Source organism: Hemibagrus wyckioides, linkage group LG14 (genome assembly GCF_019097595.1).
Source record: "Hemibagrus wyckioides isolate EC202008001 linkage group LG14, SWU_Hwy_1.0, whole genome shotgun sequence".
In the NCBI taxonomy this organism is placed as follows: domain Eukaryota; kingdom Metazoa; phylum Chordata; class Actinopteri; order Siluriformes; family Bagridae; genus Hemibagrus; species Hemibagrus wyckioides.
The window spans coordinates 25,248,010-25,319,734 of record NC_080723.1 but is presented as its reverse complement, the minus strand read 5'-3'; the positions used below and the strand labels follow the sequence as shown (position 1 = coordinate 25,319,734).

At 40.9% G+C, this 71,725-nt stretch overlaps 1 protein-coding gene, 7 long non-coding RNA genes and 3 pseudogenes across 8 annotated transcripts in view; 6 read left to right on the top strand and 5 right to left on the bottom strand.

Annotated features, from left to right (window-relative positions):
* The window catches only part of LOC131364992 (uncharacterized), a 1,381-nt gene extending 1,081 nt beyond the window's left edge, over positions 1-300 (top strand). The window contains exon 2 of the long non-coding RNA XR_009206545.1: positions 1-300. This exon is cut by the window's left edge and continues 176 nt beyond it. This is a non-coding gene — a long non-coding RNA (uncharacterized LOC131364992).
* Positions 301-15,602: 15,302 nt separating this feature from the next.
* Positions 15,603-17,046, top strand: LOC131364392 (uncharacterized). The gene is made up of 2 exons (XR_009206461.1): positions 15,603-15,740; positions 16,571-17,046. It is a non-coding gene; the product is annotated as an uncharacterized LOC131364392 (long non-coding RNA).
* Positions 17,047-18,560: 1,514 nt separating this feature from the next.
* Positions 18,561-28,920, bottom strand: LOC131364609 (cathepsin K-like). The gene is made up of 6 exons (XM_058407784.1): positions 28,769-28,920; positions 25,758-25,833; positions 24,852-24,995; positions 24,595-24,741; positions 19,165-19,337; positions 18,561-18,797 (listed from the first exon to the last, which is right to left on the bottom strand). The coding sequence occupies exons 1-6, from the start codon at positions 28,918-28,920 to the stop codon at positions 18,698-18,700; spliced, it is 792 nt and encodes a 263-aa protein (XP_058263767.1). The 3' UTR covers positions 18,561-18,697.
* Positions 28,921-29,795: 875 nt separating this feature from the next.
* On the bottom strand, positions 29,796-32,971 carry LOC131364468 (uncharacterized). The gene is made up of 2 exons (XR_009206476.1): positions 31,390-32,971; positions 29,796-30,375 (listed from the first exon to the last, which is right to left on the bottom strand). It is a non-coding gene; the product is annotated as an uncharacterized LOC131364468 (long non-coding RNA).
* A 1,236-nt stretch (positions 32,972-34,207) lies between these two features.
* Positions 34,208-34,782, bottom strand: LOC131364311 (immunoglobulin kappa variable 3-15-like; annotated as a pseudogene).
* A 202-nt stretch (positions 34,783-34,984) lies between these two features.
* LOC131364312 (uncharacterized) lies at positions 34,985-36,501 on the top strand. The gene is made up of 2 exons (XR_009206451.1): positions 34,985-35,218; positions 36,026-36,501. It is a non-coding gene; the product is annotated as an uncharacterized LOC131364312 (long non-coding RNA).
* A 242-nt stretch (positions 36,502-36,743) lies between these two features.
* Positions 36,744-45,448, top strand: LOC131364313 (uncharacterized). The gene is made up of 3 exons (XR_009206452.1): positions 36,744-36,801; positions 40,879-41,011; positions 41,686-45,448. It is a non-coding gene; the product is annotated as an uncharacterized LOC131364313 (long non-coding RNA).
* Positions 45,449-46,830: 1,382 nt separating this feature from the next.
* Positions 46,831-47,448, bottom strand: LOC131364477 (immunoglobulin kappa variable 3-15-like; annotated as a pseudogene).
* Positions 47,449-47,494: 46 nt separating this feature from the next.
* Positions 47,495-48,893, top strand: LOC131364478 (uncharacterized). The gene is made up of 2 exons (XR_009206477.1): positions 47,495-47,648; positions 48,418-48,893. It is a non-coding gene; the product is annotated as an uncharacterized LOC131364478 (long non-coding RNA).
* A 7,437-nt stretch (positions 48,894-56,330) lies between these two features.
* LOC131364479 (immunoglobulin kappa variable 3-15-like) lies at positions 56,331-56,937 on the bottom strand (annotated as a pseudogene).
* An 80-nt stretch (positions 56,938-57,017) lies between these two features.
* On the top strand, positions 57,018-58,403 carry LOC131364480 (uncharacterized). Its single transcript, XR_009206478.1, has 2 exons — positions 57,018-57,158; positions 57,928-58,403. It is a non-coding gene; the product is annotated as an uncharacterized LOC131364480 (long non-coding RNA).
* The last annotated feature ends 13,322 nt before the right edge of the window (positions 58,404-71,725 follow it).

The following is a 71,725-nucleotide window of genomic DNA, read 5'->3' as shown; positions in this document are numbered from 1 at the left end:
CAGAAGAAGGACGGTTACATGCGCAGCAGCACCCTGACCCTCAGCAAAGCAGTCTGGGAAAAGGGGGAGGAGTTTGTCTGTACGGTCTCCCATGGGGGCGTGGATCATCCGGTCATGTTCAGAAAGAGCCAGTGTGAAGGCTAACAGCTCCAAGATAGAATTGAAGACTGAGCTGCTTACACATCCATCTACAATAGAGTTTCAATTCTACACAATGCTGACATTTCTGTCTTTACTCTCTTCACTGTCCTGTTGCTCTTCCTGTAGTTTTGCTCTGCTGAAATAAAGCTTCATTTTGGACATTGTGTGTTCTTTTATTGGAGTTAATAGTCATTATCAGTGTGAGGAGAGAGTGTGTTTAGCTGTAGATTCAGTGCTGTGTGTTGTGCTTCAGTGAGTTTGGATGAAGAAAGTTGAACATCTGCTGAAAGTGCTGCTCTATTCTGGGAGAAAGAGGATCACTCAGCCGTCTTCATGTAAATCTCACTTCCTCTACACTGCTCTCTGATTTCCTGCTTAAAACTGACTCTGTGTGTTTAGCTGGGTGTGGAACAGGAAGCTGGTTTCATCTCTTTCTTTAGTGCAGGATTTACACTTGAGGTAACTGAAACTGGACAAAACATTTCATACTGAAAGCAAACAGTGTTCTGAATCATTTTATATCAGATTAGCTCATTCATTGTTATAAGCTTTGTTATTAATATCAATAATCTAGAAGAGCCTCTGAGAACAGCATTTGTATCCATACTAGATTCAGTAGGGGTTTCTCACAAGAACTGTCCAGAGATGGATGTAGATTCAGGTAAGAACCTTTTAATGAAAACCAGACAAACAGTCCAAAAACATAAAGCACAATAGAGGTCAGAGACTCAACAAAAAGGATATCACAGACCATGGAAATAACACAGGTGAATTAGAAACAGGAACAAGGTCAGCACCAGGAAGCAGCACAATAAAAAATTAATGCATTTTTTACATTAATACTTCACACTACAAATACTTCAGAAAACAATGAATGAAACAGTCTTTTAAAACTGCATACATGAACGTGAGTCTTGGTGACTGTGATCATGGACATGCGTGTGTTTTAAGAAGTGTACTCCATGGTGGAAATGGCCATGTTTGTAGGATGTCATTTCTGCTGGGTATTGGTGTACATGACTGGAGGAGATGTGACAGAAACCTTCAAAGGGCTCGCTATGGGACCCCAACCTCTCTGGATCTTTCTGTTGGTTTGTGGGCTCTGAGTGAGTGTCATGAAAATGTGGGAGGAGACCAGGATCCAGGACGTCATGAGCAGGGACCCAGCACTGTTCCTCCAACTTAATGAGGTACACAGGACAGGAATTTCTGTGTTGTGAGTCCAAGACAAGTTATGCCAGTTGTTATAGCCTAAGCCTTGTATGATAAGTGTTTTAAGTTTGTTTTTCCTCTCTGTGCTGATTTGGTTTATTTTTCTATTTTTGCGGACCTGAAACCTGTTTGTTGCTGCTGTTCTGTGCTTAAAAGTAGACAGGGAGCATAGACATGAGGGTAACTGGCAGGGTCACTGTCTTCTTTCCCTTTTTTAGGTAAGAGACTGATATTGGCTTCATACAGAGTTTTAGGTAATGTCTTCTCTTCTGAGGAATGACGGACCATTTTGAGTAATAATGGAGTTAATAAATCTAAAATGCTTTATAATATTCGCTAGAAAATCCATCAGGTCCTGCGGCCTCTGGAAGGAAATGATTTAATGATGGAAAGTAGTTCTTCCTTGGTAAAATCAGAGTCCAGCTCTTCTCTAGCTGAATCGCTGAGCTTTGGATAATCCAGAGAGTCAAAAAAGATATCTAGGTCAAATTGTGTAACATTACATTTAGAGGAATAGAGGTCCCTATAGAACTCTCTAAACCTACTGTTTATGTCCTTAGGGTTGGTATGCAAATCACCTTTATTTGACTTAATTCTATAAATTGACCTACTAGCTGGAGAGTTGTTGTTCTGCTAACACCTTCTCTGGCTTGTCTCCTAATTCAAATTGCTTTTGTTTCAGTTTAAGAAGTGAATTATTAACCTGATGTCCTAAAATGCAGTTATATTCGTATTTAAGCTTCACAATTTCAGTAAACTTAAATGGGGATTTTGAAATTTGGTATGCTGATCAAACATGGGAAGGATGCTTTCAATTTCTATTAGACGCTTGTCCCTTTCCTTTCTTACAGAAGATTCATAGGAAATGATATGACCATGCATTACCACCATAAGCGTTTCCCAAAGGATTGAATCTGAGGAGATAAGATATGATAGGAGATAAGTATACTGTGGTATTTGGTGTTGTTCACACTTTGAATTAAATTAGAATCTACCAGGAAGTAGTCGATTCTACTGTGGGACCTATGTGGTGTATGTATGTACTGTGGGATGTTGAAGTCTCCAGATATCAACAAGGTTCCCAGATTTGATTAAATTATGTAAAATTTGAGGTGATGTAATATTGGGTGGGGGAGAAGAGGACAATCTGTCCCCTCCAATTATAATGTTTTTTTCTTGTCATCTGGAAGCAGATTAAACATCTTTTTAAACAATAATTTGGACTATATATGTTGAGGAAAGTAACAGGGATTTAGTTGATACTGCCAAAAATAATGATATATCTCCTATTAGGGTCTGCATGCAAATTGGTAAGCTGAAAGGGAACGCCACGGGCCTTGGAAGTGAAGGTGATTGGTAAACCTGTGAAATCCAATAGCATCCTAGTCTTCGCTGTTCTGTGGTTTTAATATGGGTTTCTTGTAGAAAAATTGTATCTGCTGAAAGGGACTTGAAATGTTTAAAGATCTTGCCCCTCTTAATAGCAAGACCCAATCCCCTGACGTTCCAGGAAACCAGAGTGAGATAACGACTGCTCACCCTAACACCTTGTTGAGACCTGTCCATTTAAAAGAGAGAGACAAGAAATTACATCCAGTGCATGCTTACAATGAGAATGGTGGTGATAACCTGGCAGTGTTACACAACTAAAGAGGGAAGGAAAATGAAAATTTAAAAAATACAAATAAAAACAAAGACAACATATACCAACAATAACAACTGCCTGTGTAGGCAACGCACAACTATTTTCATCATAACAGAAGGAGCTGCTGGGGGATTGCTATGAAACTACGAAACAATAACTGCAAAAACTACCTTAAATACCAATAAAACAGGACCTCTCCATGAAGATGAATAAGAGAAATTATACATATACCAGTATAAAGTAAATGACCATAATGGGAGTGTAATATAAGTTACAATCTGAAAGAAAACAATTATCATATTGATATAAAACATGCTTGATGTTGATGCTTCTTTAGTGCTGTACACAAATTATAAGGCTATAGATTATGAAACATCAATGTAAAGCCTATAAATATTACAAGATTGGACTCAATTGAAGACTCCCTTCTTTGTCATAAATTGGACCAGTTCAACAAAGGTATTTACTTGGCAGAACCAGTTCTTACTTGACATGAATAAAAAATTATTTGTCAACGTCTGTATGAGAATAATTCGCTTCCACAAACCGTGTTGCCTCTTTTGGATCTGAAAAAATGGTGGGTGCTCCGTTTGGGCGATGGATGTGAAGTTTAGCTGGGTACCGTAGGCTGTGGTCGACACCTGTATCTCGAAGGATTCGCTGCACATCACAAAAAGCACGACATTGCATCAATACCTCATTTGTATAGTCCAGGAAGATGAAAATTCTCTTCCTGTTGTATTCCAGAGGTTGTTGTCCGCCGAGGTGAAGGATCAGTTCTTTCTGTTGATAATGGTGAATACGCGCCATGATAGTGCACGGATTTGCACCCGGAGCCGGCTTTGGTTAGAGCGAGCGGTGAGAACGGTCAATAGACACAGGCTTTGGGAAGTGTTCTGCTGAGAACAGTTTGGAAATCAACTTGAAGACAAATTCTGTTGGTTTGCCTTCTTCTTCTCCTTCCGGTATGCCCACAATTATGATGTTGTTTCTGCTTGAGCGAGCTTCCAAGTTATAAACTTTAGCTTGCAGTTGCTTGTTAGCATTGGTCAGGTCAGAACATTTATTTTCCGAAAGTTGAATCCGCATTTTTTGGTCACTGGCAGCTTGCTCTGAAATTTTACCTCGAAGGCATCAAATGCCGCGAAGAATGGTCTGACATCTCTTTACAAAATTTTTTGCACATAGCCAGTGACATCTCCACTGAGTGAGTAGGCTCAGAGTGCTTTAATTTGCTAGCCACAGAGGGAGAGTTAGCATTAGCCTCTTTAGTTTCATGGCTAGCAGTAAGTTTAGACTGAATTGCCTTCAGCATGACTGACCTTTTGGCTTATTTATGTCAGAGATTCAGAAAATAATCTAGCCATGGGGGTCACAGTCCAGTGACTTCTGTGCCAGTCCCAAGCCCAGAAAAATAGAAAGGGTTGCTTCATTAAGGGCATTTGGTGTAAAACATTGCCAAATTTAATCATGCGAATTGTCAGTACTCTGAATTTCATACTGGATCGGACGAGGCCTGGGTTAACAACGATCGCCATCGGCGCGTTGAACAGGAAATTGGGCTACTGTTGGTTCGAAAAAGTAGAGGAGGGGGGAGAGTGTGTAGACAGAGAGAGAAGAGGAAAGGTAAGAGTGTAGGACTGAGAATAGGAACTCTGAATGTTGGTACTATGGACCAGGTTAAGATGGTTTGGACATGTTCAGAGGAGGGAGAGTGAGTATATTGGTAGGAGAATGTTGGACATGGAGCTGCCTGGCAGGAGGCAAAGAGGAAGGACAAAGAGGAGGAATATGGATGTAATAAATGAGGATATGAAGCTAGTGGGTGCAAGTGTTGAGGAGTAGAAGATAGGGATAGGTGGAAAGAGACTATTCGCTGTGGCGACTCCTGAAGGAAAAAAGCCGAAAGAAGAAGAAAAAGAGATTCAGAAAGTAAAACTGGTTGGCTGGCCCAAAATAAGTAAAAATATCCGGTTTATAATACTAAATTGTTAATATCACAAAGAGGAGCTGTGTTAACACACGTCTACACCATATGCCCGCGCACTAGCACCCCTGGATTTGTTTATTTTGATTAAACTTATTTTCTTTGGGTCTAGTTTAGTTTACTTATTTCTTATTTCTGGCATTTTGGCAGACACCTTTATTCAGAGCAACCTACAGTTTATCTCATTTGATTCATTCATTTCTTATTGTATCTGTTAATTGCGATACGTGATTAATCTGCCTTTTTGGCTCGCTTGTCTATTTATGTTACATGACCCCTTCTTGAACATGAATTTTGAAAATGAGGTTCATAATACAGTGGTCCCTCAATCTTTGGGGGTTCAGTAGGGGCCGGTTTCTGGCAAGTTGACCTGGAATAACTGGTTTAAGTCATGTAACATGGAACAAGGCAGCGATGTGCCAGTGGCAGGAGAGGTCTAGTCGATAAGTTACTCTGTTGAACTGTTTGACTACCCTGAAGGATTTGATATACATGAGACTGAACCTTTTGCATAGCTGTGTTTCAGTCATGATCGGTGAGCCAGAATCTGTCTGCTGGTTGGAACTGGAGATTTTGTTTTTTTGTGGCAGTCAGCTTTGGTTTTCTTAGCTTTGGCGATTTGTTTAAATCTTTGACGAGCAGTCTCCCATACCTGCTTGCTATGCTGGACCCACTTGTTTGAGCTGCCAGAATTCCAGGGTAAAAGTATCCTACCACTAACTAAAAGGAAGTGTGTTGAGTGGCTGAGTGACTTAGTGGGTATTGGCTATATTCTTCCCAAGGCAGCAACTGGGCCAAGTCTTCTAGTTGATTATCACAGAAAGTAGGTTTCTTTGAAGCAAAGAAAACAGATAAGGAAATTTCTAAAACTGCTAAAATTGAGTTAAGAATTTTCCAATGTATTATTAAAGCTTGGAAGGAACATGTTATTTAGTTGATTCAGTAAATTAGCTCAGGTCAGGATAATCATATTTACTGTCTACATCTGTTGATGTTAGCCCAATGTTGACTGAGCTAACGTTAACATACACTGTTGTTGCAAGGTAACTTCAGACTGTTAGCTAAATATTTAATGTAGATAAGAACATTCTGTGTACCATGAAAATGAGTTCACTTTAAACCTAGCATTTTCTGTCAGCAATGTATGACAAGCAGACTCTGGATGCTAGTTTAATGTTAGACTCAATATGATCATAACTCAGGGTTTTCATATCAGAGGACAGATGAGGTGGAGCTGCTTCAGAACAGAGAGGGTGAGACAGGGAGAAGCAGCAGCACAACGTTATAGGTAGGTTAAGTGCTGTATGAAGGACCAAGTGATTGATTTGTTGGTGATAAAAGGGAAGAAGTACACATGATAAGTACTGAATACTGAAATAAATGCTCTTCTTATAGGAGTCAAAGTGTGTGTTTAGATGTTTAGAATATTTTGTTAACATGGTCACATCTTCACATGGGTGTGGTTTCATATTATTGACCTGCTCACTTATGTGGTGAGGGAGAAACAAAGAGTCGGGCCCTGATATTTTTTTGTTGACCATTTCCATAGTTTCAGTTGTGATGAACTTTTGTTTATTTTTATTTGTGTCATGTTTTCATATCAGAGGACAGATGAGGTGAAGAGGCTTCAAGACAGGGAGTGATTGAACACAGTTCATAAAAGCTTTCTGATTTTTTTAATTCTAAAATCCTGCGGTTTAGTGGATGTGTCTGACATACGTCCTGTGCAACAAGTGATTTATTTTACAATTTCAGGTACAGCGGTTAGTTTAAAATTTAAACTAAATTCCCATTATTTTAAATTTATTCACACAAAAAAATAATGGTGAAAATCTTTGACTTTAGAAAATGTCACTTTAGTCTTGGCGATTGGCCGCTATTAATCAATAAAGTACGACATCTTTTTTTATACACATATAGTGCTGTGAAAAGGTTTTTGCCCCTTCCTGTTTTTTTTTTATTATTTTTTGCATATATGTCACAAGATTCAGATCATCAAACAGATTTTAATTTTACACAAAGATAATGCAGTAAATACAAAATGCAGTTTTTAAATGATGATTTCATTTATTAAGGGAAAAAATCTGTCCAAACCTACCTGCCCCTAGGTGAAAAAGTAATCGCCCCTAAATCTAATACCTGGTTGTTCCACTCTTTGCAGCACCAACTGCAGTCAAGTGTTTGTGATAACTGGCCATGAGTCTTTCACATCACTGTGGAGGAATTTTGGCCCACTCTTCTTTGCAGAATTGTTTTAGTTCAGCCACAGTGGAGGGTTTTGGAGCATGAATGGACTGTTTAAGGTCATGCCACAGAATCGCAATCAGATTTAAGTCTGGACTTTGACTCGGCCACTCCAAAACCTTCATTTTGTTTTTCTTGAGCCATTCAGAGGTGGACTTGCTGGTGTGTTTGGGATCATTGTCCTGCTGCATTACCCAAGTGGACTTGAGGTCACAATCTGATGGCCAGACATTCTCCTTCAGGATTTTCTGATAGAGTGCAGAATTCATGGTTCCATCAGTTATGGCAAGTCCAGGTCCAGGTCCTGAAGCTGCAGAGCAGCCCCAGGCCATCACACTACCACCACCATGTTTGACTGTTGGTATGATGATCTTTTTATGAAATGCTGTGTTGGTTTTACTCCAGATGTAACAGGACACACACCTTCCAAAAAGTTCAACTTTTGTCTCATCAGTCCACAGAATATTTGTCCAAAAGTCTTGGGGATAATCAAGATATTTTTTGGCAAATGTGAGATGAGCTTTTGTGTTCTTTTTGGTCAGCAATGGCTTTTGCCTTGGAACTCTCCCATTAATGCCATTTTTGCCCAGTCTCTTTCTTATTGTTGAATCATGAACACTGACCTTAATTGAGGTAAGTGAGGCCTGCAGTTCTTTAGATGTTGTTCTGGGTTCTTTTATGACCTCCTGGAGGAGTCGTCGTTGAACTCTTGGAGTAATTTTGGTAGGCCGGCCTCTCCTGGGAAGGTTCACCACGGTTCCAAGTTTTGTCCATTAGTGGATAATGGCTCTGACCGCAGTTCACTGGAGTCCCAAAGCCTTAGAAATGCCTTTATAACCCTTTCCAGATACATGACAACTATTTTGTTTCTCATCTGTTCTTGAATTTCTTTAGATCATGGCATGATGTGTTCCTCTTTAAGCGTGCTTCACAGTTTGTCACAGGTTCTATTGAAGTGATTTCTTTCTTCAACAGGTCTGGCAGTAATCAGGCCTGTGTGTGTCTAGTGAAATTTAACTCAGCTTTCTAAAATAATCTGCTTAATCACAGTTTTTCATCACTTAACAGGAGGGGGCAATTACTTTTTCACCTAGGGGCAGGTAGGTTTGAACAGCTTTTTTCCCCTTAATAAATGAAATGATCATTTAAAAACTGCATTTTGTATTTACTGCATTATCTTTGTGTAATATTAAAAAAATGTTTCATGATCTGAATCTTTTAAGTGTGAAAAATATGCAAAAAATATTAATAGCCTACTATTGTTTTTAGCAGAATTTATTATATTATAATCAACTTCATTATTTCCTGGATTTTGATTAATTCCCCCATTTTGTGCCACCCACTTCTCAATCCAAAGTTACACCCTTGGCACCACCAATGCCGGACTTAAACTCTGAAAGAATGATTCAGGAAGCATGAGACATTTTTCACACGGATTGGCCACCAGAGTCCAGACCTTAACCCCACTGAGAAACTGTGGGATGTGCTGGAGAAGACTTTACACAGTGACCATCTCTCCCATCATCAGTACAAGATCTTGCAGAGAAATTAATGTAACTCTGGATGGAAATAAATGTTACATTGCATAAGCTTATAGAAACAGTGCCACAGCATGGTCTTAGCACTAGAAGCAGCCTCACCCTGGACCATATCCGCTCTCTTCTAGACCTGTGTTTTAACAGCACCTTCTTCACTTACAGAGGTGACTTCTACAGGCAGAAACACTGTGGCCAACCTATACATGGAGGATGTGAAGAAAAACTCCTTCCAGGGGGTGGTCCCGACATGTTGGTTCAGATATGTTGATACCTGGGTGAAGAACAAAATCCAATAAGTATAGGTCACACCTTCACAGATGCTATGTTCCCAAAAAAAAGGTTTGCAGGAACAATAACATTAATTTATAACAGGTTGTTTGGAAGGGCATGAAGGTGAATATAAACAGGACAAGAGATGGGTGTTAGGGTTATTGCCTTTAATGATCTCAGCTGGCACAATCTCTATAAGCCTCAGGATGGGTAGAAGAAGAGAAACAAATGGAACAGAATTAGCGTAGCTGCTGTTCATATTCGCAGCACTAGATGATAATGTGTATTTAATCAGATGTACTGGAGCACAAGGTTATGGGATGAATTATGTGTATGCCAGGCTAAAGAGATATGTTTTTAATCTACGTTTGACCTGGGAGACTGTGTCTGAGCCCCGAACACTGTCAGGAAGACTATTCCAAAGTTTAGGAGCTAAATACAAAAATGTTCTTCCCCCTTTTGTAGACTTTAATATTCTGGGAAGTACCAGAAGAGTTTTGAGATCTCAAGGAGAGTGGTGGATTGTAGCATGTCAGAAGACTGGCTAGATACGTGGGAGCTAAACCATTTAGTGCCTTGTACGTAAGTAGTGCTAGTTTATAATCAATTCTAAACTTAACAGGTACAGCTGTGCTGATAAGTCCTATACCTGTAAAACATTGTAGCTCTAAATGCAGAGCTTTAGGCTGGACTAGATCACAGGATGCTGTCAAAGGTTGAACATCCATTATTTTATTCCTGATACTATCAATTTTTTCAGTGAAGAAATTCATAAAGTCCTCACTACTAAACTGTGATAGAGTACTTTCTATTTGTTTTGCTAGTTTAGCCAATGTACTAAATAAGAATCTGGGATTGTTCTGGTTTATTTCTATCAGTTTGCTCAGGTGCTTGGCCCTAGCAGCTTTTAGAGCCTGTCTGTAGCTGGACATACTGTCTTTATACGCAAAAACTTAAAAACTTCTAATATAGTTTTTCTCCATTTTTGCTCGAGGTTACGGGTTGCTCTCTTGAGGGCGTGAGTATGACTATTATACCATGGTGCAGGTGTTTCATCTCTGACCTTTTTTGATCTGATGGGGGCAACAGTGTCTAGTGTGCTGGTGAAAATAGTGCCTATGCTGTTAGTCACTTCATCTGAATCACCTGCATTTAGGGGTGTAGTAAGAAGTTGAGACAGATCTGGCTCGTGTCTTCTGCTGCTGCATCCAGGCTCTGTGGTACCCTGGCATTGCAGTAAACAAAACCTGGGTGGGCCGTGTCCTTGGTGTGCCTTGGTGCACCCTTGGGCCTGGGCAGAGAAACACGCGGAGCTGAGGTGGTGGGAGTGATTGTTCCCACCGCGAATTTACCTGGGACAGGTGAATATCAGTCTGGGACGATTCCAGCTTTCCGGCTGTTGCAGCTCGGCCTGCTTCACCTGTAGGTCACGGATCTGCTTCTCCATGGCCTCCAGCTCCAAATCCACCGAGTATAGAAGAAAACAGGAAAGCCACACACACAGAATAGCTGCTGTTTGACTCCCACCACTCACTGTAACACAAATTATGCATCAGTTCTTTGCACCACAGAGCAGAACCATATAGAACCGCATAGAAACCAAGCAAAAAAAAAAAAATCTGAAGGCAGCTCTCAATGCATGGCAATATCCTAAGTGGGCTTTTAACAAGACAGCTTCTAGCAGAAGGACAAGAGACAAAGCTGAGACCCAGAGCCAATGGAAAAACCTTGTTGTCCCGTAAATGGCTGGAGTGTCCAGCATATCACATGTCCATGTCACATGTCCTGATCACTCACACCTGTTCTGTCTTACCCCTAATCAGCACTCCTATGTAAAGTCCTGTCTTGCAGTGTTTCAGTGTCACCATTTGAATGGTGTTGGCAGTTCATATATGTTTTTGTGGCCTCCAATTTTTTGAATGTGGTGACATTGGTCACAAGAGGTTTTTGTGTCCACACAACATTATTGGATGGACACCGGGCTGAAAACGGTCGGGAAGAGCCAGTGACAGGGAATAAGGCAAGTGCACAGGAGCCAGAGCAGGAGACAGAACAGACTTTTTCCTGATGCAGATACGTTTATCACATTAGTGTATTTGGCTCAGAAAGAATAATTATAGCCAGTTATCACAGCAGAAAAGGATCCAGCTCAAGAAACTTATCACAGCTTTAGACATGTGAAAAAAGGAAGGAAGGAAGGACTGGCCTCTTGCTTTCTTGTTCATGTTCCTTACTTTTCACTACTTATCTGTTTTTTTCCTTGTGGAGACTCTATGTCTAGGATCTTTAAATGCCAGTGGGTTGGGAGATTGGGTTGAGAGAGTGAAAAACAAGCTACAGCCTCAGAGTTTCTTAATCTTAAAAATGTTGGAATAGTTTTTTTTTAAAGAAACTCAGTGTTAGTAGAATGAGATTGATTGGGGTTTGTGGTGAAAGAGGAAACCTGTCCTTTTTGCAAAACAAACATTATTTCCTAACATGACATGGTACAGGGCAACTATTTTTAGTCAGCGTTGAAGTTTATGGTTTTACTATTCTTCTTGTTAATATCTATGCTTCCATTAGTGGGCCAGAGAGAATCCAGGTATTTCAGAAACTTGGGCAGGTACTGAGTGATTTTAAATCACAGGATATTGTTGGTTTATGAGGAGACTGGAATTAACTTTTTTTCTCTCAAGCAGTACAGCTGGGTGAATGTGTCAGAGTTCATGCAGCCAGACTGGATAGATTTTATACTTCAAAAAATGTAGAAAATAGTTGGTGTGGTTCTAGCATTTTCAGACCATAAAATGATCACAGTAGACTATATATTATAAACAGAAGGTAGAAGGAGCTCATATTGGCATTTTAATGTAAAACCTTTACAAGATATTTGTTTTGGGATCATTTTAAAAAGTTTTTTAGAGATATGGCGTTATGGACTTATGTCCCAGAGGTAACAAGTCTAGTGTAAGGGAGTAACAGAGAAAAGTGTAAATAAAATTGGTTGGGGTGAGTGAGTACCAGTCCCCTGCCCTCACACAATGGACACGTTAAATTCCTAATTCAAGTATTTTATTAGCAAAAATTACAAATGACAAAGTAAAATATGAAGCAATAATAGACTTCAGGAGGGGGAAAGGCCAAAACAACAAACAAAAGGACCCTCTGACTGGTTAGGGAGTAAAACTGTTTAAACTCACAAAATAAAATAAACTTAATAACAGACATATATGCTAACTCTTTAGCTAAGCAAAAAAAGGATTCACAGAAATAAAAGAGCACCCACCTCCCTACGGCTTCCAACAAACAGACAAGTAGCAGCATCAACACCACTAATCACTTAAGTTCAGCAGGCTACAGTAATCAGAATCAGTATCAGAATCAGAATGTGCTTTATTGCCAAGTATGCTCACACATAGAAGAAATTTTTTTTGGTGCTGGAGAGTACACAGACATAAATTATAAAATAGAAAAATGTAGAAGTACAGATATAAGTAGCATGGAAATATAAATATGGTACTTAGGGTACTTATATACAGTATTGCATTTATGCCTATATACATACATGTATAAATAGATTATTATTGCACTGGGGGAGATAGCAGACAGATTTATTGTTCAGGAGATGAATGGCTTGAGGGAAGAAGCTGTTCTTGTGTCTGGATGTGAACTGATGGGGGTCCCAACAGATGTCCAGTGATGTCCTTCAGGTAGGCCAGTTGAAGATCCATGTGAAGATCGGGGCCAGCTGGTCAGTGCAGACTTTCAGATAGGCAGGTGAGACACCATCTGGGCCTGAAGCTTTCCTTGTCTTCTGTTTCTTGAAGACCTGACACACATCCTCCTCACAGAACATCAATCAATGTCTTGAAAATAAGAGAACAATACAAAGCAAATACTCACTTTTCTTTCACTCTACAGCACAATATACTCTCAAAAGGGCAACAGCTACAGTATTTTCAGACCCTTTAACAGTACTGGATATTTAAGTAGCTTTTGTGAATAATGAGAAACCACCTCATCAGACATGAGATTTGAATTTCTTATCCTATGCAGAAAAATGAGGGGGTTATGGCCTGTATAGACATTGGTGACATGATTACTACCTCCAAAGTAAACTTCAGAGTGTTGTACCACCAACACTAGGGCTAGGGCCTCTTTCTCATTGGTGAACTTCTTAGAAAAGTAGCATACAGGATGTTCTACACCATTGGCACCTTCCTGCAGAAACACATTCAGTGAAGGGAGATCAGAAAAGTGCAAACAAGGGCATGGTGCAGGGTGAGATCAATGCTGGTGGATCAGTTTGGAATCAGTAACACCACACCAAGATGTGACAACATTTAAATTCAACAACTTTCCAGAAATAAGATGTTTTAAAAGATCACGTGTCCATCATCCTAAATCTACAGACCTAGATCTCTAGTCTACAGGTAAGAAGAGAATTATTTTACAGGTGATAAATATTATGGAGCATATTGGTCACTTTGCAGACTCTCTGCAGGATTCAGATGGATTTATGGACTTGTGATGATGTGAGCTTGATTGGTGTAATTGTTTCCTTTATGTTGGTTTAGCTTCATGAAGCTCAGATGTAACAATCACAATGAATTTCACTGTCCATCAGTCTGCATTTGATCAGGTTGTGGTAGAACAGGAGACTGTTTTGTGTTTAAACTTTACAGATGATGAGAAAATGAATCTTGAAATATAGAATTATATAGAATTGAACATGGAGTCTTATTGAAAGATCCTGCACTACATTGTGTGTTACAGTAGTGTGTAGTAGACACTGCTCCTCTTAGCAGAAGGTGGAAATCATCAGATACCATTACACACATCAGCTGATTTTTCATCACAGCAGGAACAGCTGATGAAGAGATTTCTGCTTTTCAGGAAGGATTATTTTTCAAACATGAAGACGTTTGATGATGTTCAGTGGAGTGCAGCTTTAGCAGCTCTGCAGCTGTTCTCAGATCAGTGTGTGTTTCTGACTCAGAGCACTTCCTCTACAGCTGAGGGAGGGTTTTGTATGAGGGTTTTTTTATATCAAATTTCCATCCAGAATGATCAATTCTGTCTCCGTTCACATGGTACATGCTGGATTATTGCAAGTTGAAGTGAATTTGAATGATTTTATTGGATAGCAGCTGCTGTGATAGGAAACAGGATCAGCCGATCAGAATGCTGCATTTTTCCTGTTTCTGTTAGAAAACTATTAGCCAGAGAGCTACACTAGAAGCACAGAGATGTGGAGGTGAGAGACGGTGAAGTATCTGCTGGAGTTTACTGCAAAAGGAAACTAGATCAGGATTTATAAAATAAGATTAGAATTAGAAAAGAATAAAATTATCTCCTGATATTAATATCTTACTTTAACTGTTTTTAGTGGAAATGTTAAGATGGTACTTTATGTCTGTGTGTGTGTGTGTGTGTGTCTGTCTGTGTGTGTGTGATTGTGTGTGATTGTGTGTGTGTGTGTGATTGTGTGTGTGATTGTGTGTGTGTGAGATTGTGTTTGTGTGTGTGTGTGATTGTGTGTGTGATTGTGTTGTATCACATCGTCCCCTCAGCACCTGCAGTAGGTCCCAGCTGCAGCAGTCACACTCACCCAGGTTTTTGTACGACGCTCTAACACTGTGTGAACACATTACCACTATGAAAACTCTGACAGTAATAATCTCCAGCATCTTCAGTCTGGACTCCACTGATGGTCAGAGTGAAATCAGATCTAGATCCACTGCCACTGAATCGAGATGGAATACCTGATTCTCTAGTGTTTGCAGAATAAATCAGGAGTTTAGGAGCTTCTCCAGGTTTCTGCTGATACCAGGACATACAGGTATAGCTACCACTACAGTAATCAGCAACATCAACATTAGTTTTACAGTTGATGGTGACCGAGTCTCCTGGAGAAACAGTTTTCACTGCAGGACTCTGAGTCACAGTCACCTGACCTCTGGATCCTGAAAAAAATAAGAAGAATAAATCCTTTCCCTACATTAATAATGATGTTGAGTTGAAGTTCATCTAGTCGGCCTACTGCACATGGATTTGTCAGCTGAACAGTAGAAGATAAATCATTGTGTTACCTCGAGCACAGAGGAGCAGTGTGCAGATGAAGACACTGATCAAACTCATGGTTGCTGTGGGTGAAGTCGCTGAGCAGCAGATCTCAGTCATGAAGTGTTAAAGTCACAGGGCTATAAACACTCACAGAGCACTGAAGCATGAGCTGCTAATGCAAAGTGGAACCTCTCTCTATGGAAACGTGTGTGTGTGTGTGTGTGTGTGTATGTGTGTGTGTGTGTATGTGTGTGTGTGTGTGTGTGTGTGTGTGTGTGTGACTGTGTGTGACTGTGTGTGTGTGTGTGTGTGTGTGTGTGTGTGTGTGTGTGTGTGTGTGACTGTGTGTGTGTATGTGTGAGTGTGTGTGTGTGTGTGTGTGTGTGTGTGTGTGTGTGAGTGTGTGTGTGTGTGTGAGTGTGTGTGTGTGTATGTGTGTGTGTGTGTATGTGTGTGAGTGTGTGTGTGTGTATGTGTGTGTGTGTGTGTGTGTATGTGTGTGTGTGTGTGTGTGTATGTGTGTGTGTGTGTGTGTGTGAGTGTGTGTGTGTGTGTGTGTGTGGTCACTGTAGTGTAACAGAGGTTTTTGTACGACGGCTTCATTAGAATGTATCACTGTGGTTGACTTTCGGTGGAGGAACCAAACTCATCATCAGTAAGTCTCTCTTCTTTATTTAACATTTATTTTCATCATTAATCAGAATATTGAATAAAGTTTAGACAAATATAACATTATTTAATCTGCGTAAAATTTAGTTTGTATATTAATTTATTAATTTTTATGGGTTTATAATTTCGAGATAAAGAATGTGGAGTGTGTTTTGATGATGAGACAGTTGCAGTAAAATAAAAATAACAGAGGAAATGAAAAATCAGGAGTTAGCTGTTAGCTGAATAAGTAGACAGTGTGTTCCTCAGTAAACAGCACTTTTACATTCACAGCTTCTGAAGTTCATATTGTGTGCTGTGAAGGACATGGTAGAAAACTTCATCCTGTGTCTGTTAGCCTTCTGTCATTTTACTGATGTACTGATTTTTAACCTGGAAACAAAGATAAACAGTGTGTAGAAAGGTGGATGTGGTGTGATGTGGTTATTTCCATCACTGAACTGATTTCTCAGTCTTTTTGTCAGATATGTGATTTGTGTAATGGAGTAAATCTTGTGATCAGGAAACTCAAAGGGAAGGTGTGGTGTTGCATTTTCCAGCCCTGGTTCTGTGGAATATCAGTGTATTTCCATCATCAGTGGATTTATTTTTCTGTAGCACTACATGTAAAATAACAGAACAACTCAGGAGGACTGGAACACACTCCCAGAATGAAGGCCATCAAAGTCCGAGTGGCTCCACAATATAACGAGGAACTAGGAAATGTTCTCCTGCTGAGTCGTTCTACTGAAGTGCAGTCATGTGAAGAAGCAGTAATGAGTAAATGTTGTGTAAGTGTGTGTAAAGGTGTGTTTATTGTGTGTTTGTGGTCTCCAGCCGGTCCCACGGTGAAGCCCTCCGTGTCTCTGCTCCCTCCCTCCTCTCTGCAGCTGTCTGAGGAATCGGCCTCGCTGCTCTGCCTGCTGTCTGCCTACTCTCCACAGGGGGCGCTGGTGAGCTGGACGGTGGACGGATCGGCGGTGAAGGACGGGGTCGTGACCAGCGCGGAAGAACAGAAGAAGGACGGTTACATGCGCAGCAGCACCCTGACCCTCAGCAAAGCAGTCTGGGAAAAGGGGGAGGAGTTTGTCTGTACGGTCTCCCATGGGGGCGTGGATCATCCGGTCATGTTCAGAAAGAGCCAGTGTGAAGGCTAACAGCTCCAAGATAGAATTGAAGACTGAGCTGCTTACACATCCATCTACAATAGAGTTTCAATTCTACACAATGCTGACATTTCTGTCTTTACTCTCTTCACTGTCCTGTTGCTCTTCCTGTAGTTTTGCTCTGCTGAAATAAAGCTTCATTTTGGACATTGTGTGTTCTTTTATTGGAGTTAATAGTCATTATCAGTGTGAGGAGAGAGTGTGTTTAGCTGTAGATTCAGTGCTGTGTGTTGTGCTTCAGTGAGTTTGGATGAAGAAAGTTGAACATCTGCTGAAAGTGCTGCTCTATTCTGGGAGAAAGAGGATCACTCAGCCGTCTTCATGTAAATCTCACTTCCTCTACACTGCTCTCTGATTTCCTGCTTAAAACTGACTCTGTGTGTTTAGCTGGGTGTGGAACAGGAAGCTGGTTTCATCTCTTTCTTTAGTGCAGGATTTACACTTGAGGTAACTGAAACTGCACACTTATTTTATATTAATAGTTTGGAAGATTCGTGATCTTTCCTTTCTGTTTTTCTCTTCCTCAAAATCATTCTTTTAATCTTTAAATCATCAGATCCAGGTTTAAACTGAGTTTAATCACATAAAACTGATAATATATCATCATTACAATTCATGTAATTGTGTAGGACTAGAATTATTACTGAGAAACTCCATAACACTAAACACACACTTTCACAGCTCTATACATTATACATTATATTATACAAATAATATACATTAGAGGCAGTGGATAACAGACATATTCTCTGGTTTTGTGGTTAAAGCCACATGAGTTATTATTTATTTAATCAGATCACAATATAGTTGTTTTTTAACTGATAATCTCTGGACATCTACTCTATTGTTCCCCAGGCCACATCTCCTGTACTTAAGTGAAATTAGAGATACTTTAGTTAAAGTTAAAGTAGAAATCCTCAATTTGAATTTCTACTTTTTTGTAAATACAAGTAAGGAGAGATGTGGAATAATGTAGTGGAGTAGAAAGTATGATATGTTACTTTAAAATGTAGTGGAGTGAAAATAAAAAGTCTCACAAAATTTGTATATTTTAGTAAAGTACAGATACCGTAAAGAAATACTTAAGTACAGTAACAATTACATTTACTTCATTATTACCCACCACTGCTCACAGGGCAGGGGCAGGAATTAAACCCCCAACCCCAGAGATAAGGGGCAAAATTCACTAAAAGCACTAAGCCAGCAACATGCAGCTGCAGAGTGAAGAGTTTCACCAACATGGGTAAAAAAATATAATTAGAAAAATGACAATTATTCACAGTTTCATGTTTTTAGGTGAATGATTTTTAATTACAGGCGAAGGATTGCTAGAGACAAAAGTGAGAGTGAGGTTATCCTCTTCTTCTGCTTCTTTTGGCTTGGGGCAAATTCTATCCAGTCAGTGGTGTTAGTTTTAGTAATTAGGAAATGGTAAATTTAGACTGGCTTGGCTAAGAGGAGTTTTCAATATGGGATTTCATTACATTTCATTTCTTAAGTATGAAACAATTAATGTTTGCTAATTTAATAAAATCAAACTGAAGTTAAATTCTGATCTTGGTCTTTTCCGTCATTAAGTCAAACAGAACTGCAGTAGACACACGTTACATCTGGTCCGACATTTATATAAATATACAATTTAATTACACAATATAAGCGACTCTGGATTTCGTTCATTGTAAGAGCAGGAATACTTTTTCCTCTCGATCCCCGGATGTTGCAGGCACACGTACATAAAGAAGCTAAAATAACAGCAAGGAAAGTAAAAAAACTCAAATATGATATGAGAGAAATGAGGTCAGACAATGGGGATGACGCTGTAGGTGCCGATTCCACACTGATTGTTGTTGTTTCTCTGGAGTCGCATATATCCTCCTTCTCCCCAATCAACACCCCAACTGGAAAAGAGAGAGAGAAGGGGGCGGGGCATTTTAGCCAGTGGTTTCATAATCATTTGTGGTTTCATAATTTATTTTTAGATAATAAAACTTTCAACAATAGCACAAATGTGTTTGTGTGTGTATGTGTGTGCGTGTGTGTGCGTGTGTGTGCGTGTGTGTGCGTGTGCATGCGTGTGCGTGTGTGTGTGTGTGCGTGTGCATGCGTGTGCGTGTGTGTGTGTGTGTGTGTGTGTGCGTGTGTGTGTGTGTGTGTGCGTGTGCGTGCGTGTGCGTGTGTGTGCGTGTGTGTGTGCGTGTGCGTGCGTGTGCATGCGTGTGCGTGTGTGTGTGTGTGTGTGTGTGTGTGTGTGTGGGTGTGTTTAACCTGTTTTTGATCAGCCAGTATTGTTGCCCACCTTCTTTTCCATATCCAACCACAAGAAACGTATGATTCACTCCTTCACCTTCACAAGTGTAGTTATAAATACCTAACACACACACACACACACACACACACACACAGCTCTGTAGAAATGTTTGCAGGACTTCTGGTTTAGACTAGAGGAACCCACAAAAAAGCCATGCAAAGTTTTTAATTTTATGCACCTAATTGAGCAATTAATTACAACGCTCTAGGAACACAGGAAGGCTGTTCTTTAAGAACATGATCATGTGATTCTAGGACGGCAATATCCCACCTACACAAGGAAATATTTAAGTGACAACAAGGTTATATGTGTGGGTCACACATCACGCCTTCAATATGGATACCATGTTAGCAGATCCAGTAAAAAGTTATTTTGTCATATAGTATTGATTATTATTACAGATACAGGTAGTTTTCTATGAAAATAAACTTTAAATATATTTTAAAAATGTCACTTACCACTGTGATAAGGTATTTATCATTGTTAAGGTATTCAGTAAGCCATTCGGTCTAGGATGAAAGTATTTGTTTTGGTCATGCCAATCGCATGTCATACATCCTTTCTAATTTCAGATATCAAAAAGGAAAACAAAATGGTAAAAGAAAAAAAAACCTCAAGACAAATGAAAACATGAAAAGATGAAAAAAGTGGGAACACTGAAAAAGTATTACAAAAGAAAAGGAACAGCCAGAAGCTGTATAGAACATAACACCAAAAATGATACACTTCAACATGTTCATGAAGCAAATGAAGATGTTATACAAAATCTTCAAGAAGACACACCCAATGATACATCCACCATGTACAGGACATGCAGCAATTGCAATAAGACATTTCACAAAATGCTGGATCCTGGATCACTGGAAACATCACCTATAGGAGGAGGGAGTCACTACATCAGTGCTTAAGAAATGTAAAGATATGACCACTGAAGAGAAGGAACTGATGAATGTGTTTTCTGAGAAGAGGCAGACCTTCAGTTAAGAGCTGGTGGAACTCACACTGGACCACCTCTCAAACTTATCCAGACATTTATAACATCAATCATCCATGTGAAAGACTGAGGAGATTGAGAGAGACCCTGATCCAGAATGATTTATTGGTTCACATAGACCACAGGGAGAACTACGCTGGTAAATACACCACAGAAATAAATGAAACTCACTTTGGAGGGGGCAACCAGCAAGTATACTGGTGTCATGCTGGAGTTATCTATATTAGTGGGGGCAAGGTGGAGTAATTTGTATTGCTATCAGCCTGTCTTCAGCACCACACCACAGCCACATGGGCTCACTTTGAACCAGGACTGAGGAGCATACGAGAGGAGCATCCAAATGCCAAGAACATCCACTTCATCTCAGGTGGTCCTACATCTCAATATCAGAATAGAACCAACTTTTACCTAGCCTCAACAGTCCCATTCATGCAAGGCTGATGGAATTGTGTCCTATAGTACCAGGATACCAGATGCCAACACTCACTTTAAACAGCTGAATCTAATTTCATCTGTGAGGCTCTTTAAAATAACAACAGAGGCATCAGAACTGTGGTACATTAGTACCATCATACCAGAAGGCAGTACCTGACACTGACACAACCAGGTCTCATGCACACTCAAGAAATGTCCTGCTACAGTATCAAACTCACTTCTGAGACAAAGTGGAGAAGGTGAATGATGAACCAGTTTTGGAATTGGGAAAGTGAGTCTTTATACATTATGATGGAGATCTCTTACCATGGTCAATATGAGGTTGTGCTGGACTAATCAAATTTTACTTACTCTCTGTAAAATGAAAATTGTTTAATGTAGGTGTTGCAAGATTCAAGATTCAAGATTCAAGAAGCTTTATTGTCATTTCAACCACATATATCTGACGCAGTACATAGTGAAATGAAACAACGTTTCTCCAGGACCTGGTGCTACATAAACATACAACAAGAAGTTCAACACAAAACAACAAACACCATCACAGAGCTAGGACAGAAGTTTGTCTTAGCCACGTAAAGTGCACAGTGTGCAGCTAGGTGCAAACAGAGCATAGACAAGACAGTGCAAAAAAGACAAGAAATACAAGAAAGACAACACAAAAGAACACAGGACACTTAGCGCCGAAAAGAAATAAAAGAACGTGTACTGGAATGTAAGTGAAATAAAGTAGATAAAGTGAAATGATGTAAAAGATAAAAAAAAGTATTGTGCAAAAATATTGTGCAAAAATACACAGCAGCGGTTGAGGTAGTGCAAATAGAATAAACATAAATATAATTATAGCAGCGGATGACAGGTAGAGGTAGTGCAGTAAGTAATGAACAGTATAAATTATGTGTGTGTGTGTGTGTGTGTGTCCACACAGTCAAGAGAGAGGGTGTGTGTATCTGTGTGTGAGAGAGACAGAGTTAATATACAGTTCAGTCCTGAGTGAGAGTGTGTGTGTGTGTGTGTGTGTGAGAGAGTGTAGAACAGTTCAGTCCTGAGTGAGAGTGTGTGTGTGTGTGTGTGTGTGTGTGTGAGAGAGTGTAGAACAGTTCAGTCCTGAGTGAGAGTGTGTGTGTGTGTGTGTGTGTGTGTGAGAGTGTAGAACAGTTCAGTCCTGAGTGAGAGTGTGTGTGTGTGTGTGTGTGTGTGAGAGTGTAGAACAGTTCAGTCCTGAGTGAGAGTGTGTGTGTGTGTGTGAGAGTGTAGAACAGTTCAGTCCCGGGTGTTGAGGAGCCTGATGGCTTGAGGAAAGAAACTGTTACACAGTCTGGTTGTGAGGCCCGAATGCTCCGGTACCTCTTTCCAGATGGCAGGAGGGTGAAGAGTGTGTGTGAGGGGTGTGTGTGTGTGAGGGGTGTGTGGGGTGTGTAAGAGTGTGTGTGGGGTGTGTGGGGTGTGTAAGAGTTTGTGTGAGGGGTGTGTGGGGTGTGTAAGAGTGTGTGTGAGGGGTGTGTGGGGTGTGTAAGAGTGTGTGTGAGGGGTGTGTGGGGTGTGTAAGAGTGTGTGTGAGGGGTGTGTGGGGTGTGTGTGAGGGGTGTGTGGGGTGTGTAAGAGTGTGTGTGAGGGGTGTGTGGGGTGTGTAAGAGTGTGTGTGAGGGGTGTGTGGGGTGTGTAAGAGTGTGTGTGAGGGGTGTGTGGGATCATCCACAATGCTGTTAGCTTTGTGGATGCAGCGTGCGGTGTAAATGTCTGTGATAGAGGGGAGAGAGACTCCGATGATCTTTTCAGCTGTCCTCACTGTCCCCTGAAGGGTCTTACTATCCAAGACGGTGCAGTTCCCAAACCAGGCAGTGATGCAGCTGCTCAGGACGCTCTCCATGGTCCCTCTGTAGAACACAGTCAGGATGGGGGGAGGGAGATGGGCTTTCCTCAGCCTCCTCAGGAAGTAGAGGTGCTGCTGGGCTTTCTTGGTGATGGAGCTGGTGTTGAGTGACCAGGTGAAGTTCTCCGCCAGATGGACACCAAGGAATTTGATGCTCTTGACAATCTCCACAGAGGAGCCATCGATGGACAGCGGAGAATGGTCACTCTGTGTTCTCCTGAAGTCAACAACCATCTCTTTCGTCTTGTCGACGTTCAGAGAGAGGTTGTTGGCTCTGCACCAGGCTGTTAGATGTTGCACCTCCTCTCTGTATGCTGACTCGTCGTTCTTGCTGATGAGACCCACCACGGTCGTGTCATCGGTGAACTTGACGATGTGGTTGGAGCTCTGCATTGCTGCACAGTCGTGAGTCAGCAGAGTGAACAGCAATGGACTGAGCACACAGCCCTGAGGTGCTCCAGTGCTCAGTGTGGTGGTGCTGGAGATACTGCTCCCGATCCGTACTGACTGAGGTCTCCCAGTCAGGAAATCCAGGATCCAGTTGCAGAGAGAGGTGTTCAGGCCCAGGAGACTCAGCTTCTTAATCAGCTGCTGAGGGATGATTGTGTTGAATGCTGAACTGAAATCTATGAACAGCATTCGAACGTAGGAGTCTTTGCAGTCCAGGTGTGTGAGGGCCAGATGGAGGGTTGTGGTGATGGCGTCTTCCGTGGAGCGGTTAGGACGATACGCAAACTGCAAGGGGTCCAGCGAGGGTGGTAGCTGTGACTTGATGTGCCTCATGTCGAGCCTCTCGAAGTATTTCATCATGATTGGTGTGAGTGCAACGGGACGGTAGTCATTGAGGCAGGAAACCGTGGACTTCTTAGGCACAGGGACGATGGTCGTTGTCTTGAGGCACGTAGGGATGATGGAGCTGCTCAGTGAGATGTTGAAGATGTCAGTGAAGACATCTGCTAGCTGCTCTGCACACTCCCTGAGAACTCTGCCAGGAATGTTGTCTGGTCCAGCAGACTTCCGTGGGTTAACTCTGTATAGAGTTCTCCTCACGTCAGCCGTGGTGAGACAGAGCACTGGGTCATTAGGAGGTGGGATGGTCTTCCTCGCTGTTGTGTTGTTCTGTGCCTCAAACCGAGCGTAGAAATCATTCAGCGCATCTGGAAGGGAGGTGTCACTGTCAAAGGAAGGTGAAGTTGTCCTGTAGTTGCTGATCGTCTGAATGCCCTGCCACATGCGCCGGGAGTCTCTGCTGTTCTGGAAGTGGCCGTGGATTCTCTGGGCGTGTGCACGCTTCGCCTCTCTGATGGCTCGGGACAGTTTGGCCCTTGCTGTTTTTAAGGCCGCCCTGTCCCCCGATCTGAAGGCAGAGTCTCTCGACTTCAGGAGAGCACGCACTTTCGCAGTCATCCATGGCTTCTGGTTGGAGCGTGTTGTGATGGTCTTGGAGACGGTCACATCATCGATGCACTTCCCAATGTAGCTGGACACTGATGCCGTGTATTTCTCCAAGTCAATAGAGTCACCGTTGGTTGCAGCTTCCCTAAACATGTCCCAGTCAGTGCACTCAAAACAGTCTTGAAGAGCAGAGATGGCTCCTGCTGGCCAGGTCTTAACCTGTTTCAGAACCGGTTTAGAGTATCTGACGAATGGTCTGTATGCTGGAATCAACATTACAGAGATGTGGTCTGAGTAGCCGAGGTGGGGGCGGGGCTCCGCGCCAGGAATATTTGAGTAAACAACATCCAGCGTGTTCGCCCCTCTCGTAGCAAAGTCCACATGCTGATGGAATTTAGGGAGCACTGTTCTGAGATTTGCATGACTGAAATCTCCGGCGATGATAAACAGTCCATCGGGGTGAGCATTCTGCAGCTCGCTAATAGCTCGTACAGCTCACACAGAGCCTCCTTAGCATTAGCGCTGGGTGGAATGTACACTCCGATAATGAAAGTAGTGGTGAATTCCCGGGGTAAATAAAAAGGTCTGCATCTAACAGTTACAAACTCCACTACCGATGAGCAGTAGTTAGACACAACACTCCTATATATTAGTAAATATATGTTTTATATTGCATAGTAAATTAGGGTGCACATAAATTATTGAATATGTGTAGAGTAGCATTGAACTGCAGTCCACCAGGTTCTGAACACTCAGAGGAACAAGCTCATCCTTCCTCTTCTTCATTTGAGCTTCTAAAGCTCCAACTGCACTGAATGCCCAGCATGAGTTACAGTCACCCTACACACAAACACGGTCATACAGAACAGATGAATGTGAAGTGAAATACCATTGTTTTATGAGAAAAGCACTTATAATATTTGTTAAAAACTCCTATTATACATAAATACCTGGTTCTTCACAGGGGTGACAAATTCATCCTCAGTCCTGTTCACACTGGAGGGGACAGGGTAATCACCCAGAACGGTGAAATTCTCAGAAGAAAAGTTCTCCATCCTCAGACCATTCAGTTTAGCATTGACTTCTTCTGTTGTCTACACACACACACACACACACACACACACAGACACACACAGACACACACAGACACACACACACACACAGACACACACAGACACACACACAAACACACACACACACAGACACACACAGACACACACACACACACAGACACACACAGACACACACACAGACACACACACACACAGACACACACACACACACACAGACACACACACACACAGACACACACACACAAACAGACACACACACACACACAGACACACACACACACACAGACACACACAGACACACACACACACACACACACACACACAGACACACACACACACAGACACACACACACACACACACACAGACACACACACACACACACACAGACACACACACACACACACACACACACACAGACACACACAGACACACACACACACACAGACACACACACAAACAGACATACACACACACAGACACACACACACAAACAGACACACACACACACACAGACACACACACACACACACACACAGACACACACACAAACAGACACACACACAAACAGACACACACACACACACACACAGACACACACTCACAAACAGACACACACACACACAGACACACACACACACACACAGACACACACTCACAAACAGACACACACACACACAGACACACACACACAAACAGACATACACAAAGGGGAAATGGAAGGTTTTAGCCTTGCATACAACCTCACAGGCATCAGACAGAATCACAAGAAGACTGGATCATACCATGTCTGAAAGGTGGTTGATCCCAGTGTTAGAGGTATATTGTCCTGCTGCTGCTTCTTCTCTATGATTCCTCCATCTGACTCACCAAAACCTACAAAACAGTCTTACTAAATATTAAAATTAAAACAAAAACACTAAGTTACTTTATTCTTCATGTGGAATGGCACTTGGACCTTGGACTTTTCTGGACTTGTCTGATAACACTACCTCAATCTTTAATTCATTTCAATTCAATTTTATTTTTATAACACCTTTAATAATGGACATTGTGTCAAAGCAGCTTTACAAAAGAAGATAAACAGAGAAAAAAATTAATAAATAAATAAAAATAAGAAAGGCAGAAGGTCACAGACATGAAGGCTTCCCGGGACATAAAGCGTCCAACCACTTCACAGTCAGTGACCTGAGCAACTTGTGAGGGTGGTAAGATGACAGCATCCAAACATCCCAGTCACCAAACACTCATGCCCATGAACCTTCCAGATCTGCTCCTTTACCTAAGAACTATATATTAAAAGCTCGACTGAACAAATGTGTCTTCAGCCTAGACTTAAACATTGAGACTGTGTCTAAATCCAAAAGGCTTTATTCCTTGTACAGCTAAAGTCAGTTTTATGTTACAACTAATTCCAATTTATTTCCATTTTACTCTATTTTTAAATTCTATTTCTGACTATTGTTTTGACTCTAATTTTACAACACAGTCAGCAGTAAAAAGTAATTCACTGATTGCTGTCCTGTGTATGACTGTATGTGACAATTTAAATTTGATATTTGATATTTGATTTATTATCGTTTAACGCTAATCAGCCATAACATTATGACCACCTGCCTAATATTGTGTTGTTCCCCCTTTTTGCTGCCAAAACAGCCCTGACCCGTCGAGGCATGGACTCCACTAGACACCTGAAGGTGTGTTTTGGTATCTGGCACCAAGATGTTAGCAGCAGATCCTTTAAGACCTGTAAGTTCAGAGGTAAGGCCTCCATGGGTCAGACTTGTTTGTCCAGCACATTCAACAGATGCTGGATTGGATTGAGATCTGGGGAATTTGGAGGCCAAGTCAATGCCTAAAACTGGTTGTTGTGCTCATCAAACCATTTCTGAATGGTCACTGGACTTGATGACTACAGTACCACCGCAGTGTGTTCTGATCTCCAATAAAAGATTCGTGTTGAACACTACCTCCGAGTCCCCTGGTCTGCTTCTGTGAATTCACAACACCAGTCTCACATCATTTTATTCTCAACAGATTATATAATGTATGTAAGTAATATTTTCAACTTGAATATATCATTCATTCGAAGGTGTAAGTGTTTTTTTTTTTTATTATTATTATTTTTTAAATATTATTTTTATTATAATTTTGAAAAATGAATGAGGCAGCCATCTTTTTGGACATACTGTCTGACCAAAATCTCTGTTTGTGGGCAGAACTTAAAACGATGCCCCAGGGTAACATCAGTAGGCTTAAACACATCACATACAGAGAGACATGAGAATAAAATTTGTTAAGCTTTGTTGTAGAGTAATGAAGTATATGTAATTTATAGAACATGAATGAATAGATAAGTGTTCGTCCCAATCAGTCACAGAAACCTGGATCACAAAATCTTCTTCTCAAGCATTTTTAGGTAAAGGAGGGAAAGTCAGTGTCGTCTTTAAAAGGACACCAAACCACAAGCATGAGGAAGACCTGAAAATAAATCAGATATTTTGCATTCCAAAGACAAAACTTTAAAATGTGGATGTGGACTTTAAGATGTTCAGATGAACATAGTTCCTGACTTGAAGATATCTGAAGAAGTGAGATGTGGAGAGATGAGAAAAAGTGGCAAAAGAGTTATTAATATATAAATCTGTGATGTTGAGAATTCCTTCATCATGCTCAGTGAACGATTGAGTGTGTGATTATAACAGAGAGGAGTAAAAGAGTGTTAGTTAGCATCTAACCAGAAGTGCAGGGAATTTCTTATTAATAAATCATCTAACAATTGTGAAAAATTACTTTATTAGTTGAGCTTAAATAATGTGTTTCTCAACAAGGACTCAAGGTTTGTGGAGAGGACCAACCTGCTGCAGTACAAAAATCCTGGAGGGGAACGGCTCTAGCCAGAGTGATGGACAAGGCGATACACCAATTCAATTCAATTCAATTCATTTTTATTGTCATTGTTATAATAACAGAGTGTAAATAACAATGAGATATCATTAGAGCATCATCTTTCTAGGCATATAATAAAGTGCAACCATAGTGCAGCTGCCAAGAAAGGTTGGTTCTTTTCAGTTTCCTCAAGTAGAAGAAGCGCTGCTGGGCCTTTCCTATGGCAGAGGTGATATTATTACCCCACGTTAGATCCTCTGATACAGTTAGGCCGAGAAATTTAAAACTGGTGACCCTCTCTACTGTCCCATTACCAATAGTAAGTGGTAAATGAATAGTCCCCTTATCTCTACGAAAATCCACAATCATCTCCTTGGTCTTCTTAATATTGAGGGCCAGATTGTGGGTATCACACCATGCTGCCAGATATAAGGACTCATTGTTGTTAGTGATGAGACCTAGCACCGTAATGTCATCAGCGAATTTTATGATGTAGTTAGAAGGACAGGAGGCACAGCGGTCATGTGTGTAGAGTGTATAAAGTAGAGGACTTAGTACACATCCCTGGGGGACTCCAGTGTTAATACACACTGAGGATGATGTGTATTTGTCTACTCGCACACACTGTATGCGATTCGTTAGAAAGTCCATAATCCAGTTACACAATACAGTGCTTAGTCCAAGCTTACAAAGCTTAGTTTGGAGCTTGTTTGGCAGGATGGTATTAAATGCTAAATTAAAATCAACAAAGAGAACCCTAGCATATGTATTTTTGTATTCCAGATGTTCTTAAATGGAATGGAGCACAATAGCCACTGCATCCTCTGTTGATCTATTTGCTCTGTATGCAAACTGGTAATGGTCCAGTGTGGGTGGTTTGACATCCTTGATACGCTTAATCACTAACCTCTCCAAACATTTTGCAGGTATGGGTGTGAGTGCAACCGGTCTGTAGTCATTTAAACAGGTAATGTTTGATCTTTTGGTGATGGGAACTATCATAGTGTTTTTGAAGCATGCCGGAACCCATGATGTCGACAGTGACAGATTAAAGATCATAGCGAAGACCTCTGCCAGTTCAGCTGCACAAGCTGTACCCGACCTGGTACTCTATCAGGTCCGGCAGCCTTCCTAGGATTAATGTTGTGGAAACGCCGTCTTACTTCATGGCTGTTCAGGACTGGGGCAGTATCATCAGAGGGAGGGCGGGGCAGTAGTGGACCTCTGTTGCCCCTATCAAAGTGGGCATAAAAGATATTCAACTCCTCCACTAGGGCGCCACAGTTATTAAAAGAGAGAGGTGTTGTTCTCTTATAATCCGGTAAGACCCTAATTCCCTCCCACACCTGCCGGGAGTTGGTGGAGCTGTTAAAATGAGCCTCAATCCGCAGTTTATATTGAGTTTTGGCCAATTTTATGACCCTCCTAAGTGCAGTCCTGGCAGTACTATATGTTGTTCTGTTCCCGGATTTAAATGCTACATCCCTGGCTCTGATCAACAGTTGGACCTCGTGTGTCATCCAAGGTTTCTTATTGGGAGACACATGTATCTGCTTCCAGAATGTCACATTGTCCACACAGTAACTGATGTAATTTAAAACCCAGTGACGTGAGTCGTAATCCCTAGAGATGAAGCCACAGTGCACCTCATAGGCCTAGTGTCGGAGAAAAATATCTCAGCTTTGAATTATATACCTAGTTTTAAAAGTAGCTTAAGAAATAATGTACTCAATGCTCTAAGCTCTGACTTAGCAATATTCTGCCTAAAAGTAGTGTGTATCTATCAAGAATTATTTAGCCATTGATTAAGTAGTTGGCGTTGATTAATAATAGTCTATAATAATCAGGTATAACCTTTATGACAATCATAGTCTTTATAATAATCATGCAGAATTATTAATAGTAGCATGCTAGCGTAATAACCACACTGAGACTGGAAACAGAAAAGAGAAATTTATTGGAACATTAGGAGTTACAGCTCAGTCAGTCAGCCTATCCAGTGGGATCAGTGGGACTGGAGGGTCAGTTGTAGAAGACAGGATCTCAGGTTCCTGAGGAGAAGTTGGAGAATAATCAGTGGGAGAAATTGGAGGCGAATAGACAGGAGAAGATTGGGGAATATCGTGAATACTGTAAGGCAAAGGCACAAATCCAGGAGAACATTGGGGAACGTCAGGGGAACTAGGAGGCGAAGAAGAGTCAGGAAGAATCAGAGGAGATCTCAACAGGGAAGTCCTCAGTTTGGACGCCTTGAGAGGTGGTGCGTGTCCAATGCCAGTAGAAGGTCTGAGTAGACTGATCACAGGTTGTGTGGTGAAATTGGGTGCTCTGATCAAGACAGACTGTATCTCATGATGTGGTGAGTGAGGTGAGGAGACTCAGGAATAGAGGATTCAGATAGGTGTTCCAGGAAACCAGTAAGTTCAATGGCCAGGCAAGACAGCTGATACTGGCGATAACGTCGCAGAGCACTCCTGGGACCTCTCCGGAAGATAGCGTGGCGGGCTGACTGAGCTAGAAGAGAGTGGGAAATGGGAAGAGATGAGTGAAGTGCATAGTCATGCAATATGTAATCAACAAGAGAGAGCATGCACTAAGGCAAGAGGAAAACAGTGTGGGGAGTAGGCCAGGTTACTGTGACATGACAGTGGTAGGCGGCTAGGGGAGACAATAGCACTGGAATACCAGTAACCAACAGTGATGAAAAGAGGGAAGGATATGAGGCAGCATAATGGCAAGGCTTATTTTAAAAAAATAAAAATAAAACTTAAATCAAGCAGGTAGTGAAAAGTCAGAATGACAGAGGAAGAGATCAGGATACTTAGCGTATCCTGGAGGGCAGCGTGCGAGGTCAGGATGATCTGAGGAAGCAACTTGGGAGGTGGCGGTCAAATGATGTCGATGAGGAAGTGGCGCTTATAAGTAAGCACTATTTTTTCTAAAAATTGTTGACTTAACCTAAAAATAAGGGAAACTGGAGAGGAGGAAAACTGATGTCATCGAGGGGAGGATGGTATTAATTTAGGGGCGGTATCGGGACAAATACGAAAATAATGGGAACTGGTAAAACGTATGTAAATTAATGAAGGAGGGACTAAAGTAGCCATACACTGAATATAATGGGAAATTGCTGGAAATATTTAAATTAGAGAAAAGGAGGCGCCATGGGGCACCTGGGGTATAAGTAGAGGGGAACTTTTTGGGGTTTTCAGACCAGCTGCTCTCTTCAGAAATGCATGTTGTCAACTGCATGGCTGAATAAAGAAACCTGCTTCTCCTCATCTGCTGACTGAGATCTCCTTTATTTTGGCTAAGTTTTTATAGTTTGTTGAGTTCATTGGGTAAGATTATGGAAAGCTAAGAGAAATAGACACAATCTAAAAATCCACCCTGTGATATGTCCACTCAGAGGGGGCTCTGAGTTCCGACACTAGGAAATGGCTACCACTACCCAGCACAAGGCTCTGCTTGGAGACCGGATTGCTTTTACTGCGGCCACCAAAGCAGACGAAAATGAAGAGGACTTACACCACACACTGGAGCGATGGGTGTGCTGAGAACCTGAACTGGACACAGCAGGTGCAGTATCTCCTGCTCCTCAGACTTGTGTGGTGAAGGGCAAAAGACCTGCAGAAAGACCTTGGTGAAAATATCTTATTCGTTTCAAATAACGCTGGATTGTGTGAAAAATGGGTTATAAATTTAAGGCAGAAAAAAATCTGAGGAAATCTAAAAAAATAAATCTGAAGCCCTAAAAATCACAATAATTTTTTTTGTTTGAAGGTGAATAAGACTAGCCTAAACACGAGCCATGACACTAATAAAACAAGGAACATAGAACAATAGCCAACAAAGATGAATACGAAAGGATCCCTATTTATAGGGCTAAACATAAAGGCTAATAGGGAACAGGTGAAACAGTGGGCACGAGAACAATAGGAAAGGCGTGGCACAAAATACACACAATAAAGCAGGCTCCATAGAATCACCTGCCAGCACCCTCTCCAGGCCTGGCAGGGAACTGTCCAGCTGTTCCTGACACGTGCTGTTATGAGATAATTAATGTTATTCACTTCATCTATGAGTGACTTAATGTTTCTATTCATCAGTGGATGTGTTCACCCAAGAAAATGTAGAACATCTTCCTCTTCAGCTCCAGTAGATTTATGTCATTAACCTGTAATATTCAGTTTATCATTATTTGTGTTTCAGTGCATGATGTCGTATTTAATTAACTTTCTGTTCCTTTATCCTTTTATTCTTCAAATCATGTGACACTGTGAGAATTCTGTTAAATCCCTGTGTATATAGTAAATCTATTGTGGCTTTAGCTTAGATAGTTAACTACGTGCTGAACCCAAATAAATAAAACATGTCTGCTTGTCTGGACCTGTGTATTCTGTGTATTCACCCAGTTACCACTGATCTTATGCCGACTCTGACAGTAATAGTCTCCAGCATGTTCAGTCTGGACTCCACTGATGGTCAGAATGAAATCAGATCCAGATCCACTGCCACTGAATCGAGATGGAATACCTGATGTCCTTTGATCAGCATTATAGATCAGGAGTTTAGGAGCTTCTCCAGATTTCTGCTGATACCAGGCCATTTACCTTTACCATTACAATAAGTATTAACATCAGGACTGGATTTACAGTTGATGGTGACCGAGTCTCCTGGAGAAACAGTTTTCACTGCAGGACTCTGAGTCACAGTCACCTGACCTCTGGATCCTGAAAAAAATAAGAAGAATAAATCCTTTCCCTACATTAATAATGATGTTGAGTTGAAGTTCATCTAGTCGGCCTACTGCACATGGATTTGTCAGCTGAACAGTAGAAGATAAATCATTGTGTTCCCTCGAGCACAGAGGAGCAGTGTGCAGATGAAGACACTGATCAAACTCATGGTTGCTGTGGGTGAAGTCGCTGAGCAGCAGATCTCAGTCATGAAGTGTTAAAGTCACAGGGCTATAAACACTCACAGAGCACTGAAGCATGAGCTGCTAATGCAAAGTGGAACCTCTCTCTATGGAAACGTGTGTGTGAGTGTGTGTGTGTGTGTGTGTGTGTGTATGTGTGTGTGTGTGTGTGTGTGTGTATGTGTGTGTGTGTGTGTGTGTGTGTGTGTGTGTGAGTGTGTGTGTGTGTATGTGTGTGTGTGTGTGTGTGGTCACTGTAGTGTAACAGGGGGTTTTATACCATGAGTGTATCACTGTACTGTTTATTGAGTCTGGACTCTTAAGAAGCAGAAGGAAGTTGAACATCTGCTGAAAGTGCTGCTCTATTCTGGGAGAAAGAGGATCACTCAGCCGTCTTCATGTAAATCTCTCTCTCACTTCACTGATCTCTCTCTCTCTCTCTCTCTCTCTCTCTCTCTCTCTCTCTCGCTCTCTCTCTCAGTTTCACTGCTCAAACTGATTTTATTTATCTGGGTTGGTTGAGGAACATTTTCCAGGTATGGAATAAATTATATCTGCCACTTTATCAGGAACCTGCACCTGTGTTCACCTGCACATTCATCCAGTTCTCCAATCAGCCAATCATGTGGCAGCAGCACAATGTATAAAATCATGCAGATTTAGGTGAAGAGCTTCAGTTAAAATTCACAGCAAACACCAGAATGGAGTAAAAGTCTGATCTCTGTGACTTTCACAGTGAAATGGTTTGTTGGTATCAGATGGGCTGGTTTGAGTTTTTCAGAAACTGCTGATCTCCTGGGATTTTCACACACAACTGTCTCTAGAGTTTTTACAGAATGGTGTGAAAAACACAAACCATCCTGTAATCAGAGGGTCTGCAGTCTGAAACACCTTGTTGATGAGAGAGATCAGAGGAGGATGATCAGACTGGTCAGGTATTTTGGGAATACAAAAAAATTTGTTCATCTTATAGATTTAAAAGAACCAATCTATCTTCTCTTCATCATAGCAAGAGATCAGCATGCGTAGTTCCATTACAGCACCATCTAGTGGCCACATCACTGTCCATCAGTCTGCATTTGATCAGGTTGTGGTAGAACAGGAGACTGTTTTGTGTTTAAACTTTACAGATGATGAGAAAATGAATCTTGAAATATAGAATTATATAGAATTGAACATGGAGTCTTATTGAAAGATCCTGCACTACATTGTGTGTTACAGTAGTGTGTAGTAGACACTGCTCCTCTTAGCAGAAGGTGGAAATCATCAGATACCATTACACACATCAGCTGATTTTTCATCACAGCAGGAACAGCTGATGAAGAGATTTCTGCTTTTCAGGAAGGATTATTTTTCAAACATGAAGACGTTTGATGATGTTCAGTGGAGTGCAGCTTTAGCAGCTCTGCAGCTGTTCTCAGATCAGTGTGTGTTTCTGACTCAGAGCACTTCCTCTACAGCTGAGGGAGGGTTTTTGTACGACGCTATAACACTGTGTGAATGGAGTGCTGTAATCCTGCTGACAGTAATAATCTCCTGCATCTTCAGCCTGAAATCCAGAGATCTTTAGACTAAATTCTGTTCCAGATTGACTGCCACTGAAACGATCTGGAATCCCAGTGTAACGTGATTCAGCATTATAGATCAGGAGTTTAGGAGCTTCTCCAGGTTTCTGTAGGTACCACTGGATGTCATTGGTAACACCCTGACTGGATCTACAGGTGAGAGTAACAGATGCTCCTGGAGAAACAGACTGAGATCCTGGAGACTGAGTCAGGACGATTTCCCCAAAGGACTCTAAAGAAAAGGATGCAGAGTTAAAATAATGGAAACAAATGTAGTACTGAGTGTGAGAGTGATTTGATGATGTGTATGAATAATAAAAGTAAAGAGAGTGTCTCACGGTGAGCGAGGAGTCCCAGTGTCCCCAGCAGTAGAATCAGTACCATCATCATTGTGCTGCGTGTCAGTGGCTCTGAAAGGACTGAACACACTCTGATCAGCACTACAGCTCTTAAAGTGTGTGCAGCAGTGACACAGCACACATATGCAAACACCACAAGTGTGTGTGTGTGTGTGTGTGTATGTGTGTGTGAGTGTGTATGTGTGTGTGTGAGTGTGTGTGTGAGTGTGAGTGTGTGTGTGTGTGTGTGTGAGTGTGTGTGTGTGTGTGTGTGTGTGTGAGTGTGTGTGTGTGTGTGTGTGTGTGTGTGTGTGAGTGTGTGTGTGTGTGTGTGTGTGTGTGTGAGTGTGTGTGTGTGTGTGTGTGTGTGAGTGTGTGTGTGTGTGTGTGAGTGTGTGTGTGTGTGTGTGTGTGTGTGTGTGTGTGTGTGTGTGTGTGTGGTCACTGTAGTGTAACAGAGGTTTTTGTACGACGGCTTCATTAGAATGTATCACTGTGGTACACTTTCGGGGGAGGAACCAAACTCATCATCAGTAAGTCTCACTTCTTTATTTAAAAATTAATTTCAATTAATTGAAATAAAGTTTAGACAAACAGAATATTGCCGAATATATTCAGGTGTTTGTTGGTTGTTTTTATTTCTTTATAATTTCGAGATAAAGAATGTGGAGTGTGTTTTGATGATGAGACAGTTGCAGTAAAATAAAAATAACAGAGGAAATGAAAAATCAGGAGTTAGCTGTTAGCTGAATAAGTAGACAGTGTGTTCCTCAGTAAACAGCACTTTTACATTCACAGCTTCTGAAGTTCATATTGTGTGCTGTGAAGGACATGGTAGAAAACTTCATCCTGTGTCTGTTAGCCTTCTGTCATTTTACTGATGTACTGATTTTTAACCTGGAAACAAAGATAAACAGTGTGTAGAAAGGTGGATGTGGTGTGATGTGGTTATTTCCATCACTGAACTGATTTCTCAGTCTTTTTGTCAGATATGTGATTTGTGTAATGGAGTAAATCTTGTGATCAGGAAACTCAAAGGGAAGGTGTGGTGTTGCATTTTCCAGCCCTGGTTCTGTGGAATATCAGTGTATTTCCATCATCAGTGGATTTATTTTTCTGTAGCACTACATGTAAAATAACAGAACAACTCAGGAGGACTGGAACACACTCCCAGAATGAAGGCCATCAAAGTCCGAGTGGCTCCACAATATAACGAGGAACTAGGAAATGTTCTCCTGCTGAGTCGTTCTACTGAAGTGCAGTCATGTGAAGAAGCAGTAATGAGTAAATGTTGTGTAAGTGTGTGTAAAGGTGTGTTATTGTGTGTTTGTGGTCTCCAGCCGGTCCCACGGTGAAGCCCTCCGTGTCTCTGCTCCCTCCCTCCTCTCTGCAGCTGTCTGAGGAATCGGCCTCGCTGCTCTGCCTGCTGTCTGCCTACTCTCCACAGGGGGCGCTGGTGAGCTGGACGGTGGACGGATCGGCGGTGAAGGACGGGGTCGTGACCAGCGCGGAAGAACAGAAGAAGGACGGTTACATGCGCAGCAGCACCCTGACCCTCAGCAAAGCAGTCTGGGAAAAGGGGGAGGAGTTTGTCTGTACGGTCTCCCATGGGGGCGTGGATCATCCGGTCATGTTCAGAAAGAGCCAGTGTGAAGGCTAACAGCTCCAAGATAGAATTGAAGACTGAGCTGCTTACACATCCATCTACAATAGAGTTTCAATTCTACACAATGCTGACATTTCTGTCTTTACTCTCTTCACTGTCCTGTTGCTCTTCCTGTAGTTTTGCTCTGCTGAAATAAAGCTTCATTTTGGACATTGTGTGTTCTTTTATTGGAGTTAATAGTCATTATCAGTGTGAGGAGAGAGTGTGTTTAGCTGTAGATTCAGTGCTGTGTGTTGTGCTTCAGTGAGTTTGGATGAAGAAAGTTGAACATCTGCTGAAAGTGCTGCTCTATTCTGGGAGAAAGAGGATCACTCAGCCGTCTTCATGTAAATCTCACTTCCTCTACACTGCTCTCTGATTTCCTGCTTAAAACTGACTCTGTGTGTTTAGCTGGGTGTGGAACAGGAAGCTGGTTTCATCTCTTTCTTTAGTGCAGGATTTACACTTGAGGTAACTGAAACTGCACACTTATTTTATATTAATAGTTTGGAAGATTCGTGATCTTTATCATCTTTTCCTACTTGCTGTCTTTCTCTTCCTCAAAATCATTTTTTCAACCTTTATATCATCAGATTCAGATTTAAACTGAATTTTATCACATTAAACTGATAATATATCATCATTGCAATTCATATGATTTTGATTAGCTTATTAATAATGTTAATTAACCTTTTTATTAGTGAATCTTATTATTTCAAAAAATATTATTTAAGGCATCATTTTCAGAGAAACACAACTTCTATATGAAGATGAACAGCATGTCTAACAGAGATTTTAAATGAAAATCAGTTATCAGATGCCATTGATTCAAGATGGCGTCGGTGAGGTCGGCTGCCATCATGACTGCTCCGACCTTTTTTTCTTTGTTTTTGTTTTATAAGTTAACTGGCATTTTGCCTCCTTATCTCTCTTTTCTTTGTTCAAGGTCACGGACAGTCGTGTCAGCATTTCACTGCATATCATACTGTGTATCGTTATGTATGTGACAAATAAAAATTTGAATTTGTATGATCTGATCAGATAATCAAATCTAATCTATCCCTCTCTTCAGGTAGTTGGGTGACGATGATGCATTGGGCGGTTTTCATAACCCTTTGCAGTGCTTTCTTTTCATAACTATTGTGATGGAGCTTGTCAAGATGCTCTCAATAATTCAGCGGTAAAAGTTGGTCAGGATCTTGGGTGCTAGGTCAACATTTTTTAGTTGTCTCAGGAAGTAAAGATGCTGTTGTGCCTTCCGAACCAGAGTTGAGGTGTTCATATGCCAAGACAGATCCTCAGAGATGTGGACACCCAGGAACGTAAAGCTGGAGACAAGCTCTACTTCAGACCTGTTGATGTAGATAGGGGAATGTTTGCAGCTGTCCTACCAATGTTCTCTCTCTCCCTCCTCTGAACAAATGATGTCCAAACCATCTTAACCTGTCCTCCCTAACTTTGTCCCTCAAACGTCCAACATGAGCTGTCCCTCTGATGTACTCGTTCCTAATCCTGTCCAACCATTTCACTCCCATAGAGAACCTCAACATCTTCAGCTCTGCTACCTCCAGCTCTGACTCCTGTCTCTTCCTCAGTGACACTGTCTCTAAACCATACAGCATGACCGGTCTCACCACTGTCCTGTACACCATCCCCTTGATTCTCACTGAAATTTTTCTATCACACAGAACTCCCGACACCTTTCTCCACCCATTCCAACCTGCCTGCACTCGCTTCTTTACCTCTTTCCCACACTCTCCATTACTCTGGACTGCCCAAGTATTTAAACTCCTGTACCTTCTTCACCTCTTCACCCTGTAATCTTACTGTTCCACTTCCCTCCCTGTCATTCACACACATGTACTCAGTCTTACTACCACTGACTTTCATTCCTCTTCTCTCCGGCGCAAACCTCCACCTCTTCAGGTTTTCCTCCACCTGCTCCCTGCTCTCACTACAGATCACAATGTCATCTGCAAACATCACTGTCCAAGGAGACTCCTGTCTGACCTCCTCTGACAACTGGTCCATCACCATAGTAAAAAGGAAGGGGCTCAGAGCTGATCCCTGAGGCAGTCCCACCTCCACTTAGAACTCCTCTGTCTGACCTACAGCACACCTCACCACTGTCCTGCTCCTCTCATACATGTCCTGCACCACTCTGACATACTTCTCTGCTACTCCTGACTTCCTCATACAAAGGAAGTCAAATAAAGATCGGCACTAATACACTTCCTCTCCATTCCTCAGGCATCTTCTCACTCTCTAAAACCCTGTTAAACAAACTAGTTAAAAATTCCACTGCTGCCTGTCCTAGACACTTCCAGACCTCCACCGGGATGTCGTCAGGACCAACTGCCTTTCCACTTTTCATCCTCTTCAAAGCCTTCCTGACTTCATCCTTTCTAATCTTATCTACTTTCTGTTTCACAGAGTTCACTCCTTCTACTCTTTTTTCCCTCTCATTTTCCTCATTCATCAGCTCTTCAAAGTTCTCCTTCCATCTCCTCTGTACACTCTCCTCACTTGTGAGCACCTTTCCATCTCTATCCTTAATAACTCTAACTTGCCGCACATCCTTCCCATCTCCATCCCTCTGCCTAGCTAACCTGTACAAGTCCTTCTCTCCTTCTCTAGTGTCTAACCTAGTGTACAACTCGTCATACGCCTTCTGCTTGGCCTTAGACACCTCCCTCTTCACTCTGTGTTGTAACTCCTTGTATTCCTGTCTATTCTCTTCAGTCCTGTCCATGTCCCACTTCTTCTTGGCTAACCTCTTCCTCTGAATACTATCCTGAACTTCCTCATTCCACCACCAAGTCTCCTTATCTTCTTTCCTCCTTCCAGAAGACACCCAGCACCTTTCTTCCTGTCTCCCTGATCACTTCTGCTGTAGTTTCCCAGTCATCTGGCAGCACTACCTGACCACCCAGAGCCTGCCTCAACTTCTGTCTAAATTCCTCACAACATTCCTCCTTTTTCAGCTTCCACCACTTGGTTTTCTTCTCTATCATTGACCTCTTCTTACAGACCATCAAAGTCATCCTACACACCACCATCCTATGCTGTCTGGCTACACTCTCTCCCACTACCACTTTACCTTCACTAATCTCTTTCAGATTGCCTCTTCTACATAGGATGTAGTCTACCTGTGTGCTCCTACCTCCACTCTTGTTAGTCATTCTATGCTCCTCCCTCTTCTGAAAATAAGTGTTAACCACAGCCATGTCCATCCTCTTAGCAAAGTCCACTACCATCTGTCCTTCAAGGTTCCTTTCCTTAACTCCAAACTTGCCCATCACCTCCTCATCACCTCTGTTCCCCTCACCAACATGTACACTACAAGTCAAAAGTTTGGACACACCTTCTAATCCCATGGTCTTTCCTGATGTTTATTTCTTTCTACATTGTAAAACAATGCTGAAGGCGGCCGAAATCCACAATAATGTCCTTTGAACAGTTGATATTGAGATATGTCTGCTACTGATGCTCTGTAAAGCCTTCATAACGCCTCTAATCTGAGGTGCTGTTAATTGGTGATTTCTGAGGCTGGTAACTCTAAATGAACTTCTCCTCTGCAGCAGAGGTCAGTTTTGGTCTTGCTTTACTGGGATGGTCTTCATGTGAGCCAGTTTCATCATGGTGCTCGATGGGTTTTGCAAATGCACTTGACAATACTGTTCTTGCAAGAACTATTCCAGAACACCTGACCTTCGTGTCTTAAAATAACAACTGACTGTTTTTTGTTGTCATTACATATGGATTACTGAAGTTCATGTGTGTTATTTCATAGTTTTGAAAGCTGCAGTATTGTTCTAGAATGTAGAAAATAAATCCCTAAACAAAAAACATTGAATTAAAAGGTGTGTCCAAACTTTTGACTGGTAGTGTACATTAAAATCTGCTCCTATCACCACTCTCTCCCCCATGGGAATACTCTCAATCACTTCATCTAATTCACTATAGAATCTCTCTTTCTCCTCTAACTCACAACCTACCTGTGGGGCATAACCACTAACAACATTCAACATCATGCCTTCAACTCTAACTTCAGACTCATCACCCTGTCTGACACTCTCATCACCTCCAGAACATTCCTCACAAACTCCTCCTTCAGGACCACACCTACCCCATTTCTCTTACTATCCACACCATAATAAAACAGCTTGAATCCTGCTCCTATTCTACTAGCCTTGGTACCCTTCCACCTGGTCTCCTGTACACACAGTATATCCACCTTCCTTCTCGCCATCATATCAGCCAGCTCTGTACTTTTCCCTGTCATAGTACCAACATTCAGAATTCTTATTCTCAGCCCTACACTCTTACCTTTCTTCTTCTCTCTCTGTCTATCCACTCTCCTCCCTGCTCTACTTCTTCAACCAACAGTAGCCCAATTTCCACCGGTGCCCTGTAGGTCAACGGTGCCAATGGTGGTCATTGTTAACCCGGGCCTAGACCAATCTGGTATGAAATTCAGAGTACTGATGCTTCGCATGGTTCAATTTGGCATGGTTCTTCCTGACGCAACCCTCTCTATTTATCCAGGCTTGGGACTGGCACAGAAGTCACTGGACTGTGACCCCCATGGCTAGATTTGGCCAACAACTGTGGTATCATCTGCATATTTGATGAAGATGTTGGAGTTATGCCGCAGAACACAGTCAGGGGTGAACAGGAGGTAATTCAGTGGGCTCAGCACACAGCCTTGTGGGACGCCAGTGTTCAGGATGAGGGTTGAGGATATGTGATTATCCAACCTTACAGACTGAGGCCTATTTGTTAAGAAGTCCATAATCCAACTGCATATTCGATGTGCAGATACCCAGGTCACTGAGCTTAGCGATCAGTTTACTAGGGATGACTGTATTAAAAGAAAAGCTGAAGTCAATTAACAACTTCCGAATGTATGTATTGTTATTGTCCAGGTGGGTGAGAGCTAGATAAATAGCAGTGGAAATAGCATCCTCTGTTGACCTATTTGGGTGGTAGGCAAACTGGTGTGGGTCCAGTGTAGGTGGGAGACATGCTATGAGGTGACTTAAAACCAGCTTCCCAAAGCACTTCATAACAATGGGGGTGAGTGCAACAGGGCGGACATCATTCAGGCACTTTGTATTCTGAGTGAATAAACTTGCAACTAGCAGAGAAATAACTACTAAATCACAAAATCTGGGGAGACGCTGAGCTTCGCGTTGTGCACATGCCACCATCTTGGTCTATATCAGAAATAAGAAATACCATTTCTTTTCCTAAAAAGCTAAAAACAGCTTACTTGTCTGCAGCCAGACGGTTGAGATACAATGCAAGTGAAATGGTGGACTGTACTAAATCCTACAAATATTCTTCCCATAGAAACTGATGGAGAAGAGCCCAATTGTGTAGCAGTTGTAAATGAAATTTGCAACCCCAGGCCTGATTTTCAGGAGAGAACATGGCAGTATCCAGACTTTGAACTGTTTGTGGACGAGTCAGCCTTCAGAGACCTTGGTAGGATATGCTGCAGTTACACAACATGAAATCGTGAAAGCTGAGCCATTATCTCGACACCTCTCTGCACATACAGCAGGTTAGCACAAGGCAAAACTGTCACCATTTATAGTCAGCAGATTTTGGGGTAGTACATAATTTTGGCACATTGTGGAAACATAGAGGTTTCCTTACTTTTTCAGGTAAATCAATCACACATAATAGCCTGATTTTGAGCTGCTGGAGGCAATCTTACTACCAAAACCTAATGCTGTATGTAAATTTGAAGCTAATATGAGAAAATTATTCCATTCCGAAGTGTAGCATCAAAACAGATGCAGATGCAGCCACAGCCTCACAAGAGTCATCTGTGTGTAAACTTTGTGTATGTTGTAACATGTTCCCCCCCTAGCTGACCTTGAAGATCTTCAAACACAATTGACAGCAGAAGAAGGAACAGCATGAAGAAAAGCAGGAGGTGTGGTAAGAAATGGGGTTTGGTATGGCCCTCATGACAAACCCTGTTTTCCAAAGAAAGTGTTTTATTGTTGATATGTTCTCAAAGTGGGTGGAGGCCTTTCCAACTTCAAAACAAGATGCTGGTGCCGGCAGGAATGCCAAGGCAGCTGACAAGCAAGTGTGAGGATGAAATGTTGTATTTTTGTGCAAACTTGTCCTCTGTTACATCTCAAATCCATAAGCAGGTGAAGTAAGTTCTGCCCAAGTCAACGCAAACAGATCTACACAACTTTAAACCAGGTGTTGAATTGAATCTTGAATCACGTCTGTTAAAGGAAACATGCGTGGTACAAACATTAAGAATGCCTGCCAGTGCGCCTCTCTTTCCAGACCTGGCAGGCCTCCTGTGAGAAACGTCCAGATCCAAGGTGTACTGGTTGAGGGCCCGAATGGCCTGCAGGAAGAAGCTCCTCAAGGAGCTTCAAGGAACGGAAACGTTTCCCTGACCGCAACAGAGAGAAGAGTCCACTGTTAGGATGGCTAAGGTCCTTCATTATCTTCCTGGCCTTGGTCCAGCACCCCTTGCTGTATATAGTCTCCAGGTCAGGAAGCTCAATGTGGATGGTATGCTCAGCTGATCGCACCACCCTCTGGAGAGCTTGCCTGTCCTGCTTGGTGCTGTTTCCAAACCAGGCTGTGATACTTCCCATCAGGATGCTGTCAGTGGTGCAGGTATAGAATGTCTTTAGCACCTTTGAAGGCAGTTTAAAGTCTTTTAGGCATCTGAGATGGTAAAGACACTGCCAGGCCTTCTTCCCCAGGGTGTTGACATGACAGGACCATGACAGGTCCTGTGTGATGTAAACACCTAGGTACCGGAAACTGTCCACTCTCTCCACTGGGGTCCCATTTATAGTGAGGGGCTGGTAATTCCTCTCCTGCTTTGTACTGAAGTCCACTATCAGATAGACTTAGGAAACTAGGAACTAGGAAACTAGAACGTAAATGGCGTCAAACTAAATTGGCAGTATTTCAATTAGTGTGGAAGGAAAGCGTTCTGAGATACAAAAATTCTCTTAGTGCTGCTAGATCAGCGTATCTCTCTGGCCTAATTGAAGATAACAAAAACAATCCTAAATTTTTATTTAGTACTGTAGCAAAACTAACTAGGAGTAAAACCACTGTAGAAAAGTGCACACCATCTACATTTAGCAGCAATGACTTCATGAATTTATTCAATGAAAAATATCAGGCAAAAAATTCAGACTATTAATTTAAAACCAAATGATTTGATAGATAATCCTTTAGATAATATAGCTATTTCTGATCAGAGCTTAGAGTGCTTCACTCCACTTCAAGAGCCTGATCTAATTTCAATAATTTCCTCCTGAAAACTTTCCTTCATTCTAGATCCTTTACCCACATCTTTCCTTAAACAGATATTACCAGTAGCTACTGAACCCCTTCTAAAAATCATTAATTATTCCATTAGCATTAGCTATGTGCCTAAATCTTTAAAGCTAGCAGTTATCACACCCTTGATTAAAAAACCGGACCTCGACCCCTGTCAGCTGTCAAACTATAGACCGATATCAAACCTGCCCTTTATCTCCAAGATCCTAGAAAAGGCTGTAGCACAGCAGTTCTGTTCAGACCTGCATAGAAATAACATTTATGAAATGTATCAGTCAGGATTTAGGCCTCATCATAGCACAGAGACAGCACTGGTTAAAGTGGTCAATGACCTGTTACTGGCTTCTGATCAGGGTTGTGTCTCCTTACTGGTGCTACTGGATCTTAGTGCAGCTTTTGACACCATTGACCACACTGTTCTACTTAATAGGCTAGAACATGTTGTTGGTGTTAAAGGAACAGCCCTCTCCTGGCTCAGGTCTTATCTGACTGACCGTTATCAGTTTGTAGATCTAGATGGTGACTTCTCCATGCATACCAATGTTTGGTGTTCCACAAGGTTCTGTTTTAGAACCACTGCTTTTCTCCCTATATATGCACTACATTGGCTCCCAGTAAAATTTTGCATTGATTATAAAATCCTGTTACTGACCTATAAAGCACTAAATGGTCTCGCGCAGCAGTACTTGAGCGATCTTTTCGCTATTTATGATCCGCCACGCCTACTCCAATCAAAGGGTGCTGGTTATTTGGTATTACCTCAAGTAGCAAAGGCTACAGCAGGGGGCGGAGCTTTCTCTTTCAAAGCCCCACAGTTATGGAACAGCCTTCCAATTAGTGTTTGTGATTCAGACACAGTCTCAATGTTTAAGTCCAGGCTGAAGATACATTTGTTTAGTCAAGCTTTTAATGTATAGTTTTCTTAGGAGCAGATCTGGAAGGTTCATGGTCATAGAGTGTTTGGTGTACTGGGATGTTTGGATGCTGTCATCTTACCACCCTCGCAAGTCGCTCAGGTTTGCTGACTGTGAAGTGGTTGGATGCTTTATGTCCCAGGAAGCCTTCATGTCTGTCACCTTCTGGCTCTCCCTTTTAGTTATGATGTCATAGCTAGTCTTGCCGGAGTCCCTGCCTGCACTTTACACATAATCTGCATTGTCTTAAATCACAAATCACATGATCAGAATCATACTTAATATCTTTCTCTTTCTCTCTCTACCTTCTCTGTGGAGCTATACACCCCACTCCTGAGCTCCCAGTGTTTGCCAGTTTCCATTGTGACCACTGCCCTACCCCTGGTCAGAGTCTCGTCGCTTGATGGTGCCCACTGATGCTGTGGATGGATCTGTGTGGACCAGGAGACAGCCATGGACAGAGCCACTTGGGGACTTTCACACCATCACAGATCTGCCATTTCATCTGTCAGCTTGTGACAGCAAATACTTAGTGTCTATAATGACCTTAGAAACTACGCTGACCTAATAGTTCCTCATGGGTCATTGATTTCTGTTGTAGAAAGGACATTAATCAGTTACAGTTACATTATTTACTGTTTAGTGTCACCCAGATGAGGATGGGTTCCCTTCTGAGCCTGGTTCCTCTCAAGGTTTCTTCCTCATATCATCCCAGGGAGTTTTTCCTTTCCACCGTCACCAGAGGCTTCTCATTAGGGATAAAATAAAATAGTTTAATAATTGAATTTAATAATTTATTTTTATTTCTAGTTATTTAGTTATTTTTCATTTTCATTTTTCCCCCTCCCCTTTCTCTGTTTCTCTTCTTTTGTAAAGCTGCTTTGAAACAATGTTCATTGTAAAAGGCGTTCATTCATTGTAAATTGAATTGAATAAGTTTATTAAAAAATGGTACTATTATCAAATTGGGACACATTATTCTTACTAGAAATTAATTAGCCTGCAAAATTACTCTTAAATATCCTGCAAATTTGACCCACAAAGTGACGAAATTGGTGGTTAGATAATGGCACATGCAGATACACCTATACAGGCAAACCTTTAGAAACATCATGTTAGAAATTCATGTCATTTGTATGAAAGGAAATGTCACATTTTCAGCAGAGGGTTAGCAGAGGGATTTACTCCAGTGCCTGTGTTATTACATCAGTTACAAGCTAACTTGTAACTTGTAGCTATATCCCTTGTTGTGACCATCTCATTTAAATAGGTGTAATTAGTTACTTACTTCAAACTGATCTACAATTGACTGCACCTTTCTACCTGCACTTTTCTACATTACTCACAGTACTCACAAGTCTTGTGGCTAGTCAGAAAGCTAACACTATAGAAGATGCTAGATAGCTAGTCTATCATAATACCTTGGGTTACTTAGATTTACTGAATTGATTAGCAGGTTATAGTGTAACATATTCCTAAAATTAAACCTAATTTTGAATTGGATAAAAAAAAACGGTTCAATAAAACTTGGTATTCATCAATGTGATCAATAAAGCTTGAGAGCTTCGGATGCATTTTAAATCACAATAAAATGGTATAAAATGATATTAAATACCTTTTGAACTTAAAAATAAACACCTACAGACCATTTAAGACAAGAACGACCAGTGTGTGAAACCCATTTCTGTGGAAAATGGATCTACATGTTTAAAAAGGTGGCCCTGCCCCAGAACTAAGCAGGTTTACACACAAATTACACCATAAAATGAGTGTGTTCACCTTCTCAGGAACACATCTAAACAAGTCAAATAAACAGTCAATATGAAGTCAATTCCATTCACTCTTTAATCTAAGCTCATGTGTTAGCATTTAGAGTGTGGAGAATCATCTCTCTCTATAGACGTACAGAAAGAGAACATGTAGAAGATCTACTGTACCACTTATAGAACTGCACTTTTAATCTGGAAAGTGAGTTCTAGCAGGTAGAGCTAGAGAGAATGTGCTTGGGTTTGAACTACTCCATTACTACTTCCGTTTCAGTGATTTTAGTGGTGTGTTGGAGCTACTGGATATGGGAAAATTGATCTATGATTAACAGACTATTAGAAAATATGTACATTCATATTTTTTGTTTTATAAATTATTAAAGAGCTAATAATGATTAAACATCAGTGTTGTAGTGGTGTGTAGTTGATGATGTTCAGTGGAGTGCAGCTTTAGCAGCTCTGCAGCTGTTCTCAGATCAGTGTGTGTTTCTGACTCAGAGCACTTCCTCTACAGCTGAGGGAGGGTTTTTGTACGACGCTGTAACACTGTGTGTACGGAGAGCTCTCATCCTGCTGACAGTAATAATCTCCTGCATCTTCAGCCTGAACTCCAGAGATTTTTAGGAAAAATTCTCGGTCAGATCCACTGCCACTGAAACGATCAGGAACCCCAGTGTAACGTACATCATCATTATAGATCAGGAGTTTAGGAGCTTCTCCAGGTTTCTGTAGGTACCACTGGAGATCACTGCTAACATAAGCACTGGCTCTACAGGTGAGAGTAACAGATGCTCCTGGAGAAACAGACTGAGATCCTGGAGACTGAGTCAGGACGATTTCCCCAAAGGACTCTAAAGAAAAGGATGCAGAGTTAAAATAATGGAAACAAATGTAGTACTGAGTGTGAGAGTGATTTGATGATGTGTATGAATAATAAAAGTAAAGAGAGTGTCTCACGGTGAGCGAGGAGTCCCAGTGTCCCCAGCAGTAGAATCAGTACCATCATCATTGTGCTGCGTGTCAGTGGCTCTGAAAGGACTGAACACACTCTGATCAGCACTACAGCTCTTAAAGTGTGTGCAGCAGTGACACAGCACACATATGCAAACACCACAAGTGTGTGTGTGTGTGTGAGTGAGTGTGTGTGTGTATGTGTGTGTGAGTGTGTATGTGTGTGTGTGTGTGTGTGTGTGTGTGTGTGGTCACTGTAGTGTAACAGAGGTTTTTGTATGACGGCTTCATTAGAATGTATCACTGTGGTGGACGTTCGGAGGAGGAACCAAACTGATTGTGAAAAGTAAGTGACTTTTGTTCATTTAAAATAGAGAAATTAATGAATTTATTTTTATTATTAATTTGATTATTTATAAAACTGAAAATGAATCATTTTGAAGGTTTTTATGATCTAAAATATTTTAAAAAATCCATCAGTTATTTGAAATATTCTAAATCCAGTGAGAGAATAAATTCAGGTATTTGTGATGTTTAAAGTCACCTTGAGTTCAGTGTCTAGTGATGAATTTTAATTGAGTATCATCACCAGAATAAAGCTGATCAAAGTTCTGGTTGGTCCATGATGGAAAGTGAATGTTCTGCTGCTGCTGGAACACATTTGTGCTGCTGCAGAGTTTCCAGTTTTGTCTCTATTGGAGTTCAGAGCATTTACAGAATACACTCACTGAGTGTTTCAGTGCTGGAACACAGTGTGACTATTGGATGCAGTTTCTGAATAGAACTGAGTGAACACTAAATCAGAAAGAAGATGGATTATGGTGTGGAGTTAAAGCTGGTGGCTTCCACATGTTCTCTTTGTTTGTTAGTGGACTTTAATCCAAATGTACTGATGTTTCTCCACTGAAACTGATCTCACCATGAAGTCCTCCATGTATCTGTTCATTTAGAGTTAGGAACTGTTTTTATCCTGCTGAAGGTCATAGAGGTTTCCAGATGTTCCAGTGTGGATCACTGTACTGATTACTGAACACACATTAATGTTTCTGGACTAATGAGTAAATGTTGTGTAAGTGTGTGTAAAGGTGTGTTTATTGTGTGTTTGTGGTCTCCAGCCGGTCCCACGGTGAAGCCCTCCGTGTCTCTGCTCCCTCCCTCCTCTCTGCAGCTGTCTGAGGAATCGGCCTCGCTGCTCTGCCTGCTGTCTGCCTACTCTCCACAGGGGGCGCTGGTGAGCTGGACGGTGGACGGATCGGCGGTGAAGGACGGGGTCGTGACCAGCGCGGAAGAACAGAAGAAGGACGGTTACATGCGCAGCAGCACCCTGACCCTCAGCAAAGCAGTCTGGGAAAAGGGGGAGGAGTTTGTCTGTACGGTCTCCCATGGGGGCGTGGATCATCCGGTCATGTTCAGAAAGAGCCAGTGTGAAGGCTAACAGCTCCAAGATAGAATTGAAGACTGAGCTGCTTACACATCCATCTACAATAGAGTTTCAATTCTACACAATGCTGACATTTCTGTCTTTACTCTCTTCACTGTCCTGTTGCTCTTCCTGTAGTTTTGCTCTGCTGAAATAAAGCTTCATTTTGGACATTGTGTGTTCTTTTATTGGAGTTAATAGTCATTATCAGTGTGAGGAGAGAGTGTGTTTAGCTGTAGATTCAGTGCTGTGTGTTGTGCTTCAGTGAGTTTGGATGAAGAAAGTTGAACATCTGCTGAAAGTGCTGCTCTATTCTGGGAGAAAGAGGATCACTCAGCCGTCTTCATGTAAATCTCACTTCCTCTACACTGCTCTCTGATTTCCTGCTTAAAACTGACTCTGTGTGTTTAGCTGGGTGTGGAACAGGAAGCTGGTTTCATCTCTTTCTTTAGTGCAGGATTTACACTTGAGGTAACTGAAACTGCACACTTATTTTATATTAATAGTTTGGAAGATTCGTGATCTTTATCATCTTTTCCCTAGAATCATTTACCAGATGTAGCATTTAGCAGTTTAGTTGAACAAAAGTGATAAATACTGAATTAATAAGATACAGATCTCACTTTTAATTTTTCATTTCACATTCAGTCCAATTCAGCATTTATCAAACCAGATTAAACGTCCAATATTAAACCTCCCCTTTATCTCCAAGATCCTAGAAACGGTTGTACTACAGCAGTTATGTTTAGAGCTATGTAACCCTTGACACTTTTATCATGTTAAAGACTGCACTGCTTTAATTTGGTATTGCCCCTCTGAGAGAGCGGGGTAGCATGTGCACTTAGCGAGTGCATGGCAATAGCAGGTTAAGTGAATCTGATGAGAGACTGCACAGCATGTGATTTTTTTTCCTCGATAAAGATTTAGTATTGCTGTTGTGAAGAGTTTTATTTGAGTATATGCTGTATTGTTTCATACACAAGCTGAGTGAGAGTTGCCAAAGTGAAGAAATACTCAATCCTCACTCTAATTTTCTTTTCTTTAAAGTGCCGGGGGACAAAAGGCATTCAAATTAATTGCTTGAAATAAATTTTCCTGGTTAGCATAACTTTTTGTGTATGGTGTTACATTATTTAACTTTTTCCTTTTTCTCTCCCTTAATCCTGACATTCATTTTTCTTTCCTCATTTAACATCTTTGTGCTTGACCTACAGGGAAACCCAAGCTCCTAGACAATGAACCTAGACAACTTAGTATTAGATCATACAGCCTTGACCTAACTGTTAAAGCCGGGGTTACACCTACATAGGAATAAAATTCATGAAATGTATCAGTCAGGATTTAGGCCTCATCATAGCACAGAGACAGCACTGGTTAAAGTGGTAAATGACCTGTTACTGACCTCTGATCAGGGTTGTGTCTCCTTGCTGGTGTTTCTTGACCTTACTGCAGATATTGTTCATATAGTACTCAAGAAACTCAAATTCAATATTTTATAATCAGTGTAAAATTTGACTGGGAGCCAGTGCAGTGTGTATAAAATAGGAGTGATGTGTTCACATCTTCTGGTTCTAATTAGGACTCTATGTGCTGCATTCTGGACTTACTGGAGCTTGTTTATGCTCCTACTGGAACAATTATGCAAGGTAATAGTTGCATAATTAGAATGCTACCCTAGTGATATTATCTACATGAGCTTCAAGTAAAGGACTGGAGTCAATAATCAGAATTTAATCAAATTCACATTCAGAATCAGAATTTTTTTTTTGTTTAGAACAAAAAAACAGTGCACTTTTAACATACAGGCACTGCACATTATTGCTGGACTGAACAAGACACAAACTAATACAAATGAGAGAACACTTAACACAATCAAGCAAAAAAAACACCTACATATTGGCCTATGACAGAAGTGACCCTGATTGTTCAGTTAGCTAAAACAACATACTGCACGTGTAAAATATTGAATAAAGTAGAGAAAGTAGAGTTCATAAAGAGCATCTGTGCGTAAGCCCCTGGTGAGTTAAGGTGTTCCAGGATGTAGTGCAGCCCCATGTTAACAGCATTTTCCACAACCTTATTTGAATTGTGGATCCAGCAGTGAGACTATGATGACCTTCAAGTATGATAGCACCAGCCTCTTATAGCACTTCATTACAAGAGATGTAATATCAACTGGTCTGTAGTCATTTTTGAATGAATATTATGAATTATTATTATTATTATTATTATTATTATTATTATTATTATTATTATTATTATTATTATTATTATTATTATTATGAATGAATATTATTTCCTGGCAAGCTTCAAATTGGTCAGACTAGTTCTTAACAGTTCTTAATAGTTTTTTTTAAAGAATAACCTACATTATTTTAGTGTATATTTTGAGTAATATGTGTCCCATACATTTTCTGCAGGGATCTTGGGTTTTGATTTCAGAACTTATTAACATATGCAATGCAAAAGAAAGTACCGATGGTGTCTGAAGTGCTGGAACGATGGCCTGCCTTGTTTCTTCCAAATGAGGTAAAAATAAATAATTAACTCTAGTTGATAATTTAATATTACTTGTTGGTTGTAGATGTTTGTTGTGAGTCTTATGAAGTCTGTCAAGCAATGTTACTGGCCAGATCTGTTTTTTTTTCCCCCTTGATATGTAATGAGTTCCAACCCAGTCTCATGCCATTACATTTAATCTATTGATTTGTGCACACTGACATGAATTGCCCATGTTTTTTGTGACAGACAGCATGATTTTCAAACTAATTCACTGCTATTAGAATTGTCTTTTTGTGTTTCGATTTTCACCGATTATATTGCTGGTCAATACGTGTTTTATTTATCCAGTGTCGTGTTCGTGGGTTTGATCTGAACTCTAATATTAGACTACACTACATATGAGGTTTGTGACCACACTGAAAAAACTGACTTTTTGGTGTATTAAAATTTACTAAGTTAACCTTCATAATTTTTACATCATAATATTAAATTTCAATGAGAACTAGAATTTCCTAAGTAAAATTTCACGTACATACACATTTAATTCATGTAATAAATGAACTGAGTGGAAAGGGTTAAATATTATTGTGTGTTCACTAGTAATATTTAAATGTTTTATTGTCATTGCACATAAACCTAGTAATTTTATACATAGTATATTTTAAACATTTTAAAAGTGTAGCGTGTGTAGGGCTCTGATGACAAGTTGTTTCATGTATTGTTTGCTATATTTTATGCCTTCTGTTGTCCAAACAAATGTTATATATGGTGCATTAAATGTATACATTTTTTGTTGTATGTTTTATTTATTTATTTATTTATTTATTTATTTATTTATTTATTTATTTATTAAGACATTTTGTTTAAAGGGTTCCAGTCCCTGGCATCATGTAGTTGTTCCAGTTCCAGTGAAATTTCACTAAATGCACTTTAAAAAAACAAAAAACAAACCCTGTGTTAAGATTGTGTTAAGACTGTGAATATTAAGTCACTTTTGTTAATGTTGGCTAAATAAACTGTTAAAATGTATTTCAGTTGTGTGATTTGTGAAAGATATAGACTAAGTAATTACAGTTTATTTATAAACAATAAATTAGCAAAGTTTACATAATTATCAGGAGTCATATAAACTGATAAGCAGCACAGTGGCTTAGTGGTCAGCACTGTTGTCTCACAGCAAGAAGGTCCTGGTTTCGAACAGACAGGGGCCTTTCTGTGTTGAGTTTGCATGATCTCCCCGTGCCTGCGTGGATTTACTCTGGGTTCCAGTTTCCTCCCACAGTCCAAAAACATATACATTAGGTTGATTGGTAATTCTAAATTGCCCATAGGAGTGAGTGTGTGTGGTTGTCTGTCTATATGTGGCCCTGTGATGGACTGGTGACCTCTGCCTTATGTGTGCTGGGATAGGCTCCAGCAGACCCCCATGACCCTAACTAGGAATAAAGCGGGGATAGACAATGGATGGATGGAAAATCAAGTAAGTGAAAATCTCACTTAATAAAAATTTACTAATTAGTAATTAGTAAGATTTACTTAAAAATTTGATAAAAGCAACGTTCCTGTTGTTAAAACAATAAATTAACTTTATTGAATTACTTTAAATAATTCTGACTTCTAAATTAAATATAATTAGGTAACTTTTACTCAATTTATTTATGAGCATCAAGTTAAATATTAAAGAGATTTTACCTGATAATGACAGGTGAGTTGTACTTAATTTTAGAACAGTAAAATTTAATTAAAATCTGCATGTGCAAATTGTTACGAGGATTTAATTAATCTTTATAAATCTTACAAGTTTGTTTTTTCAGTGTAGGAGTCTTTACAGTCCAGGTGTGTGAGGGCAAGATGGAGGATTGTGGTAATGGCATCGTCCGTGGAACGGTTAGGACGATACCCAAACTGCAAGGGGTCCAGCGAGGGTGGTAGCTGTGTCTTGATGTGCCTCATGACGAGCCTCTAGAAGCATTTCATCACGATTGGTGTGAGTGCGACGGGACGATAGTCATTGAGGCAGGAAACCGTAGACTTCTTTGGCACAGGGACGATGGTCGTTGTCTTGAGGCACAACCAGGAAGGTGCAGGGACAATTTAAATTTAATGGATTTTGCCGTTTACAACAGCACGAGTGGATATGCCTGCCCTGCATGCAGTGGGTTGGAACCAGAAGAAAAGCCTCTCTCTACATATTACACTTTCTACAAGATTCCTATTAATGTTTTGTTGTTTCCTTTGTTGTGTGCTTTTGGCCTGTTGTGAATCATACACTTCCTGCACTATACATTATTAAGGGCTTCTTGAAATTTTAAACTTTTATTTGAGTAGCAAAAAATATTGAGTAGACTACATCAGTATACACTGCATTGTTTTGTTTAAGAGGGAATTATTAATAAAGCTCATGAACATACACAGACACTGCTGATGAAATCATGAAGTTGAAGTGGTTCTTGTGGGAACACCATGCTTTCATCTGTAATGCCTTAATAAGTAGCCCCATAGAAGAGACAATAGAGCAGAACTTAGTCATGTGAAAAAATTTGGACACCCCATTAAATATTGAGTTCTTTATTAAGAAATGTCACTATGTCAATTTCTGACCTTGTTTTAATGTGTACCTGTAGATGAAAGTGATGTAATTGCATGTAATAAAATATCACTTTGTTTTCACTTATTAAACAAAAGAAATAAACAAAAGTGAGTATTTCAGCTGAGGACAACAGTTAGGACACCCAGTGCCCTAATAGCTAGTCTTTTCCCCATTGGCTGAAATAACCTCAATGACATGTTTCCTGTAGCCATTTACCAGTTTCTGACATTGACTGTAAGAAAGTTTCCCTCTCTCCTGAATGCAGAATTCTTTCATCTGTGTGATATTTGGGGAATTTCTTGCATGCACAGTCCGTTTCAAATCACCCCACAGGATCTCCAGAATTCTCCATGTTTTACTTTTCAGCCAGTCCTTGGTGGATTTACTGGGATGTTTTGGGTCATTATCATGTTGCAAGGTTCAGTTCTGCTTTAGCTTCAGTTTTTTGACAGATGGTCTCACATGTTCCTCAAGCACCTTCTGATACAATGTAGAATTCATAATGGACTCTATGATGGTGATCTGGCCAGGTCCTGCTGCAGCAGAGCATCCCCAAACCATAACACTTCCACCTCCATGTTTCATAGTTGGTATGAGGTTCATTTGCTGAAATGCTGTATTTGTTTTACGCCAAACGTGCCCTGTTATGGTGTCCAAAAAATTAAATAAATTTTAGACTCATCTGTCCAAAGCACATTATTCCAGAGGGCTTGGCCTTTGTCTCTGTGTTCTTTAGGAAACTTCAGTCTTGACCCCATGTTTTTTTAGACAGCAAAGGTTTCCTTCTTGCACACCTCCCATAATAATTAAAGTTGCGTAGTCTCTCTGATTGTAGATTCATGCACTTTGACATAAACTGTAGCAAAAGCTTGCTGTAGGTCCTGTGATATTTTAGACGTCTTTAAGCATCTTGTGGTCTGCTCTTGGAGTGAATTTGGTTGGATGGCCTGACCTGGCCATGTGGGCATGTGTATTAAATGTTCTCCACTTGGAAATGATTTTCTGGATAATGGAATGGCTGATTAAATATTCTTTTTAGATCTTTTTATGTCCCTTACCAGACTCTAACACTAGCACTAGCAAACACTAGCAATCTTCTTTCTGAAGGTCTCAGAGAGCTCTTTGACTCTCACCATGGTGATACCTCTCACTTCAACAATGAAAAGCAAACCAAGCTAAATGTCTGAGGTTTAAATAAGGCAAGCCTCCTTCACAATGCTCTGGAACAATGTTCTAATCATTTGCACCTGATGTGATACACCTTTAGGTAATTTTATCCGTTTTATGTACAAATAAATGTGGGGGTGTTGGTTTTATTTGTTTAGTTATATTACTTGAATCTTTCAATATTGTTAAAATGAAGGTCAAATGCCTTTATGTTTAGCTATATAAAAAAAAAAAAAACACAGGCTTTCATGGGGTTTCCTAATTTTTTTCAAATGACTGTATATGCTTACTGCATTCTATTTAAGTCTGAAAACAAAAACAGAAAGTGGCCAATGATATAAGTTAATAAAAATATAACTATTACCAAACTGGGACACATTATTCTTACTAGAAATTAATTAGCCTACAAAATTACTCTTAAATGTCCTGCAAATGTGATCCCCAAAGTGATGAAATTGGTGGTTAGATAATGGCACATGCAGATACACCTATACAGGCAAACCTTCAGAAACATCATGTTAGAAATTCATGTCATTTGTATGAAAGGAAATGTCACATTTTCAGCAGAGGGATTAACTCCAGTGCCTATGTTAATACAACAGTTATAAACTACCTATATCCCTTGTATTGACCGTCTCATTTTAGTAGGTGTAATTAGTTAATTACTTTAAAGTGAGCTACAATTGGCTGCATTTTTCTACCACACATTACTCACAGTACTCACAGGTCTTGTGGTTAGTCAGAAAGCTAAGAGTTTAGAACAGACTAGATAGCAAGTGTATCAAAATACCTTGGGTTACTTAGATTTACTGAATAAAATAGTAGATTATAGTGTAACATATTCCTAAATACCTTTTTATGACACTAAATACCTTTTGAACTTGATACATAATAATTATAATTAATAAATAATTAATAAATAAACACCCTCAGAAAGATAAGAACAAGAACGATCAGTGTGTCAGTGAAGTCAATTCCCTTTAATCTTCAGTTTAAGCTCATGTGTTATCATTTAGAGTGCGGAGAATCATCTCTCTCTATAGATATACAGAAAAAGTGTGTCTGAGAACGTGTAGAAGATCTACTGTACCACTTATAGAACTGCACTTTTAGTCTGGAAAGTGAGTTCTAGCAGGTAGAGCTAGAGAGAATGTGCTTCGGTTTGAACAATTCTACTCTTCCATTTCAGTGATTTTAGTGGTGTGTTGGAGCTTGTGGATATGGGACTGAGGAACTTTTATCTATGATCAATAGACTATTAGAAAATGAGTGATTAATATTTATTATGAATTATTTAAGAGCTAATGATGATTAAACCTCTCAGTGTTGTTCAGTGGAGTGCAGCTTCAGTGTGTGTTTCTGACTCAGAGCACTTCCTCTACAGCTGAGGGAGGGTTTTTGTACGACGCTGTAACACTGTGTGAACGGAGTTGCCTCATCCTGCTGACAGTAATAATCTCCTGCATCTTCAGCCTGAACTCCAGAGATTTTTAGACTAAATTCTCTATTATATCCACTGCCACTGAAACGATCTGGAATCCCAGATTGACGAGTGGATGCAGTATAGATCAGGAGTTTAGGAGCTTCTCCAGGTTTCTGCAGGTACCAGTGGAGGTCATCATCAAGATCAGTATTGGCTCTACAAGAGATAGTAACAGATGCTCCTGGAGAAACAGACTGAGATCCTGGAGACTGAGTCAGGACGATTTCCCCAAAGGACTCTAAAGAAAAGGATGCAGAGTTAAAATAATGGAAACAAATGTAGTACTGAGTGTGAGAGTGATTTGATGATGTGTATGAATAATAAAAGTAAAGAGAGTGTCTCACGGTGAGCGAGGAGTCCCAGTGTCCCCAGCAGTAGAATCAGTACCATCATCATTGTGCTGCGTGTCAGTGGCTCTGAAAGGACTGAACACACTCTGATCAGCACTACAGCTCTTAAAGTGTGTGCAGCAGTGACACAGCACACATATGCAAACACCACAAGTGTGTGTGTGTGTGTGTGTGTGTGAGTGAGTGTGTGTGTGTATGTGTGTGTGAGTGTGTATGTGTGTGTGTGTGTGTGTGTGTGTGTGTGTGTGGTCACTGTAGTGTAACAGAGGTTTTTGTATGACGGCTTCATTAGAATGTATCACTGTGGTGGACGTTCGGAGGAGGAACCAAACTGATTGTGAAAAGTAAGTGACTTTTGTTCATTTAAAATAGAGAAATTAATGAATTTATTTTTATTATTAATTTGATTATTTATAAAACTGAAAATGAATCATTTTGAAGGTTTTTATGATCTAAAATATTTTAAAAAATCCATCAGTTATTTGAAATATTCTAAATCCAGTGAGAGAATAAATTCAGGTATTTGTGATGTTTAAAGTCACCTTGAGTTCAGTGTCTAGTGATGAATTTTAATTGAGTATCATCACCAGAATAAAGCTGATCAAAGTTCTGGTTGGTCCATGATGGAAAGTGAATGTTCTGCTGCTGCTGGAACACATTTGTGCTGCTGCAGAGTTTCCAGTTTTGTCTCTATTGGAGTTCAGAGCATTTACAGAATACACTCACTGAGTGTTTCAGTGCTGGAACACAGTGTGACTATTGGATGCAGTTTCTGAATAGAACTGAGTGAACACTAAATCAGAAAGAAGATGGATTATGGTGTGGAGTTAAAGCTGGTGGCTTCCACATGTTCTCTTTGTTTGTTAGTGGACTTTAATCCAAATGTACTGATGTTTCTCCACTGAAACTGATCTCACCATGAAGTCCTCCATGTATCTGTTCATTTAGAGTTAGGAACTGTTTTTATCCTGCTGAAGGTCATAGAGGTTTCCAGATGTTCCAGTGTGGATCACTGTACTGATTACTGAACACACATTAATGTTTCTGGACTAATGAGTAAATGTTGTGTAAGTGTGTGTAAAGGTGTGTTTATTGTGTGTTTGTGGTCTCCAGCCGGTCCCACGGTGAAGCCCTCCGTGTCTCTGCTCCCTCCCTCCTCTCTGCAGCTGTCTGAGGAATCGGCCTCGCTGCTCTGCCTGCTGTCTGCCTACTCTCCACAGGGGGCGCTGGTGAGCTGGACGGTGGACGGATCGGCGGTGAAGGACGGGGTCGTGACCAGCGTGGAAGAACAGAAGAAGGACGGTTACATGCGCAGCAGCACCCTGACCCTCAGCAAAGCAGTCTGGGAAACGGGGGAGGAGTTTGTCTGTACGGTCTCCCATGGGGGCGTGGATCATCCGGTCATGTTCAGAAAGAGCCAGTGTGAAGGCTAACAGCTCCAAGATAGAATTGAAGACTGAGCTGCTTACACATCCATCTACAATAGAGTTTCAATTCTACACAATGCTGACATTTCTGTCTTTACTCTCTTCACTGTCCTGTTGCTCTTCCTGTAGTTTTGCTCTGCTGAAATAAAGCTTCATTTTGGACATTGTGTGTTCTTTTATTGGAGTTAATAGTCATTATCAGTGTGAGGAGAGAGTGTGTTTAGCTGTAGATTCAGTGCTGTGTGTTGTGCTTCAGTGAGTTTGGATGAAGAAAGTTGAACATCTGCTGAAAGTGCTGCTCTATTCTGGGAGAAAGAGGATCACTCAGCCGTCTTCATGTAAATCTCACTTCCTCTACACTGCTCTCTGATTTCCTGCTTAAAACTGACTCTGTGTTTAGCTGGGTGTGGAACAGGAAGCTGGTTTCATCTCTTTCTTTAGTGCAGGATTTACACTTGAGGTAACTGAAACTGCACACTTATTTTATATTAATAGTTTGGAAGAGTCGTGATCTTTATCATCTTTTCCCCCTGACTCAGAATTAAATGCCAGATGTACCAGTTTAGTTGAACAAAAGTGATAAATACTGAAATAATAAGATACAGAAAGAAATTTGATCTAATTGTGTTAAACTGATTATACCTAATTTTTCATTTCTCATGTACCTTCACATTCAGTCCAATTCAGCATTTATTAAAACTAGACTTTATTGATACTATGAAGGAAATTCTTGTGTTACAGCAGCTTAGTCAGTTACACAATAATGCATAATATTATATATATATAGTATATATATATATATATATATATACACTATATTGCCAAAAGTATTCGCTCACCCATCCAAATAATCAGAATCAGGTGTTCCAATCACTTCCATGGCCACAGGTGTATAAAATCAAGCACCTAGGCATGCAGACTGTTTTTACAAACATTTGTGAAAGAACGGGTCGCTCTCAGGAGCTCAGTGAATTCCAGCGTGGAACTGTGATAGGATGCCACCTGTGCAACAAATCCAGTCGTGAAATTTCCTCGCTCCTAAATATTCCACAGTCAACTGTCAGCTGTATTATAAGAACGTGGAAGTGTTTGGGAACGACAGCAACTCAGCCACGAAGTGGTAGGCCACGTAAACTGACGGAGCGGGGTCAGCGGATGCTGAGACGCATAGTGCGAAGAGGTCACCAACTTTCTGCAGAGTCAATCGCTACAGACCTCCAAACTTCATGTGGCCTTCAGATTAGCTCAAGAACAGTGCGCAGAGAGCTTCATGGAATGGGTTTCCATGGCCGAGCAGTTGCATCCAAGCCATACATCACCAAGTGCAATGCAAAGCGTCGGATGCAGTGGTGTAAAGGTGGACTCTAGAGCAGTGGAGACGCGTTCTCTGGAGTGACCAATCGCGCTTCTCCATCTGGCAATCTGATGGACGAGTCTGGGTTTGGTGGTTGCCAGGAGAACGGTACTTGTCTGACTGCATTGTGCCAAGTGTAAAGTTTGGTGGAGGGGGGATTATGGTGTGGAGTTGTTTTTCAGGAGCTGGGCTTGGCCCCTTAGTTCCAGTGAAAGGAACTCTGAATGCTTCAGCATACCAAGACATTTTGGACAATTCCATGCTCCCAACTTTGTGGGAACAGTTTGGAGCTGGCCCCTTCCTCTTCCAACATGACTGTGCACCAGTGACCAAAGCAAGGTCCATAAAGACATGGATGACAGAGTCTGGTGTGGAGGAACTTGACTGGCCTGCACAGAGTCCTGACCTCAACCCGATAGAACACCTTTGGGATGAATTAGAGCGGAGACTGAGAGCCAGGCCTTCTCGTCCAACATCAGTGTGTGACCTCACAAATGCGCTTCTGGAAGAATGGTCAAAAATTCCCATAAACACACTCCTAAACCTTGTGGACAGCCTTCCCAGAAGAGTTGAAGCTGTTATAGCTGCAAAGGGTGGACCGACATCATATTGAACCCTATGGATTAGGAATGGGATGTCACTTAAGTTCATATGCGAGTCAAGGCAGGTGAGCGAATACTTTTGGCAATATAGTGTATATATATATATATATATAGCTCTGGAAAAAAATAAGACACCTCTGCAAAATAATCAGTTTCTTATGGTTTTTTCCTACAAGTTCATGTATTGTTGAGATGAACAGTTTTGTTTGATTTTTTGTGAACTGCTGGCAATATTTCTCCTAAATTCAAAATATAACTATTGTTACTTAGAATGTACATTTAACACCACCAGTAATAAACAGTTACTTGTTCAGTATCATTCACTAAGGATAAAAGCATATATGTCAAGCCATTTATTTTATTAAGCGTGGCCATGGTACCTCCTCTGAGGAACACAGACCATCCTAGGTCAGCTAGGGTATACCCTTCAAAATATCTAGGTGCATTACTCGGGCGATAACACACAGGGGATTCCGAGTTGGAATTTTGCCAAGGGTTACGTGCACGACACGAGGGACAACAGAGGCTGGGTAACAGCACTCTGTCCAATTCCAATGGCGTGAGCTACACCAAAAGCATATCGCGAATCAGTATAAATTATCACAACTTGATCTTTAAACAGACAACATTACTGGTTTGCTAGTGAAATCTTTTTTGGCACAAAGATAGTTCATAGTCTGAACGACGTTGTGTGGTCATATGTTGTGTCTGAATTTTTTTGAGAATGGTGACTACCTGATGTGGTGTATGTAGTGTAAGTGGGTGTGAAAGAACAACTCTTTCAGCATCTGAGACCTTCAGAGCAGAGCAACTAAATGCAAACATGCGGGCATACCTTGGACCACAAAATCGAGAGATTTAGACAGATATGCTACTGGCCAATAACCACTACCATGCTCTTGGGTCAAGACTCCTGTGGCCATGCCCCCATCCTCTTTAACATAGAGATGAAATGGAATGTTGTAGTCAGGCAGCCCTAGAGCCGGAGCTCAGGGATTGTTTGAGGTAACAGAAAGAGTTAATCATTTCTTTTGTTCATTCCACAGTATCTGGCATGTCTCTGAGACAGCACTGGTGCAACACTTTTGTCATAGTATGAACAGTCCGTTATGTACTGACGGCAGTAATTGATCAATCCCAGAAAACTGAGTATACCCTTCTGTGTTTTAGGTGGATGGACTTCCATTATAACTCTCAGATGATCAGATGAGTGCTTGCACTGTCCTAGAGAGATGAGAAACCCCAGATACTGCACCAGAGGCTTACAGAACTGGAGTTTAGAGAGCGAGGCCTTGAAACCACACTGTGCCAGGTGGGTTAAAATTATAACAGAGCCTCTTCTACAGCAGTCTGCATCTTTCCCTGAAAGCAGAATGTCATCTGCATATTTCAGTAGTGAACAGCCTTCTGGGAGGATGAGTGAAGAATGTACAGCAGAAGAGAACACAGCCGGGGAATGGATGAACCCATGAGGAAGGCGTGTCCAGGTGTATTGACGTTGTTTGAAGGTAAAGGTAAAGATCGGCTGCATCTGCTCACTGACAGGGATACTGAAAAAGGCACTACAGAGATCAACAACAGTAAAATGATCATGATCATTTTGTATGGGAGGTAATATGGATGAAACATCAGGCACTATTGGGCTAATAGGTATCACTAGATCATTAATGCGACGCAAATCTTGTGTAAAACGCCAACCCTTACCATTAGGTTTCCTTACTGGGTTGATAGGTGTATTGTATGGTGAACAGGTTTAATAACACCCTGCTCGAGCAGTGAATCAATGACAGACTGAATGCCTTCTTCCTTCTCAATGGACAGAGGATATTGTTTACAATAGACAGGGGTTGATGAACGAAGGTTAGTGATGTACGGTGATATCTGTACATGATCTACTGTGTTGGAGTGTGTGGCCCACAATTTGGATGGGACCTCAGAAAGTTCAGCGGGTATTTTCAGGTCATCACAGGTCTCAGTCGTGTCGGATGTACACATAACAGCAGAAAAACAGAGATTAATTGGAGTTCCGAGAACAAGCTGTCCTCCTTCAAAAGATAAACAACAGTTTAACTTAGCCAAAACATCACGACCCAACGGATTTAATGGTGAAGATGGAATGACAACGAATCTGTGATAGAGAATTTCAGGATCGTAAGGACTAGTAGTTTTGAGTGAGAAAGTTTTAGGACAGGTGACAGGAACCCCATCTATTCCCACAGAGTTGATACAAGAGTTAGATACCAGTCCATTGTACTGTTTTCCAAATGAGGTGCATGTAGTACCTGTGTCAACCATAAAAGGATAAACAACACCTTCAACACATAGATTTATAATTGGTAATGAATTTGGATCAGAACTAAGTACAAGGAACAGCATAGAAGGGGTTCCTTCACTCTGGGGCAGCCCTATTGATGTTGAAATTGCCACTGATGAGGAATGTTACTCCGAAAATTCTGTGTCTCATCCTGTGTGTGTGTGTGAGGTGAATACTTGGTTACACCATTTCTAAGGTCATGATGTTTCTTTCTACATTCCTTTTCCCAGTGACCAGGAATGTGATAATAATTACACTTGCCAGGCTTTCTGTTCTGACGGCTGCGGTGGTGAGATTGGCCTTCAGAGGCTGAGGCCAACATCTGTTTAACAGACTTAGGAGTGTTATCAAAAGCACCAGCTGATTCAGGTTCTCTGACTCTGGTTGCAAATGCAGCTACTGTCTTTTTTGTGAATTTTGTGAGGTCACCCTGCATATTATTGAGACAGGTATTAATAAAGACATACCTCTTGTCACTGGGAGACGAGAGCTTCCTTCCCATTCTCCTTTACAGTATGTAACAAAAGCACTGGGAGTCTCATTACGAGCTTGCTTAGCATTAGCAGCATGAGATGTCTTAAGATATGTCTTGTTGGCCCTGTGCTCGCTCCGTCAAAAACGTTTGGAGCTGTGTATAAAATTGTTGTAAATGATCTGGCTCACTCCACTCAAGTAGCGCCTCTGGTATCAGTTCTAGGTTCCCTAGGTTTATCATGGATTGGATTCAGGTTATCAATATTCTCAATCAAGACTTCCTCAAAAGTGTTAAGTAAAATGTAACGAAAGTCTGGACCAGTTAACTGGGCATAACGTGTACACTGTTTCAAAGCGTCAACAAATCAACTGGGATGAGAACAGGGAGGAAGAGAATTATAAATAGCTTTGATATCACTCATGCTCAGAGAAGAAATTTGGAATAACTTACCCATCTGCACAAATGGAGCTGTGGAATTTATCTCAGTAGAATTAGTCTTAGATTGCAGAGTGTCTTTATCAACTGCAGATTTCAATTTCTCCTGTCTTTCCTCCTTTCTATCTCTTTTTTCCTTCAGTATGGGTGGAGCGTAAGGCGGCGGTATCTGGGCCGTGGGAGTGGGAAGTGTTGCGACAAGCCAAAACAACTTTTCTGTCAGGTTTTGAATCAGAGGGCTTTTTATTTTTAGTTTTCTCGTGTTCCCTATCCCAAACTGGTTTCATTTTGAGCCATGCTTTTAATGCATCAGTCACATACTTGTAATCCCAATTAGGGTCACCATACCCATTGAAAACAAGAATGGTAGCTGTGTTTGAATCATTATCTGCAAAAGACCCTTCTCTAGGATAGGGACGCCACTGTTTTTCACCCTCAGTCCACTCTGCTAAATTGTCAATAAAAGGTTGGACAAAAATGCCAAAACCATGAATATGCATCCAATTATTGGGAGTTTGCTTAGACTGGACACTTCCACCCATTGTTACAATACACAAAGACACAAAGACAAAACAGACCAGACAAACAACAGAGTTAGAGGAGTTTGGGCAGCGTGAGCAAAAAGGGAAAGAAATGTTTACGTTTAACATGCTCATGACCTCCCCGCAGAGCAGGTTCATGTGGCAGTAATTCTTAAACATAATTACCCTGACACACTACAGGTTAAGGTTGTAAAATCTGTGTAATACTAACTGAGATACAGAATATAACCGCATGGAGGCAGAAAGAAAGAAGAGTTTTCCCCTTACCTCTTGCTCCACCCGATTATATCCGGATGAGCCCCCAGAAAGATGTTTGAATTTTTGGGTTCACTCGGAGAAAAATCCTGAGTCACGCTGCTGCCTCCAGAGCTGAATTCAGGGAAGAGATGCTAAAGAACCACACAGAGACAGTGATTGAATAGCACAACTGTTCTAAATTTAATGAGATTAACAGGGAGTATTTATACAGAATAAAGGTATAATCTATCTATAGGCAATTAAAAGACTTCAGCAGAAACAGACGTGGTGGTTGATGTGTTCACTGTTTATTATGAAAAGGCCTATCTAAGACACGGAAGACAGAACTGTCACTGAGTGTCTGTTTTCAGCACATGTTCTTAAAACACAAAAGAAAGAATTTCTAGGACAAAACAAAGGATATCACGGTAATAAGATGTGGTCATAAACAAAAGGTGACACATACTTAGCCAAGGGCCGCAGTCAGCCCAAGACAAACCGTGCCTAGATTTAGAATATACACTACCAGTCAAAAGTTTGGACACACCTTTTAATTCAATGATGGATTTATTTTCTACATTCTAGAACAATCCTGGAGATTTCAAAACTATGAAATAACACACATGGACTTCAGTAATCCATATGTAATGACAACAAAAAACAGTCAGTTGTTATTTTAAGACACGAAGGTCAGGTGTTCTGGAATAGTTCTTGCAAGAACAGTATTGTCAAGTGCATTTGCAAAACCCATCAAGCACCATGATGAAACTGTCTCACATGAAGACCATCCCAGTAAAGCAAGACCAAAACTGACCTCTGCTGCAGAGGAGAAGTTCATTTAGAGTGACCAGCCTCAGAAATCACCAATTAACAGCACCTCAGATTAGAGGCGTTATGAAGGCTTTACAGAGCATCAGTAGCAGACATATCTCAATATCAACTGTTCAAAGGACATTATTGTGGATTTCGGCCGCCTTCAGCATTGTTTTACAATGTAGAAAGAAATAAACATCAGGAAAGACCATGGGATTAGAAGGTGTGTCCAAACTTTTGACTGGTAGTGTATATGAAGGATAAATATACACTATAATGCCAAAAGTTTTTGGACACCCCTCCAAATAATGGTGTGTTTCAGGGGTTGGACACGGCCCCTTAGTTCCAGTGAAAGGAACTCTTAATGCTTCAGCTTCATACCACGACATTTTGGACAATTTCATGCTCTTTGTGGGAACAGTTTGGGGATGACCCCTTCCTCTTCCAACATGACTGCACAACAGTGACCAAAGCAAGGTCCATAAAGACATGGATGAGTGAGTTTGTTGTGGAGGAACTCAACTGGTCTGCACCAAGTCCTGACCTCAACCCCATGGAACACCTTTGGGATGAATTAGAGCGGAGACTGTGAGCCAGACCTTCTCGTCCAACATCAGTGCCTGACCTCACAAATGTGCTTCTAGAGGAACGGTCAAAAATTCCTATAAACACACTCCTAAACCTTGTGGAAAGCCTTCCCAGAAGAGTTGAAGCTGTTATAGCTGCAAAGGGCGGGACAACTCCATATTACATTCATGTGCATGTAAAGGCAGATGTCCCAAAACTTTTGGCAATATAGTGTATATAAAATATAAATATAAACAGTCAATAGTTAAAGGGATAGTTCATTAATCCTTTAAGAAACAAACCTTTAAAAAACTCTTCCAAATGAACCACACTGACATTGAATTGAATTTAGAGTATTGAGTTGAATTTAGAGTATTACAGCATAGTATTCAAATATTTGGACTCAAAAACAGAAACTTATCACACTCCTGGTAACTGCTGTGCTCTAAATGCTCTCTTTCCAGACCTGTCTCTAGTCCAGTAAATTGTAAAAAAAAATAGTAGTGCAGATATGAAACACAGCTCTGGATTTAACCATATTTACATCAGGATTTACGTCACAGTTCACATAGTCAACCTGCAGTAGATAATGAATATGAAGAAGCTCAAGAGTCTAGAATATGTTGATGTTAATGGTTGTAGTAGTGCAATGTGAGAGTGTTTTTTGCAATATGTACAGTTATAATTTTAAATGTCTGCTTATTTTCAATAAAAATGATTGATGATGATCTAATATTATGTGAAGGAATTCGATTTGGAATTAATACTGCTTTGTAAGCAGAAGGTGCTGTCAGTCCGGGACAAGTTCATATGTGTAGGTTTCATGTGAGACCCAAATTCTTTTCTGATTGTTCCTGCTAAAATGTACACAGTAAAAGAAAACAAATACATTTTATCAAACACAAAGGCAGGTGAACATTGTAAAACTGATAATTCAAACAAAATGAATCATCACAATAGAAAACAATGCATTTTCATTTAAAAAGTAAAATTTATTAGATTCAATTCAATTCAATTTATTTTGTATAGCGCCTTTTACAATGAATCTCAAACCAGCTTTACAAAAGAAAAAAACCAGAGAAAGGGGAGGGGGGAAAATAAAAATAAAAAATAAAAATAACTAAATAACTAGAAATAAGAATAAATCATTAAATTTAATAATTAAACTACTTTATCCTTAATGAGAAGCCTGTGGCGACGGTCGCAAGGAAAAACTCCCTGGGATGATATGAGGAAGAAACCTTGAGAGGAACCAGGCTCAGAAGGGAACCCATCCTCATTTGGGTGACACTAAACAGTAAATAATGTAACTGTATGTAATGACTCGTCAGGCGCCGGTGTATTAGAATCCATTCGCAGATTTATTGAAGAACAGAAGACAGGTAATTGTGGTCAAGAAAACGTAAGCAAAGGGTCAAATACCAGAAAGACTAACACTCAGCAAACTAGACAAAAGTTTCAGGCAAGGTCATACACGAAGTAGCTAACAGGAACAGAATAAAGGCTTGGCAAGTAACACTAAATGGAAACAATGCTTCGCACTAGAGTGAAGGTGGCGTGCTGCTTAAATACACCTCTGTACCGGAAGTGGGCAGAGATGGTTAATACTCGGGCGACGGCTCCCTCTGGTGTTCATGCCCAGGCTGCCTAGTGACACTGTAACTGATTAATGTCCTTTCTACAACAGAAATCAATGACCCATGAGGAACTATTAGGTCAGTGTAATTTCTAAGGTCATTATAGACACTAATTATTTGCTGTCACAAGCTGACAGATGAAATGGCAGATCTGTGATGGTGTGAAAGTCCCCAAGTGGCTCTGCCCATGGCTGTCTCCTGGTCCACACAGATCCATCCATAGCATCAGTGGGCACCACCAAGCTACGAGACTCTGACCAGGGGTAGGGCAGTGGTCACAATGGAACTGGAACACTGGGAGCTCAGGAGTGGGGTGTATAGCATGACAGAGAAAGACAGAGAGAGAAAGAGAAAGATATTAAGAATGATTCTGATCGTGTGATGTTTAAAGACAATGTAAGATTATGTATAAAGTGCAGGCAGGGACTCTAGCATGAAGGCTTCCCGGGACATAAAGCGTCCAACCACTTCACAGTCAGTGACCTGAGCAACTTGTGAGGGTGGTAAGATGACAGCATCCAAACAGCCCAGTACACCAAACACTCTATGACCATGAACCTTCCAGATCTGCTCCTTTACCTAAGAACTATATATTAAAAGCTTGACTGAACAAATGTGTCTTCGGCCTAGACTTAAACATTGAGACTGTGTCTGAATCACAAACACTAATTGGAAGGGTGTTCCATAACTGTGGGGCTTTGTAAGAGAAAGCTCTGCCCCCTGCTGTAGCCTATGGTATCACTTCTTTCTTTCTAAAATTCTTGAACGCATAGTTTACAATTAACTGTATCAGCCAAGCTGTCAAGTGGGTTGTTATCCGTCCAGACTGTAAATCTGTGCCCACAAAGCTAGTTGCTGAATTTATTGCAAATGGCCCATTTCATAGCAAAAAATTCAAGCCTCTGAGCAGGATACCTGGATTGAGCATGACTGAGTGCCTTGGAACCAAAAACAATTGGCCTTGCGACAGCATGTCCCCCTGGGGGACATGCGAAAGAACAGCCTCAGGTCCACTCGTTGCAGCATCAACAGACAGTATGAATGCTCTTGAGAAGTCAGGGTGAGCGAGCAAGACTTTCTTTACCAGTGTAGCCTTCAGATTCTCAAATGCCTCAATGCATTCATCTGTCCAATCATTCAAAGTGAGTTTCTGAACTCTCCCTGGACTTCCTCCTACACTTTTCAAGGTTTCTTCTGGCCAGTTGTCAGCTGAAAAAGAGGCTTTGAAATCATTGAGCAATTCTCAATAAAGTGTTGATAGTATACAACCATGCCCCAAAATGAACTGATTTTACTCACTGAAGGAGTGACACCATCATCCTCCATTAAGTCTTTCTCTGACACATGCACAATAGCCTCTATCTTCATTGGATCAATAGCCATTTCCTTTTGAGAGACAATGTGGCCTAAAAATTTCACTGACCTCTACAAAAATCTGCACTTGGAAGGAGAGAGCTTCAAATTATGATTTGTGAGAAGCTGAAACACCATTTCTAGTCTCTGCAAACTTTCTTCCTCAGTCTTACCAAAAACCAATAGATCATCCAGGCAGCAAAGCAAATGAAATGAAATTTTGGTCACCGAAAATAGTTAGCATCACTCTCATTAATGTTGCAGGACTATTACAGAGACCTTGAGGTAAGCGGTTGTACTCATGCAACCCAAGAGGAGAACTGAAAGCTGTAAATTTCTTATCCACCTCATGTAGAGGAATGTTATAGTACCCATATGTTTAATCCATGGTACTAAACAAAGTGCCCATTTTTCTTTCAAGCTAATGCTAATGGTGATGCGAATTCACTACATGATTTCCTGATGATCTCTCTCTGTTCCATTTCATCCAATGTCTTCCTCAGCTTGTGATAGTGTGCCGGCAAAAAAAGTCTGTGGTAAGGTAAACAAAAAGGTCTGTCGTCTGTCAAACGGATATGATGAGAGAACATCTTCTCTTCACCACAATCCAATGAATGTCTAGAGAAAACACGATCATATTTCCTGATTAAATGTAAGAGTTTGTTCCTCCAGAAGGATGACACTTCACAGTCAACTACATTCAAATCTTTGAGCCCCAGCTCATCCAACTGAAAATCATCGACATGTCTGGCAGTAGACACTGAGCTTTCAGCCGACAGGGCACCACAAGAACTGCCACTGCTCTTATCCACATTCTGAAAAACATTTTGTTTTGGCATATGATCAAAATCGTCCAAAGCAATGCATGGGTAAACATCAGCCAGTTTTGCATTCCTGCATAACACAATTTCAGAGTTTGATAGGGTTTATCATTTTTATTGGGAGCCAACCGTCACCCCACAAAGTAAGATCACGCTACCTATAAGGACATTTCTGTGGACACAATGAGAAGTACTCGGCTCAATTGTAACCGTACTGCCCACTGACAGTTTAAGTCCTGGTGGCAGGCAACCGACTGCAGATTTGGATTTTAAAGTGCCCACCTTGTCAGGGTTCATACCTCCCCTCCACCTCTCAATGCTCAACAGCATATTTAGAAATTGACAATTTTCACTTGAACTCGATTGGTCTGGTTTATTCAACACTCTCCAGAATCCCTCATTTGATTTCATTTCTCTGATCAAAGGTTTCAGCACATTGGTGCCAATTATAAGCTGGTCCACCTGTCCACAGACAATAAGAACAAGGACAATAAAACTAAATCAATATACCTATTTTCAAATCATATACAACCTTCAGGAGTAGTCTGTTTCCCACCACACCCAACCAGGACAATGTCTTACAGGGATATTCTCCGCTGACTGGATTTTGGAAAATAACAGTTTTGTCTTTGCTTTGGCTCTAACAAATAAATGAAAGGCAGACTCAACATCAGCATCACAGGAGGAATTTTCAGATTGCAACACATTGCCCTCCCCCCAACATAGGCCCTATCCCTGAGATGCTTCATTGCCTTGTCTGCTAGTGCTTTCCCTGGTCACAGTCTTCTCACAATTGTAACTTACATGTCGAGATGAAAAACATTTAAAACACATGTTGTACATCCTGCAACATGCAGTAGTGCTGTGAACTTTGCTACTACAAATTCTGCATTCACGGCTCTGTTTGTTTCGAATTCTTAGGACAACCACCTCACACAGACTGGGTATTGCACACAAGAGCCTTTTCCAACATGCTAAGGACTTTGTCCAAAGTCTAATTATCATTTGATGGTGTGGCCATCTCTGACATATGAAGAGACAATGATGACTAAACAGTAGGCTCAGAAACCTTAGCTGTTTGTTGACACATAGCCCGTCCTTTAGCATTATGTTCCCTCAGCACCACACCCAGTCTCTCTTGGACCTCAGAGGCTGTCCATGACTGTGCTGATTTGCTTCTGAAAACCAAAGATAGCTCCCTATCATGACAATTCGCAATAAACATTACAGCCAGTTCTCTACTTCGAGTTTCCAAAACTCTACTATTTTCCCTAAGGCTTTGCTCAGCACCTCAGCTGCTTTGTTTAACCTTATCCAATAATCTAAGGGACTAGGGCAGTGGTGGCTCAAGTGGTTAAGGCTCTGGGTCGTTCAAGGCAGGGGTTCAAGGCCCAGCACCGCCAAGTTGCCACTGTTGGGCCCTTGAGCAAGGCCCTTAACCCTCTCTGCTCCAGGGGCGCCGTATCATGGCTGACCCTGCGCTCTGACCCCAACCTCCAAGGATGGGATATGTGAAGAAAGAATTTATATGTGACAAATAAAGGCTGTTTCTGTTCTTGTTAACATCAGATTTAACAGAGTAGAAACCTGAGCTACTGGAATCACTGAAATGGTGTCTCAGTACTGTAAACACAGCATTTACTGTTCTGTTACTCAACCAAACCTTTATAACATCCCTGGCCCTCCCCATGAGCCAGTTCATCACTTCTTCAACCCTTTCTGAGTTTGCCACTTCTTACTTGTTAAGGTAAACTTGCATCAATTCTTAATGGAGCACTTATCTGTACCATTTCCACGGAAGTATGGTAGTGCATTTACCTCCAATTTTAAGAAAAAAATTCATTTTGGATGCATTAATAATGGCTGCATTTGACAATTTAACATCAAAAGCATTAGTTGTTTCACCAGAATGACCACTAGGTGACAGACTGGAATGCCCAGTTTGCAATAAACTATCCCTAATGGCTTCACCAATGTTTATTTCCTGATTTTAATTCTCTGCATCACATATTTGTATGAAATATAACAGACACCAACAGAAAACTTGGATAAGGTGTAGCTCGACACATACTGCCTGTTAATTATTACATACATGTCTCAAATACACTTGTACAACAGGAGTTTTGCTTGGATCTTGCATCTTAAATACTATATAACTCTACAGTATCACTACAACATCGTTTCTCATAACACAGTACAAATGAAATGATAATTTATTTAAGTGACAAAGTATACCTTTCTCTACAAAGAGGAGCGTGCACACACACACCGCCCGTGTAGTGACAACAATTACAATTCAAACTTCGATTAAGCACAAATTCATAACTTGGGTTA

Excerpts from the sequence above, each read along its gene's own strand:
- LOC131364609 (XM_058407784.1), bottom strand. The coding sequence starts at position 28,920 with ATGATCTTTAATCTGTCACTGTCGACATCATGGGTTCCGGCATGCTTC. Across the intron at positions 24,996-25,757 it reads TCAACCACCTTTCAGACATG|ACAACAGAAGAAGTCAATGC; the intron begins GTATGATCCAGT and ends GTGTGTGTGTAG. Across the intron at positions 19,338-24,594 it reads ACACATATTCAATAATTTAT|TCTAAACCAGAAGTCCTGCA; the intron begins GTGCACCCTAAT and ends GGGTTCCTCTAG.